At 47.7% G+C, this 67737-nt stretch overlaps 1 protein-coding gene, 1 long non-coding RNA gene and 1 pseudogene across 2 annotated transcripts; 2 read left to right on the top strand and 1 right to left on the bottom strand.

Annotated features, from left to right (window-relative positions):
• Positions 1-7561: 7561 nt before the first annotated feature.
• Spata3 (spermatogenesis associated 3) lies at positions 7562-21935 on the bottom strand. Its single transcript, XM_058577511.1, has 3 exons — positions 21031-21935; positions 10878-11017; positions 7562-7624 (listed from the first exon to the last, which is right to left on the bottom strand). The coding sequence occupies exons 1-2, from the start codon at positions 21842-21844 to the stop codon at positions 10905-10907; spliced, it is 927 nt and encodes a 308-aa protein (XP_058433494.1). The 5' UTR covers positions 21845-21935; the 3' UTR covers positions 7562-7624; positions 10878-10904.
• Positions 21936-24324: 2389 nt separating this feature from the next.
• Positions 24325-27083, top strand: LOC124089752 (hsc70-interacting protein-like; annotated as a pseudogene).
• Positions 27084-40580: 13497 nt separating this feature from the next.
• On the top strand, positions 40581-51187 carry LOC124089672 (uncharacterized). Its single transcript, XR_006850829.2, has 3 exons — positions 40581-40736; positions 42397-42442; positions 50442-51187. It is a non-coding gene; the product is annotated as an uncharacterized LOC124089672 (long non-coding RNA).
• Positions 51188-67737: the final 16550 nt, after the last annotated feature.

Raw genomic sequence — 67737 nt, 5'->3', positions numbered from 1 at the left:
GGGATTCAGACAGTATATTTTGGAGATAGAAGCCCAGTGGAGGTGGATTTGGGCAGAGAACGTGGATTTCCCCAGAATGTGATTGTAGACGGCTGGTGTGAGTTCGGGAATAAAGAGTTGCTGTTTGAATCTACAAGCTGTGTGGTGGCTCGTGATTGTGTGCCCAGCCAGACTGCGGCACTCCTTAAAGCCACTGACATGCATGGGAATAAATCCATCCTAGTAGTTGAATTTATTCTAAGACAGGCCCATCCCCTAGGCCAAGAAATGACTCTAGATTTTATTCTGATGTTAACTAATGAAACAAGGTAATTCTAATGGACAGCAAATTAACTAAAATAAAATACCAGTAGGATAAAAAAAAATGTCTCCAAATGTGGCCCCCTTTTCCTAGAAAAGTGCTGCACTATCTCCTTCTCTCCCTCTTGCTCTCCCTCCCACCCTGTCTTCCCTCCTTCCAATCTGAGCAAAATATTATGGACCCCTTTCTGTACCAGAATACTGTTCTAGGAGCGGGTAATACATCAGCAAACGACAAAATAGAGAGACACTGGTCCCATTGAGCTTCCAGGCTAGCAGAGGGAGGCAGGCAACCCTCCCATAAGCAACAGATGTTAGTGCAACGGGGAATGAGAGTTAGTGGAAATTTGCAGTTTTAAGCTGGCTGGGGTGGGGGGGGCTCCTGTGCAAATGAGCAGAACAGAAGGCAACGTGGCCATGGGCTGTTGGGGAAGATGGTGCTGGGCACAGGCAAGAAACCGGCAGGAGGCCTGTGCAGCTGTAACGGAGTCTGGAGGGGCCAGGAGCTGCAGTCTGAGAAAAGAGGCCCTGCAAGGACCCTGGCTCTGGCTTTCAATGAGATGGGGAACCACTGGGACAGTTTTTTGTTATTGTGTGGTTTGGGTTTTTCTTTTTTTTTGGGGGGGAGGGGGTGCTGACTCCTAGACCCAGGGCCTTGCCCTTGGTAGGCAAGCACTCTACCACTGAGCCCATCCCCAGCCCCCAAGAGTTGGTTTTTCTCTTCAAGTCCTTTTTCTATGAGTGCATTTTATTTATTTACTTACTTATTGACTAACTGATTTTTTCTTTATGCAGTACGGGGGATCTAACCTCGGGCTTTGTGCATGCTCAGCAAACACTCTACCATTGTGCTACCTCCTCAGCCCTTTTTAAGTTTATTTTGAGGCAGGATTTCTCTAAGTTGCCCAGCCTGGAATGTGTGATCCTTTTGCATAGGGGGGAAAAAAAAAAGAGGAAAGAAATTCTCAGTTCTACCCCTGTTGATAGTAGGTCACAAGACCCTCCTCATTCTGGAGAGATCCTGCCCCAAACCTGGAGGGAGGAATTCTGCACAGAGGCACCAAGAAGAATCTGGACAGGCTTGCTGGGTCCCCCGACTCTATTAGCATTAGATGGTGCCCTTTGGGTATGATCACATCATGTGTCCACACGGTTGTCCATGCTTCAGTCATGCCTATACGATAAAGTTTCCATTAAAACCCCCAAAGGACAGGGTTAGGGAGCTTTCAGATAGCTGAGCACGAGAAGGTCCTGGAGGGTGGTGCCCCGGGGAGAGGGCTTGGACACTCCCCTGTACCCCTTCCCTCATACCTTGCCCTATGCATCTCTTTCTCTGTGTCCTTTGCATTATCCTATTTTTTAAAACTAGTTTTTAGGGGGCTGGGGCTGTAGCTCAGTGGTAGAGCACTCGCCTAGCATATGGGAGACACTGGGTTCGATCCTCAGCACCACGTAAAAACAAAATAAAGATATTATGTCTACCTATAACTATTAAAAAAGCTATTTTTTACTTGTTGATGTACCTTTATTTTTGATTTATTTATATGTGGTGCTCAGGATTGAACCCAGTGCCTCCCACATGCTAGTCAAGCACTCTACCACTGAGGCATAACCCCAGCCACCCTTTGCAATACCCTTTATAATAAATCAGTAAACGTGTTTCCGGGTCCTGTGAACTGTTCTAGGAAATTAATTGAACTGGAGGAGGGGTCATGGGAACCCTGGTTTACAGCTGGTTGGTTAGAAACACAGACAAGGCCACCTCGGGCTGGTGACCTGCATCAGAAGGCAGAAGGGGGTAGCCTTGGAGACCCAGCCCTCAGGCTGTGTCAGCTGATGCTACCTCCAGGTAGACAGCGTCAGAACTGAATTGGACCAAAGGACACCCACGGCTGCCCCCGCTGCAGCATTGCCTGTGGGGACACAGAAGTGTTTGTGTTTATGATTGTGCCGGGGGAGCAAAACTTACTTTTCCCAGTCCTGGAGGCTGGGGAGTCCAGGACCAGGAGCCGGCAGATTTAGTTTCTGGTGAGAATTCCCTGGTGTCTCTTTGCTGCCTCCTCATGTGCCACGAGAGGCAGACCAACTCTGGGCCTCTTTTATAGGGGCACTGATCCCACTCACGAGTGCCACCTTCATGACCTAATCATCTCTCAAACCCCCCTCCCTTCCGAACACTGTCACCCTGGGGACTGGCTTAGGATTCGACATATGAATTTGGGGCAGGGGACAAAAGATTCAGATCATAATAGGAAGGAAAAAAATATCCCTTTACCCGTCTTGGTGTCACTGGCTGTGCCTGGCAGATTGACTGACGAAAGGCAGATTAGCAAGAGAAAAACAGAAGTTTATGAATGAGTGCACCTCAGGTACACATGGGGACACTCAGGGAGGGGTAACTCAAAGGTTAACATAGAATCTTAGCCAAGAATAAGAATTTTGTACAGGAGTGACAAGAGGTGGCTAACTGGGTGGGCACACATGTGGGGACGCCAGTGGTAGATAAGGGCAGTTGGTAAGGTTTGTCTGTGTGGACTCTTTCTCATGCCATCTGACCCCAGGGTGCAGTTGTTCTCCCTTCCTGGTGCAGGAGGTGGGGGTGGGGCTCTTTCATAAGAGGAATTGATGTTCTGTTTTCAGGTAGATGGGAGAGGGCAGAGAGTTTGTCCTGTGACGACCTTTTCCTCAATGGCTTTCTGCTTAAAGCAATCCTTATGCCAGAGTGGCATTTTGGAGATGGCATGCCCTGAACCCCGTCAGTGAAGAGGATGATGAGCCCAGCACACATCTGTCACCTGACTTCCACAAGGATCAGCTCGGAGCCAGTCTGCCTCTGATTCTCATCTCCCACCTCCTGACCCTCCAGTATTTCATCCACAAGTATTTCCACACATTTCTAAATGATGGGGCCTTCTTTTTAAACCTAGCCATAAAATCACTTTCCCACCTAAAAATGAATCATAATTCCTTAATACAACAAAATATCCTGTCGTTGGATCAGTAGAGTCCACCCCCCCCCCCCGCCCTCGCCAAAGGAGTAACACAGTTTCTGTTTTAAATGGTCAGGCTCTTGTTGTGGTGGGGAGGTACGACCTCTTTGAAGAGCAGCGTGGCACTTTCTTATCAAGTTAAACCCAGAAATTCCATTCCTCAGTACTTTACCCACAAAATGAAAACTTCCTCTGAGCCTCCCCAAGTTCAGCTGCACAGATCTAGTGGGCAGGAGGCAGAGTGCTGGATTTAAGCAAGGTCGTGGTTTCGCTGAGTGAGTGAGATGAAGGGAGAGGGGCAAAGAACTTGGAAGTTTCTGAAATTAAATCAATTCCTAATTCCACCAGAAAATGACTCTCCTCTGCCTGTTCCCACAGAGGAAGCAATGTCTCCAAATAATAGGGAACACTGATTACCAAAGGCACAAAACAATCCGCTACCTAGCTTCTCCTGTGCACCGCTGTCCAGGTAGAGAGGCTCTGGGGTCTTCCACACACTGAGTCCTTGAAGCTGACTTATCTGCCCATTGGAAGCACTGCCGCCACCCCTGGGGAGTAGCACCCCATCAGGTAAAGCAAGGAAACCCGGTACCATCCACAGCAGACTGTGATCCTAACACCACTGCCCCGGTATGACCAGGTCCTCCAGAACGCACACCAGCAGTTTGCTCTGTGGTGGCAGCTGAGAGAGGGAGAAAAAATGGAGGGGAGAGGAGGAGAGAGATTTAAAGGAGGACACAGCTTCTCGGGTTCAGTTTCTTCATGGAGCTGGGAGACCCTTTGTCCTGACTCCGGGGGAAGGTAAGTGGGCATTTCTGCTCACCTGTTTTATGGACTCTTAACTGAGACCCATCACTCCAGACTGGGATAGAACTCTCCTCCTTAACGCTCCACCTCCACCTCTCCTGGAGGAATCCAAGCTTGAATTCCTGCTCAGCCCTGCAGCTGGGACCAACCTGGCCCTCTTTCTTGGACACTTTCCTCAGTGGCAGTCAATGATGCCACACCCCTTGAATGAAGTCACCTCAGGACTCCTGGATCCTATGCTGTGCCAGCTCCTGGCTTGGTTCCACTTGACATAGGCCAGAAATGCTTCTTGGAACACTGGCAAGGGCATTGTGCCAACTCAAGTCCCTGCTCTGGGGCTGCTCAGTGGTGGAGTGGTGGAGCAGTTCCAACCCCAGTGCTACTCACATACACATCAAACCCCTGCTCTGACTCTTGGTGATGGTATATGAGGTGTGGTGACACACTGCGTGCACAGAGAAGGTGCTGGGTGGGGACAGAGGTCTTTGTGAGACCCCCAGTGAAGCCAGAACCTGTAACAGCAGCTACAGCTGTCCCATCTTGATGGATTATCGGTGACCTCAGGTCTGGTTTCCTGCCCTAGGCACATAGCATGAGCCCCCACAGGAGAACTGGGCTGTACCCCTGGGTCTTAGGACTGTCTCTCTGTGGCAGTTCAGTTCCCTGAGTCCAGGTTACTCCATTCCCCTGTCATGCAGACATGGCTGGTGCACTGGGCATCACAGCCAGTGGGGGGGTGGCTGTGCTTTGGGGTGCAGGTGGAAAGGATGGAGCCCAGAGTTGGATCCATAAGGCAAAGGACCTCTCAGATGGTCCTGTGCCCCTGGCACAGTGAGCTGGGTGGGTCAGGCAGGCAGCTGCAGGAGGAGGGGGCTTCTTGGAATTGCTTCCACCCTTTGCTCCTTGTATCCCCATCCTGTGACCTTCTTCCACCCTTGAAGAGGTCTCTGCAGTGGGGCAGACCTGACCAATCTGATCCCAAGACCATGTGCAGAGCCAGGGTCTGAGCCCAACCTGGTGAAGATGCTAGACTTGCAGGCTCAGCCTCCACCAGCTGTCCCCAACTCCCAGCCACAGCAGCCTTGGTCACTGCACCGTATTTGAGAGATAACTGGCTACTCTTCTTTCCAGCTTTAAACTTCTCTTTCAAAAGCACCTACAAGGGGCTGTTTTTTGAAATTGGTAGTAATTAATATAGTCCAATCCAATGATCATATTTATAAACCACCCTGAATACAATGACCCAATCCAAATCTCAGTTTATCCAAAATGCACTCAAGGGCAAAGGCTTATTCCTGAGATTCTCTTTTGATCTGGGAAGGAGCCGAGAGAGGAAAAGGCCCTGGCCCCTGCCTCCAGGACCTGACAGCAGAGTGGGCAGGTGACCTGCGCATGGCAGGAAGGAAGAGGGGGACTGTTGGCATGGGGTCATTTTGCATGCACACTTTCAGGAGAGATCCCTACAGTCCATGACGAGCCACTGAGCCTGGTGCAAGGCCGGTGCAGGAGTGTCCACAGATGAGTCCCAGGGGCAGTGATGGTTAATGATGCCTTGGGCCTCCTGGGCAGGATCATGATTATAGACTTTTTGTACATCGCATTCTTGGCCTTCAGTGCTAACAGCTCCCCTGATCCCCCAAGTCACTGTGCCAATAGTACTGCCCCATATTTCCCTGGGTAGGAGTGTGAAGCTGCCCAGGTCACCATTGCCCAGAGAATCTAACTGCCAGGGGGCTGCAGCCCAAGATAGCCATGAGCTCTTGCTCCAGGCCACTCAGACATTCATCCTGGTGACATGGTGGTGGTGGTGGACAGGAAGGGGTGAGCAACCGGCAAGCCCCTGCACGACCTCTGTTCCCATTTCTTCTCGCCACGGGTTACACATGGCTGTTTTGAAACGCCTCCTACCTTGCTCTCAGCTCTCAGATTTTCCATGAAATTTACTCGCAATGCCAAAGGTGGCCTTGCAGCCCTGGCCTGGTCAGTCAGTGCACTGCATTTCCTGGGGCGGGACCACCAGTTCCAGGAGGGATGCAGGACCTGCGAAGCCTTTGGCTGCAGGGGATTGGGCCAGCTTGTCCTCCCTGCTAGGCTTGACCTTGGGAGGCTGGGGGGCTGTTGCTGCTATGATGGGCATGGAACTGTCTGCAAAGGCACAGAGAGAGGGTGGGGCGGGGTGGCAGGGTGGGGTGTGTGTGTGTGGAGGGGAAACACGCCCTATGCCCCTGGAGCAAGCGGCATTTGAAGCCTCTCTCTTCTTATACAGGTTGGGCCACTTTGAGTTATGTTGTCATGTACAACAAAAGGGGACCTGATTAATATGCCAGGAAATGGAGTTAAGTGTCTTTAGTCAGAGGAGCCACAGTCCAAAAACAACAGTCACTGGGCCTCTGATGCCTACGGGCCTCCTCATCCCGGCCTGCTGGGAAGGACAGACATGACCGACCGTACCCTCCTGGATCTCAGCATTCTTCCTTGGGAGCCTGGCTTCTCAGAGAAGGCGGCTGTCTATCAGGGGTACCCCCTCCCAACCTGCTAGCGCCAAATTCGGAAAGGAAATTGTGGGGTTAGGGCGTGGTGGGTGGGCTCTGGGGTTCCTGCACCTGCCCTGCCCATGCCTTTGCAGGCAGACTGGTCTCTGCTTCCACAAGGGGCTGTCCCAACAGCCCCCCTGGCCAATTCTTAGAGAAGCCCAGGTCCCCTGGGCATGGCCTTCAGGGTTGTCCTTATCCTGTCTCTACCCCACCTTCCCTTGATTGCACTTCTGTGCCTGGGGTGGGGTTGGGGGTTCCTTGCCAGAGTACAAAAGTGCAGGGGAATTAGCCCCCTTCCTCCCAGCAGTCTCCCGCCAGTGGGTGTACCAAGGTTCCATCTTTCCTCCTGGGGTTGGATTACTTTGTCATTGTAGTCCACCACCTTCCAAGGTGGCCCCAGCAGGATCGAGCTTCAGTTGCTCCCAGTGGCCACTAAACCCAGGAATGACTGTTCTCCCTTCTCTGTTGACGTCCCCTTTCCTACTGGTGTTTGCTGGGATCATGCTGAACTGAGACTTCTACCTGGCTGCTCAGGAGCTAGATGTGGCAGCCCCTGGGCACTGGCCAGGACTAACCACAAGGTAGCTTGTGGGCTGCCCCCATCGCAGGACAGCCATTGCCTAGAGAGCGCACTGCGGGGCCAGGGCCTCTGTCCTGAAGGCCTGGAAATGTGCCAGTGCGTTCCTCCACGCCCACTGCTGGGATTCCCACCCAATGGAAGTGCAGCTGGCGGGTTATATAGGTTTTATAATTCCTGCTTTTTGAGTGGGAACAGCTCAAACAATTTGTTCTGTTGTGTGTGCACAGAGGAAGTACTCCACCTGGGCCTGTGGTTTACATGTGGCTCAGAAAGTCCCCAAGGCCCCCGCACTTACCTCCCTGCCCATTTGTATCTCTGAATAAAACATACTAAAGACACAAGATTATTTTTCCCTTTTTTTTTCTTTTTTGCTCTTTTTGGTGACAAGTGAGATCCTTTGATGGAAACTGGATCTGTAAGAAAAAAAAATAATAATAAGGACAGAGCCGTTGGCTCAGACGATTCACAATTCTCTGTGAGCGGGAATCTGGTGCCTCTCCAGTTTTACACTCTCAGGGGTGAGGGCTGAGCAGCTAAGATCCTTTTATGGAAAAATACGTTATTCAGGATTTCAATTTCTTCCATTCATGATGTCGTGTCCTTTCAGCCCACAAAAGCCACATGGAAACGGCGTCTTCCTTGAGGCTGTGACACTTTCACAAAGCTCCTGGCATCTACTGGATCTGACTCAATGTCACCATGTGCTGTCTCCCCCTCCTTCCTCGAGGGCCCCCACAAGCTAGGCCAGGGTGCTGAGTCGCACCACATTCGGGGACGCACAGGAGGAGCAGGAAGGGAGCCCTTTGTTTGTAATGCTTCACCATCCTCTGAGGAAGGTGTGGATCGAAAGGTTCACCAAGATTTAGGAAAGAAAATTCTAGAAGCATCTTTCCTCAAAGAGGAGGCAGCTTTGCTACTGTCATCAGATGGTTCTTCAACTCTCTGGACAGAGGAGGACACCAAACTCCCTGTTTCCCTTCCGTAGGGAGTAAGAGCTAAGCCTCAGAGCTCAGAAAGACTCGGGGTACCCCACAGTGCACCCCAGTCCTTCCACATGCCCTATGGGGTGACTTTCACTGGTTAAAGCACCTCCTGGGCCTTTAAATCAGCGAGACCTGCCCATCCAGTCCACTTGCAGACACATCCGCAGCACAGCTACAAACCTCTCGCCCGTGGCAGTGGGAGCTTTGAGCTGCCCCCTCTCCCCAACCCCCACCTCATTTCTCCCTGGCCAGCAGGTGCCATTTTGTTTTCTTTCTCTCTTTTTTTTTTCTGTGGGGGAAGGAGCACTGGGGATTGAACCCAGGAGTACTTAACCACTGAGCCACATCTACAGTCTTTTTTGTATTTTATTTAGAAAAGGGTCTCACTATGTTGCTTAGGGCCTCCCTAAATTGCTGAGGCTGGCTTTGAACTTGTGATCCTCCTGCCTCAGCCTCCAGAGCCACTGGGATTACAAGTATGCACCATTGTGACCGGCTATGTATATGCTGTTTTGGATGCTCATTCCTCCTGCGCCTGGTTAGGGGAGGCAACCCAAGCCCAGCCTGGGTTGGTAGATCTAGATTGGCTTAATCTAGTTACTATAATTCAATCCCTTTGTTCTTAATTACAAACTTCTGGGCTCTTCAAAGGCCTCTGCTGCTCCTTGCTGTGGTGCTTTCATCCAACCCTGAGATTCATAGCATCCCTCAATAACAGGGGAGCTGACCCTGCAGCCTGGACTCTGGCAGAAGGGGCCCTGGAAGACACTGGGCCTGCTGAGCTCCATTAAACACATCTCAAGCAGCTGGAGGCTGGTCAGCATTGAGACCTATTGCTGGTGTCCCTGCAGTCATTAGGACCAGCAATTTGGCAAAAGCCGCCTGTTACATGGGGAAAGGCTGCATCATCGGAATCACCAGGCATGGGCTCCACCCATGCTGGAAAGGCCCCTGTCTCATGTGATTCATGTGGGGTCAGATTAGTAGCACAGTTTTTCTCTCCAGTTGCACTAGCATCTGTCCCCTGGGTTATGTCATCTGACCTCTAGAAAGCCACACTCTCACCCTGAATCCAGGCAAGGACCTGTGGCCACCCCTGGGCTAATGAGAACTGACCTAAGGAGAAAGAGGTGTCACTGCTGGGGGCAGAAGAGGCAGGGCTGTGTGAAACTGAGACACTACACGGGTTAAACTCTTGGGTTCAAGAGTGACAACAGCAATGACCTCCCAATCCAAGCCCCCAGCATACCTGAATACCTGAACCCCACAACACGCATACAGTTGGGGGTTGTAGTGAAGACTGGATTCAGTCTGCAGGAATACTGGTGGACTTTGTCACCAAGGCCAGTGCCACTAACCTACTACCCCGGGCAACAGCCCTGGCCCAGATACTTCCCCCAGTGAACCCTCACACATCGCCTTAGAGGAAGAGGGCAGTTATTCTCCCCACAAGGGATGACAGTGACTGTCAGAGGGTTAAGAACATGCCCCTGACACCCAGCTTTCAGGCAATGCAGGCAAAATGGGAGGCTCCCAGCTCCAACTTCAAAGTCAGCACGTTTCCAACCACCGTGTTGGCAGCAGTACAAGACCCTCCAGCCCCCAGTTCTGTGCCTCAGCACTATATCCCTTCCAACAAACTCAAGAAGAGGGCACCGATGCTCTCCCTACCTACTGATGAGGAAACAGACTCTTAACTGCTGTGGTATTTCCTAAAGCTTAAGGTGCTTCTAATACTATTCCATGAATGTCCCTGGGACAGGTAGCAGGAGCCCTTGAGAGCCCTCCCTTGAGAGGGTGCTGAGCTCCCACTGGGCTTTACCTCCTTGGTTTTGAGATATCTTGAGCATATACTCCCAACATCATGCATGACTATGGCCATTACCTGTCCACTCTGTGAGCAGTGGAAGCCTGGGGGTGGGCTGAAATGCCTCTCATGATCCCTGCACTGTCACCTCCCATGAATCTGGCCACGGGCATCACTGTGGATGCTCTTGGTGCCTCACCCAGCCCCTTTTCTGGGCTGGTGCCTCTGGAGCTGAGAATTGTGAATTTTGGCTGTTAATGGCTCAGAGCTGCCCCCTTTTCCAGGGATTGCCCTCAGCCAAAAGGGAGCTGCCTTTTCCACAAAAGACACCCTCCTGACCTCCTGCCCTCTAGACTGATGGACGCAGGGGCACCAGAGGTGCAGCTCTGTGGTGTAGTTCCTGGTCGGTGCTGCCTGGGTCTGGCTGGGGCCTCACCTCTCCATGCTCAGCACCTTCTCTGCCCTTTCTGGCCCCCTCAACTGCCCTCTCCTGGCATCAAGTAACCTTCACCCCAGTCCTCGTCTCAGGCTCTGCTCCTAGGGAGCCCTCCGAGACAGGGGAGGATGGGCGGACAGTGGCTGTGGAAGGCATGCTCCCGGCCCCAGAGGATCCTGCAATATAGTCGCCTCAGTCTCCTTTTGCCCTAGTCTCCCAAACTGCTGGGACCACAGGAATGCACCACCATGCCCGGTTGTTTTGATGATCTTAACAATGGTCTTGTCATGATCTGAGGGCATCCAGGGCTTCCTGAGAGCCATGCCAGCTCACCCTGAGGCCAGAAATGAGTCACTCACTCTCAAGCTTTCCCTGAGAGGTGGGGGACATGTCCACCTGCAGACACGTCCATTCACAGAAGGGACAGGGGCTCTTCATACCTGCCGGACCTTGGGCTGGGGGCTTGTTCACAGGGATTCAATGATGTAGTAGGCAGCTCCCAGGGCCCCCAGAGCCACAGCAACAGACCCAAGGGCTTGGAGCTCGGGAGTTATGCCGAGATGAGCGTTTTCTTGAAGATCTGGAAAGCAAAGCAGGTAGTGGGGGTTTGGGAAGAGGGCTTCCCAGTGTCTGCAGCAGGAGGAAATGGCCACAATGGGGTTCCTTCCCTGAGGATGGGTGGACTGATTACCCATCACAAATATATGGGGACCCTCTTGATCTTTTCTTAAAAGAACGCTTATTCCCCCCACCCCTTCTCCAAGACACCCTATTGCGAGACCCCTGGGACCCAAGGATAAACTGGTCTGGGACAACAGCTGTCCAGGAGGGGAGCAGGTGACGACGGCGGTTGAGGCCCAGTGTGCCAGGCCCTGTGCTAGACATCTCACACCCAATGTCAACTTCAAGCCTCACAACAATCCTATGAGGTAGGTCCTATCATTTTATTCATTTTAGAGATGAGGAACCTCAGGAAACAACATATCACATCCCACTATGGAGGTAAGGAAAATCCACACTTCCTCTAGTCACTGCAAGGCAGGCATTTTAAGAATGCAATATCTATTTTGATAAAATAAATATTGATAAAATTGATAAAAATCTTACAAAATGGGGATTCTTATCTCATGTGAATGTGTATTTTTTCCCCCGGTTCTGGGGATTGAACCCAGGGGCACTTTACCACTGAGCTACAAACCCACTCCTTTTATTTTTCATTTTGAGACAGGGTCTTGCTAAGTGGCTGAGGCTGGCCTTGAACTTGTGATCCTCCTGCCTAGGCCACCAAGTCTCTGGGATGACAGGCATGTGCCACTGCACCCGGCTGTGGCTGTGTATTTTACGCCAAAGCCAACGTTACTCTTCAGTGGCAATGCAGAGTATGGAAGCAGCTGCTCACATGTGGACAGAACTAAGGCTACGCAGCTGACCCTGGCCAGACTAGCCCTGCCCCTTCCCCTTCCTTTCTTAATGGTGAGCCTTCTGTTTGCCTTTTCCTGAATTTGGAATGTTCTCCCCTTTTTATTTTAAGCAGTGGAGCATCCCGAGATCCTTTTAGACTCAGCTCACGTACTGGGGACACTATGACCTACACTGGCCCCCAGTGTAGACTCACGTACTCTCTTGTTCTGACACTCCTGGAACCTCTGCTGGGCACAGCACTTCTTACCTCGCGTCCTCATTTCTAATCGTGTACTGTCAGCTCACCAGGCAAGCTGCACACATTTTAAGGGAAATGTTCTGGTTCCCCTCAGTACCACTGGTTGGTTTTTGACCCCATGAGGACTCATGGCACCATCTGGCTGCACAGGGATGGACACACCAGGCGTGGGAGGAACTGGGCATGGTGAGAGGTGGGCGGGTCCTTCCTGGATGGAGCTCACTAGGCGGTGAAGTATTTCTGGATGCAGGCACCAGACACCCTGGTATCTCTTAGCTTCTCTTAGGTTGGAGATGGTGTTTCTCATCCATAAACAGAGGAAGGACTGGGTTGGGGGGGTGCTGAAAGGAGGAGGGGGATGAGGGCGGAGGATGGGGTCCTGCTCCTGGGTGAGGGGGTTGAAATTCCCAGGAGAAGGGCCTGCTCAGTGGAGTACAGATGGGGCTGCTCAAGAGGGACCCAGAGCTGGGTGTGGGTGGACATCCCTCTTCCAACCCAAGCAAATGACCGGGCAGCACTGGGAGAATCTGGGGGTGGGCATCTTCAGCCTGTTCCTGACATGAACAGGGGACTTCTTTTGAGGGGCAATAGCAGCCAGGACATTTCTTTTGGTGGGTTTGTGGAAGAGGAAAAGTGGGGCAGAGACTGTGGGTGAGGCTGTGGGGCGTGGCCATTGGCAGACCAGCCTGGGCTCACATGACCCTTGCCGTCCCCGAAATCGCCTGACATGCTCTGAAGGGGTTGGGGTCCTGTGATCACCTGGAGGAGATTATGAGTCACAGTCAGTTTTTATCACTAAATTCCAGAGGAAACTCCTGTGCAGGACAAGAAACTGAAGGCCCGTCTATGGAGAAGGCCTGGAAGGTGGTAAAAGGCCACCCAGAGCGTTTACTCACAAAGCTCCTGTAGGGCGTGGACGTTATGAAGGGCTGGGAGGGATTGTGCTCTGAGGAAGGCAGGGCTTCTATGGAGAAGAGAAGAGTGAGATGACTTTGGAGCAGTTTCCAGAAGGAAGGCAATGGCACCTCTCTGTGCAGATGGGTGGGTATCCCAGGGAACAGGCCTGGTCAGAAAGGGCCCCTGCCTCCCAAAGCCCAAGAGAAGGCAAGTGGAGGGCGGGACATTCCTTCTGGCCCATAATTCCAGATGTCGCAGGTGATTGCTAACAAGGGACAGAGCCTGGCTCTGGGAAGGGTTTCCCAGGCTCTAGCCGCGCACGCGCTCAGGAACCTGTAGAAGGTGAGGTGGTTTGGGAGTCCTCTCCCTGACATGGCCTGGCAGTGCTGAGGCAGAAGGACATCGAAGATGCGTCTGTGGCACAGCCCCAGACGACGCCAGCAAGCAAAGCTGCCCGGACATACGGCACAGGAGCAGGTCTGAGTGCCCACCTGGGTCTGAGTCCCTGGTGGACAGAGAAGGAGAGAGATGAGGGATGCACCTGCCCTGGGAAGGCCGGGGGAGAACCTGGAGTACAGTTCTAGAAGGCCCACAACAGACACGCAGTTCGTTCGTGGCCATGGCAGGGTTCCCAGGGAAACCCGAGAGCTTTCCAAGGCATCCTCAAGGATGTGGGACTGAACCGCCCAAGGAAAGCAGCCCTCCCACAGCACAAGCCCTTCCCAAGCAGGAGGGGAGACTAGCTACGTGGGAGAATGTCTGGGTTCCAGAGCCGTCTACCTGGAAAAAATAAAATACTGACAATGCCGCTGCTTACACCTGTACGGTGTGCTATACCTTCCCCTCACTGGTCATCTCAGTTAACTGTCACAAACATCCTGTGAAGTGGCATCTTGTTAGTATCATTTTATAAATAAGGAAACTGAGGCTCAAAGGATATAAGGATGTGCTACTATAGCAAGTAGATCGTAGAACAAAACTTTGACTCAAGGTGGATAACTGGTTTTCTTTTCTTCTTCTTCTTCTTTTTTTGCAGCACTGGGGATGGAGGGAATTTCTAACTTTTAAAGTCAGCAAAAACTATTGCCAAGGCACTGACAAAAATGACACAGCAGGTGACTGAGCCCTCCATGAGGCTGCACGGAGACTCCTGGAATCGGAGGTACTGTGCTCCATTTATCTGGGGACTACTGATTCTTCCCTAAGACAACCACTGCTTTGGTTTATGGTCCTGGAAATTCTTCCCTCAAGGAAATCTCCCAAATTCTGTCTTCTGGGATGGCAACCAGCAGAACTCGGAGTTGGCGCCCTCTGCTGTTGGGTGAGAGGACTTGAGGCCTTTTCCTCTCCTCGCTATTTTGCAGGATTAGGGATTCTTCCAGGTCTGTGTAGCCACACTGGTCAACCAGAAAACTCAGCATCTTTCCAGCTTAGACCAAACTCATCACATACTTTTCCTGAAGTGGGGAAGGCAAGACTTATCCTTTAAAAAAAGTTTTACATTGAGATGTATTTCCAAGACCACACAATTTAGCCTTTTAAGAGTGTTCAGTGGTTTTTGGCATTAAGTTGTAGGACCATCACCATTATTTAATTTTAGAACATTTTCATTTCCTGAAAAAGAAAACATACCCCACACGACATCATTCCTCATTTGCTAGTCCCCTCAAGTTTTTGAGAATAATTTGCCCATTCTGGGCATTTCATGTAAATGGAATCCGACAATGTGTGTGTGTGTGTGTGGGGGGGAGGGATCTGTTTCTTCCACTTAGCCCAAGTTTCATCCACGTTGTGGCATGCATGAGAACAGAGTGTCTTTTTTTTTTTTTTTTTGGCTGAAGAATATTCCACAATATTATATTGTGGTTATTTCAGACCACATCTTGTTTATCCTCCTTTGGATGACAGACACTTGGATTGTCTCCACTTGTTGATTATTATAAATATTGATGCCCTGAACACCCATGTGTAAGCTTCTGTGTGGATGTGTTCTTAATCCTTGGACGTACACCCAGGAGTGGGATCATATGGCTCCTTCACATTCCTCTGGGGAACTGCCAGACAGTTCTACAGCAGTGGCACCATTGACAATCCCTGTCCCCTGACCCCCTGCCCCACGTGTGAGAATTCCGATTTTTCCAGATCCTCAACCTTGCTTGCTCACTATTGTCCCTCTTTTTGATGACAGTCACACTACTGGAGGACTCTCACATTCTTGAGCTACACTATTTTGCCTATAGAAAGGCTTGGCTTTAGAAATTGACTTCCTTTATTTAAAGACCTCCATCCCCTATCTCCAACACTTCTTCTCACTTGGACTCAAAAGGGGGAAATTCCTTTGGAAGAAAGGTGTAGAGTGTCTGCTATAATCATTAATGAGCTACCAATATGTCTTGCTTTGCCTCCTCAGTAAGCTGAATTCCCTCCTGGGGTGAGTTATAGGCACTCATTAAAAGATTTAGGAATGAAAAGTGAGAGTTCTGGGGTATTCCACACAGACTGATCATTTAGAAAAGTAGACCAGGACTGGTGTGTAGCTCAGTATAGAACATGTGCCTAGCATGTGCAAAGGCTCTGGTTAAGCTCCAGTATTGCCAAAAAAACAAAACAACAAAAATGTTTTACTTTCTACAGACACCAGCTCTGAAGGTCATAATCCAGAAATGTTTGCGTCCATAGTTGATGCTCACAATATACACAATATGCAGTAGAGCACTCAAGACCATTGCCATATGTCAAGGATGGACTCTAAGCTATAGGAGTCTTGTTGTCACAGTAACTTCTTGGATTTAGCACCCTCACTTGCATCTCTCATTTGCTACCCTCCCAGAAGAATGAACTGTGGCTGAAGGTCATGGTAATGACACTGGCTCACGGCAGGTGCAGGAGAAGCCTGGAGAAGGGTGTTCTTCCTCCTGGGGAGACCACAAGACCTCCTGGAATTGAAAGGTGGAGCTGTGGTTACGAATGAGGATTCTGGAGAAGAGAACAAGTTTCCCTCTCACTGTTACAAGCGCCTGCTCCAGAGCGAGTTTGATTCCTATGAGTTTCCTTATGTATAGAATGGCCACGAGGTAGTGCCTCCTTCTAGGGCTGTCGGGTGAGCCGACAAACCTAGATCAAGCTGATGCTGGGCTTGCGCTGAGTGCGATATCAATGCAGTTAGCCAGCGCCATCGCGTTCGTCGTACAAGACAGCCCGCTTCCTGAATGCCACTGAACTTCCTCTACATACCCACGCTTGCTCAGACTCTTTGTGACTAGGCGAGAAGTCAGGAGCATTCTTCCTAGACAGCCACTCACTGTTGCAAAGTATTTTTTACCTTGAGCAGAAATCTGTCTGCCTCTAGCGTCTCCCATGGGTAATGTTGCCATTTTAGCAAATAAAAATGTAACAGGAGGTCCATGATTTGGGGACACACATATAAAAAATTCTCTGCTGTTTGTTGAAATTAAAATTTAGCTGGGAATCTCAGATATTGTCTGGGCCTCTCCATGGCCCTTAGTCAGACTTCTGGGGACAACACAGAAAGACTGTTCACATCTTCCTCTGACAAATGTGTCCTCCAACGCCATCAATAAATTGTCATACACCAAATGGTTCTCATTCCCCTGCCTCCTCTCACCCTCCATCACCTGGACTATCTTCTTTGGGCTAGTTTGTTAGTCATCTTTTATAGTTCCCAGGCACGGCCTGATGAAGACAGCAAATCAATATGATCACCTCCCTTGTTATAAACCACAGACTTCTCTATATGTACCCTTGGCTCTAATTTTTTTGCACTCACACTGTACTGCTGACTCCTAACGAGCTAGTATTACTCTAAAGCCAAATTATATGTACGCATGACTGTCTCCAGCGAGACTCATGATGGTGAGAAATGACAAAATTCAGGAATCTTGGTCTCTTAGGTTAAAAAAAAAAAAAATCTTGTACCCTCCACAAGCACAGTTCCAGAACACATTCACCACGTACCCCTACCTACAAGAACCAGCCCGGAAACCCCATCCACAGGAAGGCTAGAACTGCTGAAGTTAGAAGTCTGCCCACCTTTCCTAGGTGAAGAAGCTGCTTTTCTGTTGGTGTGGGGGGACGACAGGTATTCAGACGATGGATAAGCTTCCGGTTCTGGGAGGGCCTGGGACGCGGATTGCTTTGGGCTGCTCTTGGGGCTCAACTGCTTCTGAGGGCTGGGTTGCTGTGTGGTGCACTTGGATGGTTGCGTTGTGGACTGGGGGCTGGGATGGGTGCTCTCAGAGCTGGGCTGCTGGGAGGTGCTAGAGTCGGAGCTGCCCCGTGGAGAGATGGACGAGTGCCTGGGTGGTCTGGCCTCGGACTTTTTCTTCTTGCTCTTCTTCATGGTGTTTCCTCTTAACCTAAACTTGAACCTACATGGAGCTGCCTAATCTTTGGGCTCCCTCTTAGAGGGGCCATCTGCCCCTGCCCTCTGCCCTAGGTGTTCAGCCCTGGTCTCTGACTGAACCCAGGTCCCAGAGAACAGTCGTTTATACCCCCTGTGAGGTCACAAAAGCCAGGGTGGCTCCCACAGCCAGGGCTCCGGGACAGTCTTCTCTGCAGGCACCAACCTGGTATCCCTGTTCCTCCCAGCTGCCAGGATAGGCAGAGGGCTGCTTCTGCTCTGCCCCTTGCAGGCCTGGTTTAGCCTGGGGAACTGTGACAACTGGACCCCCTGATTCTGCGGCCAGAACACCACCTCAGGCTCTTCATCACGGGTGTGTTCCTTGGTCCAAGTGACCTATCTCTTTCGCTCTAAGACACCCTTGATGGGACACTCAGCTTTATCACCCATTTCCACATACAAAAGCCGAGACACAAACATCCATCTTCACTATGCCTTTAGTAAGCTTCGTGTAACTTTTCTGAAGATTTGGGGCTTCTTTGAGCACTTGACCTTCCACAGCCCACAGCCTCTATCATTTCTGATTAGCTTCCCCAGCCTCCAAAGCCTGCTCTCCTCCACTGTGGGACGGGAGCTTGTGAGCTGTTCCAACTTTTAAAAGAAGCTTTGAATTTTTGAAAAACTCTCCCTTAAAACATATCTGCTGCTCAGAACACAAACATTTTTCTCAAACTCATTACAATGGCAAAACCTGAGGGGTTATTCCCAAACCCGCATTGGTTGGGTCAACAGACTATGATCTTCATCTACATTAACGTGATTTTCATTTTAGGACAGAAGAGGGAAAAGCATTTTGAATCGACAAGCTCAGTTTCACACTTTGCAACGTGAGTCATGTTCACAGAGGAGATAGAACTTGCCGCAGGACGCATCGATCCACAGGTGAGAAAACCAGGCCTACCCCAGCCTGTAGCCCCCCAGGGGAGGATGCTCGTGCCCACCACAAGGTTTGCTCAGAGCTAGTTAGATACAAAGAATTCAAAGGGGTCCAAGGCCAGACCCAAGCCAACTGTGAAACTACAGAACCTGTTCTAGGGCTTCCAGAGCCTGCAAAGACTTTAATGGTTATCTTTTTGAAGAAGAGGACATTGATGTTTAGAGAAGTTAAATTACTTTTGAAGGTTAATTGGAGGCATGGACAGGGTTAATTTTAGTTCAGGGTTCTGTCTTTTCATGACCCAAGAAGGCAATATGGAATCAGATAATTACATAAGCTTTAAAATCAACGAATTAAAAAACTAAAAACATTTGCAAATTCCTTGAATGAGAAGACTGAAGAAACCAAACACAAGCATGAATCATGAGGAGTGGAGGGAAGCTCAGATCAATGGTGTTTGTTGTATTTGGTTGACGCTGGAGTAAGGAGGGAGCAGGGGAATCCACAAGACAGCAGTGATTCCCTGAAGTCAGAAGCACTAGTTCTCTTTAGGGGATTCCATTTAGAACCAGAGAGGTTGGGGACCTAGCCCGGGGACCCCACTGGGATTTAGCATACAGGTCAGGAAATCCCAAGGGATTTAATTCTGCAAAATTGGATTTTCAGGCACCAGTGGGCTTGGATTGTGGGCCTCCACCCAGTTGAAATCAGGGTTTCTCAACTCGGCTTTACTGACATTTTGGGCTGAATAATTCCTTGTGTGGGAGGCTTTCCTGAGCATTGCAGGAAGTTTAACAGCATCTCTGGTCTTGACCACTAGCACCTCCCTTTGCCCATGACAACCCAAAATGTCTCCAGACATTGATAAATGTCCCTACCAGTAGGCGGGAGTGTCAACATTGTCCCTGGTTGAGAACCATTAGTTTAAATGAGTCAGATGGGGGTAGATATACACAGGGAGAATTTTCCGGTAGCCGTGAAGGAGATACTCCATTTCATCCAAAGGAGTCAAACAGGACACACGTCTCTGTTCCCAGGAGGGAGATGGAGGAAACACAAAGGGCAAGCTAAGGAGTGTGTCTATGGCTATGGAGAAAAAAATGTGTGGGTTCTTTACTACGGTGGTCCCCAGAAGCAGGGAGAGGCAGTCATAGGATGAGAGCTGTTCCAGAAGAATGCACAAGAATAGCACAGCAATGGGTCCTGGCCAGGACACTGTCTCTGCCTGAGCACACATTCCCTGCCTGGGAGCCTGGCTCCTCTATAATATGGCCACAGCCTACTGTCCCACGCCTGGTGCCACCATGCTGCTGCCTCTGTCCAACTCTAGCCAGCTGGGAGGAGGTCTAACATGCCTAACTTTCCCACATTTGTAGAAGTACTTTCCCTCCACCACCTCCTCCCATCTCTGTCATACTTTCCGTGGCCAAGATCCCCCTCAAGGGGATCCAGCTCTTCATAAAACCTTTCTTGAGATCCCCAGCAGAAAGCCATGGGTTCTTCTCTGAGCCCCAGAGTACCTGTTTGTGCGTCACATCCTGCATGGATTAGGATTATTGTCTTGCCTTGTCTCCTTTCTTGTTCCCCAACCCCTGATTGTGGAGATCAAGGAGGGTCAAAGCCAGCAGGGGCTCAATGCAAGCTGCTTAAATTGAACTAGGGGGAAGGTAGAGGACAGGGATGGGGACCAGCTGAAGGAAGGGTGGGAAATGAGGACAAGGAGCCTGAAAGACTTTCATCACGACTGGCTATTTCCAAAGACAGACCAGGTATTTCTGACCTTTGCCGAGGATCACAGTTGGGAGAGCCAATAGGTAGGGAGGGGCTTTCCCAACCACGAGTGTGGGCCATGTGAGACTCTCCTAGACTAAACTTAAAGGGAGTGAGAGGAACGAGTCTAAGCGGATGTGAAGTTAGGTGTCAGGGCAAGAACTGAGGTTGTTAAAATCCCACCCACCCAGAAGGACTCTTGGATGTGTCCTGGGCTCTCAGGCAAAACATGCCACCATTTGTCCTGAAACTCTTCAGGCTACATGACATCTCAGAAAACAACTGGCCTATCACCCTCACATGTCACATAGGAGGGGAACCTTCCACAGAGAAGGCAGCCACCCTACCCAGAGAGCTTCCCTAATCCCTTCTGCTTCCCTAAAGAGTCCACTAACTAAGGTCCTCAGGCCCAGCTCCCTTGCTCAGAAAGGTCTGGAGGGTTGCCAGGAAGACGGTCAGCTAGCACTGGAGTTCCATCCTGGAGGGAGGCTGTGAGGATTGGAAGTGCAAAGCTCTCGAATAGGCTTGTTTTTATTGTAATTGTTATTCCACGGAGGAGGAGACTAAAGAACCCCATCAAAGAACAGAGGAAGCAATCAGTGCTTGTGGAGAGGAAAGGAGGGCTGTCGGTCCTACAAATCCCCACTGTGAACCTTACAAAACCGTAACTGCCAGTAGTGGGAAACGATGCCCAAGCTGTGGGAAGGGCCAGTGTAGCCCACTAAATTAATTCAAACGCTTTTAGATTGCCTCAGCGAGTACACCTGGGGGTAAGAACTTTGGTTCATCACTCAAAACCGTACCCAAAATTGCTAGAGGCTCCATAAGAAGAGCTGTGAAGTCGGGGTTTGTCCAAACTCAGCGGGGCACCAGGGTCAGGGGACCGAACTCTGTATTTGAGCGCCCCAGCCCTCCATCCCTGCACCCGCGGCAACCGGATGTTCCCAGCCCAGCCCTCCGGCCCCTCACCATCCATCTGCGTCCCCCGATCCGCTAAGGGAACCTTGCGCATTTGGCTGGCGGCGCGCTGGACGTCCAGGACTCCCTGGGGGCGGCCGGGGCAGAACACTGCGGTGTGCACCTCGACGGCGGGGTTGTGCTGCGCGAAGATGCCGCAGAGCAGGTTCTCCAGGAGGCAGCGCGCCTCCGCCTCCTCGTCCGGCTGCGGCAGTACCAGGATCCCGATGAGCGCGGCGGGTGGGCGGCAGTCCCGGGCGCGCACCTGCTCCAGGACCAGCTGCAGCCGCGGAAGCTGCGAGCACAGCGCCGACGCGCGGCACAGCACCAGGAGCAGCTGCGCGCCCTGCTCCGGCGCTGTCCGGGGCTGCCCCACCGCCCGGCAGCTCGTGGCCGGGTTCTCGGCAGCCGCGGGGCCGGGGGTCCTAGGACTGGTCCCAGGCGTCTCGGGCTCGCGTGGGTCGGCGTACTTGCACCGGCTTCTCCCCGCCTTCTCCGCGGAGCGCTTGGACTTTGCGGCCGGGTAGTAGGCGTTGTTCTCAGAGTTGTCCGTAGAGCTGTCGCCGGAGCGCTTAAGTCCCCTCCTGGTGCAGTTACTGGAGGTGCTGTGGCCTATGGTGGCTCGTGTGGACGAGGACCTGGTGAGCTGATGGGTTGAGGCCTGCTCTGGAAAGTTCTGCAGATCCTTGCAGCAATCGTCCTGCTTCCAGAGCTCTCTTACCAGCAGCACCCTGCCGCGGCCCTCGATAGACTGGGCTAGAATCTCCTGCTGCGCCTCAGAGCTCTCCCGGGCCACGGAAGGCTGCGCCCTGGGCCGCTGCTCCATGTTGGTCCGGCGGCTCCCCTGCCCCCAATGGGCTTGGACCTCGGTTGGCCAAGGGAAAAGCTGAGCATGTCACAATACCCCTGCGCCTTACCTCTTCCTGTCATGATCAAGGGCCTCCGCCCCCTTGTTCCTTGGAAATCTTCCAACATAGGGGAGTTGCTGTTGGATGCTAGTGTAACGCGAACTCTGTTTAATTTCTCCATCATTCTGTATGTGTGTAGTTTTAAAAGGTACATCCTTTTATCCCGTGGATAGACCTTTTATTGCTCAAGCCTTCAAGTAAAACGGATTTTTGTGCACCTGTGGTGTTTAAAACGGTGTACTTTCTGTACCTGGAACTTATGGAAGGCACTTGAGGAACAGAGTGGCCATTCTGGGTGGCTGCAGCCTGGCAGACAGGTCTGGTTGCACCCAGCCTGGCTCCTCTCTGGGTGATCTGGGAACCAGGGTCCTGTACTATTTATTATAAACCCATGGGGTTGCAGGACATTTGGGTCCTTTCATTTCTTGTCTTCTGTGGGTACTAGAGTCTGGTCAAAATGTCAGCCAATATTTTCAGCAAAACAAAACAAAAAGCAAAAATTCCTTAGCTGCCCAGCACATGGGGTGAGCAGAGGGAGCTTGGGGAGGTGGGATAGAGGGACCTGGGACAACGGCTGAGACTGGAACTCCAATGGTGGGGGAAATTGTCCCTTTGTTAATTTCTAAGAAAATGAGCTTTGTTAAGTTCTAAAATATTTTTTTAAAAAAACATACAAATAAGACTAATAAATCAGTTGGTCAACTGTAAACCTGTGAACTGAAAACCCCAAAACCCCAGACTCTGGAGCTGCGTCCCCTAGTGAAAAGTGAGGGTGGGCTTTCATCCAGGATGGCAGCCCCACCAGACAGGTGTTGTCCTTTCTGCAGGCTGAGCTGAGCATGGGGGTCTCAAATTGGGACTACTGTGGGGAGGCAGGAGCCCTACACATGCCTTCATCTTTGCCTTCTAAACCAGCTTTTATCAGAGTCCAAAATTGGGAAAACCAGATCAGAAAGGAATAGAGACTCCTCAAACATTGCCTTGAACTGCTCTGTTACCTCTGATGGGCAAAGGTAGCCCAAAGTCGGCCTGTGGGTGGTACTCTGCTGCTCATGGTCAGTTCAACTGCATTTGGACAAAGTTCTCCGAAGTCTGACATCAGCCCCTGGCACACTAAGCCACATCACGGCAGAGGGAGGGAGGGAAGGAGGAAGAGAGAGAGAGAGAGAGAGAGAGAGAGAGAGAGAGAGAGAGAGAGAGAAGGAAGACCCCTCAGCTCCCAGCTAGCAGAAGGATGAGAAAGCAGACATCAGGGAGTGGGGGGAGGCAGCCTTCTGTCCTGGGAGTGACTTGGAATTAGGAGCGTTGTTTCCATTCATATGCCATGTGACCAACCCAGCTGCAAGAGAGGCTGGGAAATAAAACTTGGGTAGTCACACACCAAATTAATCAGCCCTTGGGAAGGGCTGAGCGGAAATCCAGGAATATTTAACAGGTTCTCGTTTGTGTCAAATAATCGCCCCTATTTCTGTGGGGGTCCTCCTGTGTGTTGGTGTATTGCATCTCATCTTTTTACAACCCAGAAATGGAGATAGCAGCCTTCCCAAGTTATAGACATCAAAATGGAGGCTCAGTCTGGTTAAGTAACTTGTCCAAATTCAGGCAGCTAGCGAGTGGTGGTTCTGGGATTTAGACCCAGGCCCAACTGGCTGCTATTCTTAGATGCCTGCCAGGCCATAGTACCTTGACTCCCTGAGGCAGGCAGTGGGGCTGACTCTCCATCACACACTGGTTTCTGGAAATTAATATTGACTTAAGACTGGGGAAAGAGACTTAGGGAGGGAAGAGAGAGAAGTGTGGGAAGAGGAGCACCTAGGACCAGCCCCCAATTGTTTTAGGTTTTTGGATTGCAAAGACTTCTGGGTTTTAAGGTCAAAATGAGATTGGGCTGGGAATTTACATTTAATTGAATGAGTAATTCTTCTTTCCATCTTTTACTGATTAAAAAATTTTAATAAAATATTTTCAAAATAAAGGACTTCAAGAAGAAAAACGTCTGAGAAGACAGGAGTCCTCTTGCCATTTTGAATTTCATAAAAGCAATTATTTCCAGTTTTGGAAAGTCAGAAAAGGTCCTGCTTGGATGAAAGACTGACCCAGAAGTTTGTAAGCTGAGGAGTGAGAGACACACCTGAGATGGTCCCCAGGCTTTGCTCCTATTTGAGCCATTGCCCTTGTATTTGGAAGTCATATTGGGCTACCTGAGACATTTAACTTGATGAAGGGATTCTGCTGATAATGTGTGGACACTGCGGAGCTAGACCAAACTAAGTTCAGGTTATAGATAAATTTTATAAATTTGAAAATTATTTAATTATCTTAAATTATACAGAGGTACTTGGCTAGGTAAAACAAAATATATTGTGGCTTGCATTCTACTCTTTTGGATCACTGGGGAATGCCAGCTGCCATATTGTGAGGATACTCGTGTAGCCCAAAGGAGAGCAAGCCATAGGGCAAGAAGCAGAGGCTTCCTGCCATCAGTCATTGATGGAGCTTTCAGCTCTGTTCAATCTTTTAATAACTGGGATTGGCTTATATCTTGTCTGCAGCTTGTGAAAGACCTGAGCTAGAATCACTCAGTTGAGCCACTCTCTTAACTTTCCTTCCCTCCTTCCTTCCTTCCTTCCCTCCTTCCTTCCTTCCCTCCTTCCTTCCTTCCTTCCTTCCTTCCTTTTGTTTTTTTTGGTTTGTGTGTGTGTGTGTGTGTGTGTGTGTGTGTATTGAGGACTGAACTCTCAGGGGCACTCAACCAATGAGCCATATCCCCAGCCCTATTATTTAGTATTTTATTTAGAAACAGGGTCTCATTAAGTTGCTTAGCACCTCGCTTTTGCTGAGGCTGGCTTTGAACTCGAAATCCTCCTGCCTCAGCCTCCCGAGCTGCTGGGATTACAGGTGTGCGCCATTGTGCTTAGCTAATTTCTGATCCTTGGAAAGGGTATGAAATGAAATTGGCTTAGACTAATAAATTTGGAGGTTATTTTTTACATAGCAAGAGGTAACTAATAGAGTCATCATATTTTAACCCGCACTACAACCATTGTAGGATCTCTGTTTTATAAAGAAAAAGACGGCCAGGTGCAATGGCACATACCTATAATTTCAGCTACTTGAGAGGTTGCTGCTGGAGGATCACAAGTTCAAGACCAGCATGTGCAATTCCGCAAGACCCTGTCGCAAAATACAATGAAAAGAGCTAGGGATGTAGCTTGGTGGTAGAGGGCTTGCCTAGCATGTGTGAGGGCCCTGGAATCCATCTTCAGTATTGGAAAAAAAAAAAAAAAGGAAAAGAAACAGACTTTGGAGGTTATATAATTGCTGTGGTCTGTGGAAGGCAACGTAATGGCCCCTCAAAAATGCTCACATCCTAATCCCTTGGTCCTAAGAATATGTTAGGTTATCTGGGAAAGAGGAAGTGAGGTTGCAGATAGAATTATGGTTGCTAATCCCGATTTAAAAATAGATTGTCGCCCCTTCTGCGCGGTCACGCTGAGCCAGCGCCCGGGCCTGGGAACCGGCCGCAGCCGCCTCCGCCTGCCTCTTCGACCCTGGATCCCCGCCAAGTGAGCGAGCTTCAGGCCTTCGTGAAAATGTGTAAGCAGCGTCCTGCACACCAAGGAGATGCGCTTCCTGAGAGAGTGGGTGGAGAGCATCGGGGGTAAAGTACCACCTGCTACTCATAAACCTAAATCAGAAGAAAATACCAAGGAAGAAAAAAACAGATAGCAAGAAGTCGGAAGAAAACATTAAGAGAGATGAGCCATCAAGTGAGGAAAGTGATCTAGAAATTGATAATGAAGGTGGAATTGAACCAGACACTGATGATGCTCCTCAAGAAATGGGAGGTGAAAATGCGGAGCTAACCGAGGAGATGGTGGATCAAGCAAATGAAAAGAAAGGGGCTGCCGTCGAAGCCCTGAATGATGGTGAACTACAGAAAGCCATTGACTTGTTCACAGATGCTATCAAGCTAAATCCTCGCTTGGCCATTCTGTATGCCAGGAGAGCCAGTGTCTTCATCAAATTACAGAAGCCAAATGCTGCCATTCGAGACCGTGACAGAGCCATTGAAATAAATCCCGATTCAGCTCAGCCTTACAAGTGGCGAGGGAAAGCCCACAGACTTTTGGGCCACTGGGAAGAAGCAGCCCATGATCTTGCTCTTGCCTGTAAACTGGATGATGATGATGATGCTAGTGCAATGCTGAAAGAAGTTCAACCACGGGCCCAGAAAATTGCTGAACATCGGAGAAAATATGAGCGAAAACGTGAAGAGCGAGAGATCAAAGAAAGAATAGAAAGAGTTAAGAAGGCTCGAGAAGAACATGAGAGAGCCCAGAGGGAGGAAGAAGCCAGAGGACAAGCAGGAGCTCAGTTTGGCTCTTTTCCAGGTGGCTTTCCTGGAGGAAGGCCTGGAATGGGAGGGGGCATGCCCGGAATGGCAGGAATGCCTGGGCTCAATGGAATTCTTAGTGATCCGGAGGTTCTTGCAGCCATGCGGGATCCAGAAGTTATGGTGGCCTTCCAGGATGTGGCCCAGAACCCAGCAAATATGTCAAAATATCAAAGCAACCCAAAGGTTATGAATCTCATCAGTAAATTGTCAGCCAAATTTGGAGGTCAAGCATAGTGCCCACCTGACAAAACCCTTACTGAAGGAAAAGCAACCTAGATCACTTAATGGCTGTCGCAATAATACAAACCAGTGCACCTCTGACCTCTTCAGGAGAGCTGGGGTGCTTTGAAGATAATCCCTACCCCTCTGCAGCAAATCCAGTTGAAGCATTTTACAATGGTTTGCCATTAGGGTGTTCATTCAGATAATGTTTTCCTACTAGGAATTACAAACTTAAAACACTTTTTAAACCTTAAAAATATTTAAAACTCAAGGGGGTGTTATTTCCTACATTTTTATTTACTAATCATTTTGGATTTTTTTCTTTGATATTGGGCAAGGCAGATACTAAGTATGGAAAATACATAGCTGTAACGTGAGTGAAATAAAGACTTACTAGTGGGAAGTAAATAAATCTCATTTACATAGATAAAAGTTTCAGTTGAATATATGGTTACTGAGACTGAGGCATTTTGATTTGTCATTTAAAAATATTTTTTAAATGATTAATTTCAATAAAACTATTGGGACCACCAGTATTTCACTCTAACCTGGGTAGGGACTGGAAGTACTTGGTAAGGCAGCAGCAGTCTTACTATTTTATATGACATGTGCCCTTATGCAGGTTGCATTTAAATCTTACACTGTGTTGAAGAGGTGATTTTTTCTTTTTTTTTTTTAGTTATGCTGCAATGGAGTTGGATTACTTAGCTCTGTTTTTGTTCAATATATCAAATAAATGCTTCATATTATTTCCACCATGGGGAAATAAGGGAGTAGTTTTCTTTTTATATTCTATGTTTAAAATTTACCTTTCCTCATCAGAAAATGTCCAACTATGTCTGCTTTCTGCTTCTTGTATTTCCCTCCTTCTTGAACTAAAGATAATCTTTTCTCACTAGCATCATCACTGCTATCATACCATAATTGTGCAAAGCATATTTAATGCTGGGGTTGATTTAATATGTAATACATATCCTAGCTGTGGAATAATACCCATAAGAGCTGTAGTTCTTTCTTAGCCATGAGATTGCTTATTTAAATGTTATTAGACTTCCACTCTAGCAAAATCTTGTGATGTCAAAAAACATTGGAAGGAAGGATTCCTTTTAGTGTTTGGTGTTCTATTTAGGAAGTACCTATTGATCTTTGTATTTTGAAGAGTATATGGTTTGAGTTATTGGTAACCATACAAGGAATTAACTGCTTGATCTAACATGAATTATAAAATAGATGAGAGCCTGGTTATTCATTATGGAGTTCTTGGCACCATGAAGATTCATTATTGTATTCAGCTCTTCCTTAAATACTGCAACCATACCCCCACCTCTTTTTCCCTTTTGTCCCTGCAAAGATAAAGGAAATGATAAATTCCTTGGAGTACATTTATAAAGTAGTACATTTCTAATATATTTATACAGGTTCTAACCCTTTACTGTACATGAGTAAACAGAACTGCATCTGTTACAAAAATGAGAAAAAGTTGTATGCTAATGGAGCATGCTTTTAAAACCCTTGGAAAAAAAACACCATTTATACTTGGATTTGGGCTTGCCGGTGTTCTTTTTTTGTTGTTGTTGTTCATGTATGTTCTCAAAATCTCATGTGTGCTGTGCTTAACTCAAGAAGAACAGTTTCTTCTTGGATTCCTGATTTGATTGTCTTAATTATACATGACCTAACTATACTCGAATATTACGAATATAAATGGGTAAAAGTAAATTACTCTTCTGAAAATGTGTCCTGTGCTTTTAGACTTTAAGTTCCACAATACAACAGATAGTCTTCATTTTCTTAGAGACACAGTATCATTTCTAAAAATCAGAAATGTTCTTTTTTTCTGCTAATGATGCTATAAGAAGGAAAAGAAAGTTTTCTGCTTAAAAATATATAGTTATTGGATATTTCTAGTTATGTTAAAAATAAAATATGGTTTCAAATTGGAAAAAAAAATAAAAATAGATTGTCCTGGATAACCCAGGTGGGCTCAAGTGTCCTTAAAAGGGGGGGGGGCATAAGAATGTCCAGGTATGCTTTGAAGATGGAGGAGAGAAGCATGAGTGGGCTGGGAGGGGGGCCATAGAAACTTGTAAAGGGGGGGAGGAATGGATTCTCTCTTCCATCTTCAGAAAAGGCCATGGCCCTGCTGATGCCTTGATTTTAGCCCAATGAGAGAGTTAAGTTCAACCTACAGAACTGTTAGGTAACAAATTTGCATTATTTTAAACTACTAAGTTGTATAAATTTGCAGCAGTGAGAAACATAAAAAGTCCTATAGCTAGAAAGTACAGAGCAAGGACTTGCCCTCTACCCTCCCACCGACCCCTAGCTCCCAGGTGTTGAAAACGCTCGCCTTTTCTGTTGCACTTGTCATTTGCTCAGCACAAGGTTTTTGAATGCCTGTGATACACCAGCCATTTGAGCGCATCCTATAAGGCTATAATGGTGACCCGGCAGGCATAGCCATGTCTTCTTGTCCGTGAAGAGGTTGCCATCTAGTGGCGAAGTGACAGATTGATCCTCACAGTAACTACTGCTTTCACATCCTGTGTTACAATAGGAGCTTTGCAGAGAAGTTCAAGCTACATCCAAGGCCATGTCCAAGGCCACTTTGCTGGTGAGTGAGGAGTACCAGGGAAGGGGTTGGACCCCACAGTCTAATGCCTGCACTGCATCTATAGCGCCCCCCCCCTGAGCAAAGTCCCACTTTGCTAACTTGCAGAGTTGAGACTAGTTCCTCCCCAGGAGTGCCACAAACAGAACTCAGAGTGTCAGCATCCCTGGTGATAAAACCAGGGAAGATACAGGAAGGACTGTTGGGCCTAGGGGGGGAAAAGAATCATTCAGGGAGTTACAGTTATCTCCTCATGTCTAAAAGTCTTACATTATAAAGAACTGGACAATTAAGAGCACTGCCTGCCGTGAAAAGGTATTCATGGGGCTGGGTTGTGGCTCAGCGGCAGAGCACTCGCCTAGCATGAGTGAGGCCCTGAGTTCGATCCTCAGCACCACATAAAAATAAATAAATAAAATAAAGGTATTTGTGTCCAACTACAACTAAAAAATAAATATATAAAAAAAGATGTTCATGGGATGTTGTTAAATGGGGAAGTTAAGTTGCAAAATAGTCATACTTTATGAATTTCACACACTTTTGGGGTAACAAAAAACTGTCTCAGTGTGTTAACTAAGGCATAACTAGGTTAAGTATATAGAGTTTATAGAGTTAGCCAATAAGAATACAGGGCAGCTGGTTAAATTTGAATTTTAGATCAATTATGAATAGTATTTTAGAATAAGCACACCCCATGCAATCATCTGAAATCTGAATTTAACTTGGTGTTTGTCCTGTATTTTTATTTGGTGACTTGTTATGGTGTTTTCTTTTTGTTCACTTATATATTTTTTATGATAAATGTAAATTACTTTTTTTCTTATTATTTTTAAACTTTATTTTAAAACTGATACATAGAGCTGGGTCGAGGTGGTGTTCGCCTATAATCCCAGCAATTTGGGAAGCTTTAGGCATGAGGATCACAAGTTCAAAGTCAGCCCCAGAACTTAGTGAGGCCATAAGCAACTGAGTGAGCCCTTGTCTCAAAATTAAAAAACAAACAAACAGCAACAACAACAACAACAAAAAAAAAAAACAAGAAAAGGGCTGAAGACTGAAGATGTAGCACAGTGGGTTCAATCCCTGGTACCCCCCCCCAAAAAAAAAGAAAGAAAGAAAGAAAAAAAGAAACTTAAAAATTTACGTATTCATGGGTCACCATATAGCCCATTACTTTTTTTAAAAAAAATTTAATTTGTTTTAATTAGATACACATGACAGTACAATGACCTTGAGATATCATACATTTGAATCAGATGGGATATAATATCTCATTTTTCTGAGTGTACAGGTGCAGAATCACATTGGTCATGCAGTCACAGTAATAATAATGTCTGTTTCATTCTACTGTCCTTCCTATCCCCCCATCCTCTCCCCTCCCCTCCCATCACTTCTCTCTACCTAATCTAAGGTAACACTATTCTTTTTTTTCCCCTCACATCTTCATACATGTATTCTGCATAACGATGAGGGTCTCCTTCCATCTTCTGTGCAATTCCCCTTCTCCCTCCCTTTCCCTCCCACCTCTCTTCCCTGTGTAGAGGTAGTCTTCTTCTCCTGCTCTTCCTCCCTACCCCATTTTGAGTCACCCCTTACATCAGAGAAGACATTCATAGCCCATTACTTTTGAAATAGAAAAAGGAAATGAACAGGCGACCTGTTCATATTCGTTGGAGGGGTGCGCGCTAGATTCCCGGTTCCCCTGGCCCCAAATCAGATTAACTAGAAATCTTGGCTCCCACCTCGGCCCTGCCGCCCGTTCCTGCCAAAGCGACGTCCACCACCAGGAGGCGCTGCCGGGCTGCAGGACAGGGGACGGGAACCCGTTAAAGTCATCTCTAGGATCAAGGTGGCTGGGGGAGTCCCCAGGAGCCTAATGATGCAGGGGTAAGTGGGTGCAACGGTGGAACTCCTCCGATGAGTGTGTGGGGCTGGAACACAGGGATCAGCCTCCTCAGGGTCCCCACAATATCCTGGTCCCTTTTCTCCAAGCTGACATGTCCTGGGACACTCAACTCTGGGCAGACTGCAGGTCGGAGAGAAGATAATTCCCGCTCTCAGGGAAGGGGTAAAGGATGTCTGCTCCAAGGCTGAGAGAAATGAAGAAAATGCCCATGAGTGTGGAAATAGGTGGGCATTGTAAATTGTCTAGAGGGCTGAGCTTGTGTCTATCTATGTCTTTGTGCACCTTGCACTGTGCCTTCACCCTGAGCCCTTCTCTGCACCAGGCACTGGCGAGGCTCTTTCTGGGATGAAATAAATCTTGCCCACCTAGAGCTGGTGTTCTGGTAGGAGAGAGGCAATAACAGATGGGGCCAGCATTATAATTTCCCATGCTGCTGAGCTCTAGAAGAAAGTAAATCAGGTAAGATTCCTAATCCAGGGTCCATGTGTCTCCCCACCCCCACAGGTCCTGGAGGAGCAGGGGTTAGGACAGGGAGAGCTCCTCCTATCTCTGGAGCTTACAAATCTCCAATGCATCTAGGAGGGGCTTCTTGGGGGAAAGGTAGTTTCTGGAGCCTTCAAAGTGATGGGGTTCACCTAGACGGAAAGAGAAAGGCCCAGGAAGTCAGAGTTCAGGTGCCTGGGGCTTTTTTGAATAGAACATGTCAGGGAAGAGCCTCATCCTGGAAGGGGGGCCAGTGAGAAGGACTTGGAGAAAGGACACCTCAAGGAGCCCCAAGGGCCTTGGTGGGGGTGGGAAAGAAAGTGATGGTAATTTTATGTGTCAACTTGACTGGACCATGGTACCCAGATATCTGATCACATGATTCTAGATGTTTCTGTAAAGGTATTTGGGGGAAGAGATTCACATTTAAATCGGTAGGTGGAAGTTGACTGAATAAAGCAGATTTGCCCTACCAATGTGGGAGGGCCTCATCCAGGCAGTTGATGGCCTTAAGAAAATTACTGACACCCCTCTTTCTCAGTATCTTGGGAAGAAGCCATTCCTGAGAGGGGTACTTTTCCAGCAGATTGGACCGGAATTGCAGCGCCTATTCTCCCAGGACTCCAGCCTGCTGGCCTTCCCTGTAGGTTTTAGGTTCTCCAGCCTCCACAATCCTGAGCCAATTCCTTAAAATAAATTGGTTCTCTGCATTCTATTGGTTCTACTTATCTGGAGAACTCTCACTCACCAGGGACTCTGAGGTCCCCCAACTGAGATTGGTGGACCTAAGAATTCTCAGAGCCATCCAACATTCGATGAGCACCTCCTGGGTGTGAGCTCTGTGCCTGGCCCTGGACGAGGTGGCTGCACTGTAGATCTGGACACCTGGCCTTTGTTCCTGCTGTGGCTCCGAAGGACAGCTGATCAGAGGGAAGAGAGCTGACATGGGTGAGGGGGTGACAGGCACTCTATCAATACTGCTTACCCAGAATCCCCCTTGGTGGGGAGGTCCCTGAATGAGGCCCATGAAAACAACATGCTGTGAATTCCAGCTGCAGGAGAAGGAGCAAAGGGAAAGATTTCCTTCTCCCCTTTCCCTCCTGCCTTGCCGCAGGCCTGCCTTCAAATCAGACCTGCCAGGTCGAGGGGGCACCTGCCTGCCTTGCTAGATGGCAAGTGGATTTTTCTCTGGGTCATGGAGATCTTAACTCAAAGATGATTTGACCCAGGTGCTTTAGCTCCAAGTACTGCCTTTTGAATCTCCTTCTCTCCCTGGGAATCTGGTACTTCATAGAACAGCCCGAGCATGCCAAGACAGGGTGATGCAGGATTCATTGCCAACTGAGCCTTCTCCCAGGGCTGAGGTCTGGCCAGGGTGGGCAGCCAGAAAATGCCTGTGCAGACCCAGGCCCAAGGCGCGACATTTGGGGCCTGGGATGGCTGGCAGAGACCGGGGCTTGAAGAGGAGGGGTCCTTTGCATAGTTGTACGGGATTGGGGGTGGTTGGGGCCCAAGAGTATTTCTCAGAATGTCCCCTATTTTCTCCAGCAGTGAGAGCCTGCGGGAGGGATGGGTTTCTCAGTGCAGTCCCAGTATGAGTGGCCTTCGCCACAAGGCGCCAGCACCAAGTCAGAAAGCAAGCAAGTTTAACCGCTGCCTCCTCCCCCATGGTCTGTGAAAGTCTCATGCTGCAGTGGCTTCAGTGGTGGTCCCCAGAAGACCTCCTTATGAGCATTCCCAAGACCCCTGAACATGACCTTATTTGGAAAAAGGGACCATGCAGACCCTGGAATGAAACGACTCATGGGACCATTACCCAGATCAGCCCCAAATTCAGAGACTCAGGTCCTCCTGGGAGATATCCAGAGAGAAACACAAACAGAGGAGAAGGACGGGCGAGGCGGAGGCCGAGATTAGCAGCCGCAGGCCGAGGAGGATGTGGAGCCACCGACTGGAAGAGACAAGGAACAGATCCTGCCCTGGAGCCTCGGGTGTGTGTTGCGGGGCAGTGCGGCCCTGCTGGCACCTTGGTTTTGGACCAGGTGTCTGGTCATCTTTCATGATTGACCTGCCCACATTTTCTAATTCCTAAGGGTCTGCTCTCCCAGACCCTTCTTCCACCCACGGCCCGCTTTGTCCTCTTTTGCCCTGTGTCCACCTGGGAGTGAGTCTCCATGTCATCGATGTGTTCCACATAAAATGTACTTGCAGCAAGAGTTTCTAATTGGCTTAGAGACCGTGGGGGATGAGCTGGAGGAAGGCACAACCACTGGACTTTCCCTTGACCACATTTGGGTGAATAAAATGATCTCTAATCTTTTTTTTTTTGTACTGAGATTTAACCCAGGGGCATTTTACCATTGAGCTGCATCCACAACCCTTTTTATTTTGAGAGAGATTCTCGCTAAGTTGCTGAGGCTGGCCTCAAACTTCCAGTCCTCCTGCTTCAGCCTCCTGAGTGGGATTATAGTCGTGCACCACTGTGCCGGCTATGATCTCTAATCTTTATAGAGCTGACTGGACACCTGTAGGCCACTAAATCCTGAAATAATCATGCATCAGTGTGTGTGTGTGTGTTTGTACGTGCGTGTACATGTACTTGTGTGCCACCACCCTGCTCCCACCTCTATGTCCCCTCTGCACCTTGCTTTTAGGAGATGAGGGAAAGACGCCCTTTCTGCTAGCAAGTCAAAGAAACCCTGTCACGGGGGGCATAGGATGTTGCCCAGAACCTGCTCCTGAGAACCAAAAGAAAAGCAAAAGGAAAGGAAATTGCACTGGACTGAAGCCCTTTTTGTGTGTGTCCTCGTGGGAGTGGTGGCAGTTCCCAGAGGAAGAACACAGCAGTCTTCTCCCCCACCCCCAGAGCACAGCACAGCCCTTTCCTCCATGTGTTCAGGGGTCTGCCTAGAGGCCTGTCACTCCCATCTCCACTTCAGGCTTCATGCAGCATGTCTCAGTGAAGGTCACCGCCATCCAGTTTTACAAGCAGAACCCTGGGAGTGTCCCTTGATACGTTCCCTCTTATCATCCCCCGAATCCACCCCATCCCCCAAACTAATTGTATTCTTGCTTGTATTAGTCCATTTTTTGCCGCTATAACAAACTACCCGAAGCTGGGTACTTGTTCAAGAAAAGCAGCTTATTTGGCTCACAGTCCTGCAGTTTCAAGGGCACGGCACCAGCATTTACTCAGCACAGCACTGGCCTTGCAGCTCCTCCACACATCGCAGAGGGCCCATGGTGGACGCACGTGTAAGAAGAAATCAATCACACGGCAAAATAAGAAGCCGAGAAGTTCGGAGGACAGGCTAGTTTTTTTTTTTTTTTTTAAGACAGGGCTTCGCTAAGTTGCTGAGGCTGGCTTAGAGCTCTCGATCTTCCTGCCTCAGCCTCCTGAGTCACTGGAATTCCAAGTGTGTGCCACCATGCCTGGTGACAGGCTTGTTCTTTTGTAACTTGTAGCAACTAACAGGTTCCTTGAGAGCTACACTAAGCCCTCCCAGGGTGGCATTCCCATGGTCTAACCACCTTCCATGAGCCCCACTTACAGGTCTTACAGGCCCCCCCCCCCCAATACCACCACACTGAGGACCAAGCTTCCAGCACATGAACCTCTGGGAGACCCACTGGAACCACACCCAGACCATAAATAGCACTGCTTGTCACTCAGCTGTCACCTCCGACAGTTCCCCCATCAGCAGCTCTGCTGGCACCTTGTTCCTCCCCTTTGTGGTACATGTCACAGTTGTAATTTCCCCATGAGCTCTGTGAGGGCAGAGAACATGACATTTGCTCCTATGGTGTCCCTAGGGCCTAACACAGAGACTGGTGCACTGCTCTACAAGAAGTACTTGTCCCATCACTGAATAAATGAGTGGAAGAAGGAACCCAGGCAGTTTTGGGCCAGGGTGGTGCTGCAGAGGAGCAGAGGCTACCCTGGCAGAGCCCGAGGCCACCTGAGCAATGCCCGGGTGTCCTAGATAAGAAATTGAGGAGCCCTGGTCGGAACTGGACTCTTCCCACCCTCCTATAAGAGTGCAGGGCTGGGACCAGCCACAGGCCTCGAGGCCTGGAACACAGGGTGGGGGGTGGGGGGGACCCCTGGCCCAGGCTGGGGCATGGGACGCTCCTCTCCACCTGTGCTGTGTTTGCCAGGTGTGTTTTCCTTTCATTAAACCTTTCCACAGGGTGTTGGGATCCGTGTCCACCCAGGCACTGGAGCTGAAAGAGGGAGAAGAGGGTCAAAGAAAGTGAAGGAAAACTTCAAAAGAAGGATTAGCCTGCTGTAATGGAGAGAGCCCTTCTGCACTCCTCCGTGGTGGGTGGCAGATGGCCTTGGGCGTCACCCACTCCACCACGACCTTCTCTGTGTACCCTGCAGCTTCCCCTTCCCTGTCACATTTTACTTTGAAATTTTAACTTCCAGAAGAGTTGAAAGAAGAGCACAAAGGACCTAGACTCTCCAACAACTGTTAACATTTTCCCAGAATCGCTGTCTTTCTCTCATTCTGTTTTCATTAGCTTTTATTTTACTGAACGATTTGCAAGCAAGTCTCCATGTTGATGCTTCACTTCTAAATGTCTCAGCATCTCCTAATAAGGACATTCTCCACAAAACCACAATACCATTATCACCACCATAATAGCATCTTGCACACCATCTGTATTCAAATCTCTACAATGGTCCCCCAGATGGCTCTTAGGGATGGATTTTTTTCTGTATCCAGAATCCAATTAAGATTCACGTATGATGTTTGGTTGTTTTGTCTTCAGTCTCTTTGAATCTAAAGCAGTATCTTGCTTTTTTTTGTTATTGCGATTGCTATTTGTTTTTGTGACATTCTCCTTTTGAAGAGTCTTGTAGAATGGCCTGCATTCGGATCATGCTCTGGTTAAGAACGCACAATGTGGGTTTAATGTCTTGGGGACAATATCACACAGGTGACCCACTCATTGCATCATTCTGGAAGCAGAGAATGCCTGGTGTGCCCCTGTTGCTGATCTGAGCTGGAGCACCAAGCCTCTCTCCATTTCCCTGCTTTGTGACGAGGGAATCCGCAGGATCCTCATGTGCTCAGAAGATCAACCCAATACCCAGTAGTTTCATCAGTCATCAGAGGTGCTTGCCCAAATCAACTACTCTATTAGGGGCTGAAAAATGGTGGTTTTCAATTCTTTGGTTCTTTTTACATTTGTTAGTTGGCATTTTTTCCCCTATAAAAATTCACCCTTCAGAAATTATTCCCTGTGGATTCATGGATTTAAAACTGTTATGATCAGATAGTATTGTTATTTATTTTGATGTTCAAATGGACTTGCCTCTGTCCAGTAGGATCCCTCAGGCTGGCCTGCCTCTGGCATGATCCCATTTAGCTTGAAGTACTTTTTTGCTTTGTGATGGGACATGATATTCTAGGCTCATGTTGTACATTTCCTGCCCCAAACCTAAAACCAGCCGCTTTTCCTAGGGGCTCTGATTCCTTCAGTGTGAGAGGTGTGGAGAGAACAGGGAACTTTGCTCTGGGTGTATCCCTTGCTGCTGGGTATTGTCAATCTTGTCCCCTCGGCAGATAGAATTACAAATCCCATTTTATTAAAAAAAAGTCATGAGTTCAAACCAGGTGCAGTGGAGCATGCCTGTAATCCTAGAGGCTTGCTTAGGAGGCTGAAGATGGAGGATCATGAGTTCAAAGCCAGCCTCAACTATTTAGCAAGGCCCTAAGCAACTTAACAAGAACTTGTCTCTAAATAAAACATAAAAAAGGAACTGGAGATGTGGCTCAGTGATAAAACTCCCCTGTATTCAATCCCTGGTAGAAAAAAAAAATTGTGAGTTCAAACTGACATTTCCAACTCAAATTTAACAGTACAGAGTGTTCTTTAACTTTATCACTAATATCTTTTATTCTCTTCCAGTAAAATACATATTTGCTTATTTGTTTTATACTATGTCATACATAAAAGTTTCAGAATTACAAGACCAATGTCACTACGAACAGTGACTACAGAAAGCAGGCGCTTGTGTTTGTGGTTCTTTTGTTCTCAGAACATACCCACCGTGTGCTCGGGACTTGAGCTAATCCCTGGCTCGGTGGGGTTACGATGTCACTCTGATATGATATCAGTTTGGTTTGTTTCTGTTTGCACTCTATTGTGAGGGTTTGCTTTATCCCATCCTTTTAAAACTTTATTTTATTTTTTGAATATGTAAAACATGTATATGGTTCAAAAATTAAAATGATACAAAAAGGCAGAAGACTGGATTGTTCTGTCCCTTCGCCCCGTTCCTCCACTCTGCAGTTAACCCTTCCATTTGTTTCTGTTTTACAGTTCCTGTATTTCTCCCAAAAATTATTCCCGGCGGATTCATGGGTTTAAAAATGTTATGATCAGATAGTTTCGTTATTTATTTTGATGTTCGAATGGACTTGCCTCTGCCCAGAAGGATCCCTCAGGCTGGCCTGCCTCTGGCATGATCCCATTGAGCTTGAAGTACACCTACACATTCTTATTTTCTCTCGTTTTGATACAAAATAGAGTACACTGCGTATCCTCATCATGTCATTGAAATTTACTATTGATAAGGATCCCTGGTGCCTACTTTCTTTCCTTCCCATGTTGGAACACTCTGCCTTCGTGTGAAACCCATTCCTTGTTGGTTTTTGTCTAATCTATCAATTGTCTACTTGGGGAAACCCTGGGACACCAGGGGCTGGGGCATGGGGAAGACCTGGGTACTCGGGATCTGGCACACCCTGCAAAGGCTGAGAGCTGTGGCCTTGCTGTGGGCTGACTCCTTTGGCTGGCCTCCAGCTGTCTGTGTCTCTTGGAACACGGGTGGCTTTGGAGATGGCTTTTGGAGAAGGGGATTGGAAGATTATGAAATGTGGCAAGGAGAGAGCTACTTTCTTTCTTTCCCACCTCTTTTTATATAGCATGTATTTATTAGTTTGTACTAATACATTCCCTGGTAATAAAGGCAATTTAGTGAAAGAAGCTTCCTTTGGATATTTGAATTCTCTGAACATGAACAGAACTATACTTTAAAAACAAATGAACAGCAACAACAACAAAAAAAAACAAGAAAAAAAAGTTGTTTTTTTTTTTTTCATTTGGATAACAACAACAACAAAAAGACAAGTTAAACAACAACAATAAAAATTTCCTTTTTTACAGGTGGACATGGAAATGGACCTAATTTGGTTTTCTTTCTAAAAGCCTTCAAAGACAAAAAGCAGCTTAAAGCCTAATTATGATGAATAAATAAAATTGCTTACTAAGCTACTGGTCTTCAGCACTAGTCAAAGAATTAGTTTCTATGCCAACACTTGCTTAGTCTAATACAGGCTTTTTAAAGAATGAGACAAAATCCATACAACATAAAATTCACCCCTTTTGCCACTGTAAAGTGAACTTTCAGCAACTTTCAGTACATTCACCATGTTGTGAATGCATCACGTTTTCTCACCACCTGGGGAAACCTCATATCCACTAAACGGTCCCTTCCCATCTCCCCTTATCCCCAACCCTGGCAACCCCAAACTGCCTGTTCTGGATATTTCATGGAATCATGCAATATGTGTTATCCTTTTGGGTCTGACTTCCTTCACTTAGCCTGACGCTTTCACCTATGTTGCAGTGTGCAATGGTACCACCTTTTTAGGGTAACTATTCCATTGTGTGGATTAGCACTGCCTGTGTGTGGGCAGCTCTGAGTTAGTCCACCACGTACAGAGCAGCGGTTCTCGGCTGTGTCGGAGCCTCTGCTACTCCATTTTGTCAGCAGGGGTTGTCCGTAAGCTGCTCCATTCTGAGTTTAGTGCTGAGGTGAGAGGACTCTACACCTTGTTTGCACAAGTAAACAGGCGCCATCTCCCTGGCACAGCTGTAAGGCATAAACCGATAAACAAATGCGTTGTGCTAATCAGAATGCTCACCTGTGGACTTCCAGAACTAACCAGAAGCTCACGGATGCATGGGCGTGTCAAACTCACACTGCAATAACCAGGCCATGAGCTTATCACACACCAGACCACGTGAAGCACCCCTCCCTCAAGGGCCACAAAAGTAGGGCACCCCATGACTGGACGGGACAGCATCCTGACCAGTCACCTGGTCACTCATCATGAGCTTTGCCCAGGAAACCTGCCACAGTGGTGGACCTCAGAACCTCTGTCCTTGGGCTTTAGTGGAGGGCGCTTTCTCCTGCCTGTGCCCGTCACGCAAGGCCCACTCCAAGCTGACCCTGCCACACTGCCCTCAGTTGGGACCTGGGCCTAGAGTAAGTTCCCGCTCTTGGACAGCTCTGCGCCTGGAGCTGTTCCCTGGCTGTTCCTAACCCTACCTGCCCACCCACAGGGGCTCTGCATTCCCACCTGCCTCTGCCTCCGCCCTCAGCTCAGCCCCCTGAGCCTCTGAGGCTGCCTTACCCATCCTTGGCCTTTCTGTGACCTACACACATAATTGTGTAAAGTGGTGACGGGTGACTAGGGGGTCATAGATATTAGACGTTAAGATTGGAACAGAGGAAGCTGTGATTGCCCAGCTTGTGATAGGGGGTGACCCCCAAGTATTCGGAGAACTGCTGCCGGTACAGTGGTGTGGCTGTGAGCTTACTACTGTTTGATAACTCCTGATATTGTGGAGAGACACAAACGGTTCCATCTCTGTTAATGACAGCTTGCTCACCCCATCAGCTGAGGGACAGCTGACTGCTTCTATGTTTTTGTCCCATCTTGGGAATTCTGATGAATTTTCAAACACTCATATACAAATTTTTGTTTGAATACCTGCTTTCTTCTTTTTGTATATGCCTAGGAATGAGATTCCTGGGTTATATGGCAATTCTGTTTAGCTTTTTTTTTGGTGGAACCCAGAGGTTCATGAACCTGCATGCTAGGCAAGTGCTTTGCCTCTGAGCCACACCCCGGCCCTCTGTTTAACTTTTTGATGAACTGCCAAACTGTTTCCACACCAGCTGTACCATTTCACATTTTTATACATTTTTATACCTTTCTACCAGCAGTGTGCGAGGGCTGCAGTTTCTTCACGTGGACACCAACACCTGCTATTTTCCTTGTTTTGATTACAGCCATCCCAGTGGGTGTATCCTCATTCTGGCACAAGCTGGGAAGTCACAGGACATGCCCTTTGGCTTCCAGGTCTGCTGAAAACTTCCAATTTCCTGTAAGTAAGATTAGTCTTTGTTATTGATACACAAACTTGATGACCCCAGAGGTTCAGGCTATAGGAGGAGAATCCTGTTATTTGCTAAATATGATGTTAGCCAAACGTTTGCTTAAAAAAGAAAAAAAAAATCCAAAAAACAAAAAACCAAAACCCCACTTTTTAAAAATGTTTTTTTTAGTTGAACATGGAACACAGTACCTTTGTTTTACTAATTTTTTTTTTTATGTGGTGCTGAGGATCAAACCCAGTGTCTCACATGTGCAAGGCAAGCGCTCTACCACTGAGCCACAACCCCAACCCCCCAAAACCCACCTTTTTGCAGCCCTTGGCCACACTTACAATGTTTCATGGGAATCTAGAAAAACAGGTGGCGTTATTAAGTGTGGGGTGAGGGGTGTGAAATAATCATCGGGACAGGTGACCTTTAGGGCTCTTTTTAAATATTTAGGTGATGGCAATAGCCTGGCCCAGGCCTGAGAATCCAGGCGTCCTGACAAAACCACATGAATGGGGACAGCGAGCTTCTCACAGCCAGCCCCCCGGGGGACTTTCAGCGGCGCCTGAGCTCAGGGCTGCCGGTGCTGGTGAGCTCAGGCTGTGGAGCAGGAACACCCCGTGAGTCAGAGCAGCGAGGGCGACATTACCACTTCCTGTATGAGAACCGCTCGGGTGAATCGCTGGTTCCCACCACGGCCAAGAACCAGATCGGGTTGGCTCTCTACCGTGGGCTCCAGCCCTCCACTGGCTCTTGACAAGCCAGGGGAACCGCCCAGGGTTCAATGGGCAGGTCCAGGGGTTCTCCTACGGTGGGCTAATGGTTGTAATTATGCTGTTTTAATGCTAATTAACGTCAATCGTTTAGCCCGGGTCTTACCTTGCTATCCTCCTGTCTAAAGCCTTGGGTGAACGTGTGTCCAGAGTTCATGGGCTGGAAACGCAATCCCCAGTGCCACAGTGTCGGGGGACAGGGATGATAAGGAGTGCGGGGACCAGAGGGCTCTGCCCTCCTGGGGGCTTAAAGGGCGTCGTCCAGGGAGTGGGTTTGTCAGGGAGCAGGTTTGGCCCCCTGTGCTCTCGGCTCTTGTCCTGTCGCCTTCCGCTTAGAACCGTGCAGCAGGACGGCCCTTGCCAGGTGTTGGCGCCCTGCTCAGGGACTTCCCGGCCTCCGCTGCTGGGAGCCAGTTAACACCCTTCTCTTCATTGTGGATTCTTCAATTGGCCTAAAATGAACGAAAACACCAAGAGAAGCCCTGGAGAATTTGGAAGAGGAGAAACTCCATGGGGAATCAAGGAAGATTGGTGGGAGCCTTTGCTAAGACCCGCCTGAAGGAGGGCTGGGGTTGACGTGGAGGCCGGGGTTGAATAGAGGCCGGGGTTGACTTGGAGGCCGGGGCACGGAGGCAGGAGGTGCGGCGCTGCCCTGGCTCAGTGCACCGCACCCACAGCTGGGCTCAGGACGCCCCCTCAGAGCGCAGCCCCGAGTCCCCGCGTAGAATGCGCTACTGCGATAAAACCATAAATCTGAAAATTGTTGAAAAATTATTGTGGCAATTTTATTTTAACAAATTCAGTGGCCAATTTTTTTTAAAAAAATGTGAGGTTACAGAACAGGCATAATTATATCTTAGCACTTTTAATTCTGCAATTTCCTCCACAGTCACCCTGCTGAATAATTGCCAGACTACAAAATGCTTCCAATTGAGGTAAGCGGAGGGCCAGGATATTTGGGGGCTATGGGAGCCACCCAGGGTGATCTCCTTTATCCCTGGGGTCCAGTGTAGTAAAAGCCTCCACTTTCACCCCAATAGTGTCCTAGTTTGGATAATATATGAACACTCTTTATCATGGATATTAAAATTAATTTTAAAAAAATTGTGGTAAAATATACATAAAGATTTCCATTTTGACTGATTTAACTAATGTTTCTTTTTTGAAAGTTTGTTTAATTGTTGACTGGGTATCATTGGTAGATGCAGGGATTCATTTTTAAGTCATTGACATTTGGTTATCAACCTGTAGTCTGCAACCTTGTTATAGGTACCTATTAGTTCCAGAAGTTTCCTTGTTGTTTCATTAATAGATGCAGGTATTCAGGTTATGGGTTCCTCCTTGTTTTAATTTCAGTAGATTGTATCTTTCAAGAAATTTATACATTTTATCTTAGTTATCACATTCATAAGCATAGCGTTGTTAAAAATATTATTTCTCCTTTTACTATCCATGGGATTAGTAGTGATTGCTCCTGTCTCTGCCTTATATTAGCAATTTACTTCTTCTCTCTTTGATTAGCCAGACTAGAAGTTTATCTAGAATCACCTCTTTTGGTCTTGTTAATTTTCTCTATTGATTTCCTATTTCCAAGTTCATTGATTTCTGCTTTGGTGTTTACCATCTGTTTTCTTCTGCTTACTTTGGGTTTTTATTACTTTTATTTATTTAGTTTCTTCAGCTAAAAACTTAGATTATTAATTTTTGGATATTTTTTCTCATATGTGCATTCAACACTGTAATTTTCTTCTCAATACTGTTTTTGCTGCATTTGGAAAATTTTGATAAGCTGACCTACCTTCCTTCCTTCCTTCCTCCCTTCCTTCCTTCCTTCCTTCCTTCCTTCCTTTTCTGTGTCGTGCTAGGGACGGAAACCAGAGCCTTGCCTATGCTAGGCAAACACTATACCACTGAGTTACACCCACAGCCTTTCTGATTTTCCTTTAAGAGGCAAGTTACTGCATTGTCCAGTCTGGCCGGAAGCTCCTGGGCTCCAAAGATCTTCCTGTCTCATCCTCCCACGTAGCTGAGACTTAGATGCCTGCCGTATCACTGCCTTCATAGATTGTATTTTCATTTTGGTTTAGTTCAAAATATGTTAAAGCTCTTTTAAGATTTTTTTTTTTTGACCCAGGTGTTATTTAGAAGTGTGGTGTTAAATCTCCAAATATCTTGGAATTCTGTAGCTATCTTTTTTCTTTTTTTTAAAGATAGAGTGAGAGAGGGAGGGAGAGAGAGAGAGAGAGAATTTTTAATATTTATTTTTTAGTTTTCGGCGGACACAACATCTTTGTTTGTATGTGGTGCTGAGGATCGAACCCGGGCCGCACGCATGCCAGGCGAGCGTGCTACCCTTGAGCCACATCCCCAGCCCCCTGTAGCTATCTTTCTGATATTGATTTCTAGTTTCTCTTCTCTTCTTTTTTTTTTAAAGAGAGAGAGAGAGAAAGAGAGAATTTTTTTAATATTTATTTTTTAGTTTTCGATGGACACAACATCTTTATTTTATTTTTATGTGGTGCTGAGGATCGAACCCAGTGCCCCGCATATGCCAGGCGAGCACGCTACCGCTTGAGCCACATCCCCAGCCCCTTTCTTCTTTTCTTCTTTTCTATTGTTAACTCCGTTGTGGCAGAGGACACACATTGTATGATTTCTGTCCTTTTAAACTTATTTAGCATGACCTACAATGTGGTCTCTCGGCAAATGGTCTATGTGAGCTTGATAAGAATGAGAATTCTATTTTATTCTGCTGTCCTTCCTTCCCCCCTGGAGGGGAGGGGAAGGGGGGAAGGAAGGACAGCAGAATAAAATAGACATTATTATTGCTGTGTGTATATATGTGACTGCATGACCAATGTGATTCTGCAACCTGTACACTCAAAAAAATGAGAAATTATATCCCATCTGATTCAAATGTATGATATCTCAAGGTCATTGTACTGACATGTGTAACTAATTAAAACAAATAAAAAATTATAAAAAAGAATGTGAATTCTGCTGTTTTGGGATGAAATATTTATAAATGCCTGCTGGATCCCATTCCCTGCGGGTGCTGTTCAATTCAGCTGTATCCTTATTGGTTTTCTGTTTGTTAGATCTGCCAACTATTGACAGAGGGGTATTGAAATCTCCAACAGCTGCACAATTTTCTACTTTCCCTTGCCTTTCTATCAGTTTTCCCCTCTTAATTTGGCACTGTTAGGCACATGCACATGAAGGATTTTTATACTTCCTTGGCGACAGACCCTATTACCATAATGTAATGCCCTTCTTCTTTCCTGCTTTCCATTTTCCTTGTTCTGAAGTCTGCTTTGTCTGACATACGTATATTTACCTCAGCTTGCTTTCTTTGAATGCATTCCTTTACTTTCCCCCAATCCTTTATTTGAAAACAAACAAACAAACTAGTTTTTATTGTGGCAAAATAAAAATAATGTAAAACTTGTCACCTGCACTGTGTTCAAGTGTGCGGTTCATTGACCTTCAGGTGGTTGTGCAGACCCCAGCGCTGTTCATCCCCAGGCAGACTCACGGTAGAGTCTGGTTGGCATGGGAGTGGCTCAGAACTCTCGTCATCTCGCAAAGCCGAAACTCTATACCCACTAAACAAGACCTCCAAGGCATTCCTTAGCCCCGGCCCCTGGGGACCCCATCCTGCTTTCTCTCTCTGTGAATGTGCCCACTCCCAGTGTCTCACCTAAATGGAACCATACACTATTTGTCCCTTTGCATTATGCTTATTTAACCTAGGATGACATGCTCAAACTCATCCATGTTGAAGCATGTGTCACAATTTCCTTCCTTCTTTTTCTTTTCTTTCTTTTTTTTTGGCGGTACTGGGGATGGAATGCAGGGCCTCACACATGCTAGGCAAGCACTCTACCACTGAACTGCACCCCCAGCCCTTTTGGTTTAGAGACAAAGTCTCCTAGATGTTCAGTTTCTGTCTTAAGGCTTGAACTTGGGACCCTCCTGCCTCAGTCTTCTAAGTAGCTGTGATCACAGGCGTGCACCACTGTGCCCAGGAAAATTTCTTTCCTCTTAAAGGCTTTTTTCCTTTACCTTTATTTATTTATTTTTATTTTTTGATGCTGGGGATTGAGCTACACCCCCAGCCTTTCATATATGTAATTTTTTAAAAATTTGGGACAGAGTCTTGTTAAGTTCCTGAGGCTGCCCTTGAACTTGCGATCCTTCTGCCACGTCTCCCAAGTTGCTGGGATTACAGGTGTGCACCGCCGTGCCCAGCTTATTCCTTTACTCTTACTCTCTCTCTGTTTTTATATTTAAAGTGGGTTCTTAGTAGACAACCTGTAATTGGGTCTTGTCTTTTTATCCAGTCTGTTTTTTTTAAATCGGTCTTAGACCATTCACTTAAAGATAATGATTGGTCTGTAATTGCTCTCTATTGGTTGCACTTGTTCTTTATTTTTCCAAACCTCTGTTCCTTTTGCACCTTCTCTGGTTTTAACTGAGCTTCTCATATGGCTCCACTTTCTCTCCCCTCTTAGTATATCGGTGAGACATCTTTTACTGATCTGTCGACCTGGAGTTTGCAGGTGGACATTTACAACGAATCTAAGTCTACCATCAAACACTGCTACATAGCTTTCCTGGGAGTGCAGGTAACATACTCAAGGTATTCTGGATTCCTCTGTCCTAGGCCTTATAACATACTGCCATTCATTTGACTGTCCATAAGCTATACCCACCCAATACATTGTTGCTATTACTGCTTTGAACAATTATCTATTAGCTCAATTAAGAACAAGAAAAGGGAAAGGATTTATTTTGCCTTAATTTATTCCTTCTCTCTCTTCCTTTCTGTAAGTAATTTTGAGCTTGTGACTTCTGTCATTTTCCTTCTCTCTGAACTTTTGACACTTCCTATAACACCGGGCTTCCAGAAACCAACTGCCTCAGTTTTGATTTGTCCAAGGAAGTATTCATTTATCCTTCACTTTTTTCACTGGGTACAGAGTTCTAGGTTGGTGGGTTTGGTTTTTGTCTGTTTTTAACTGATAGGGTTCAGGACACGTTACCCCACCATACGGCACTCACTGTTCAGACTCCTACAGCAAAGTCCCTGAGGCTGTGTCATTTTATAAACAACAGAAACTTATTTCTTGTAGTTCTGGAGCTGAAACTCCAAGACCAAGGAGCTGGAAGATTTGGTGTTTGGGTGAGGGCAGCTCCTGTTTCCAAGATGGCACCTGGTTGCTTCCTCACATGGCAGACGGGCAAATACCAATGTACTTACCTGGTGGCGGGGGTTACATTCTCTATTTACCCTCCTTTATCAGGGCTTGAATCCAACTAATATTTTATTACCTTCCTCCAAGCCCCACCTCTTTCTCCCCCCTTTTTGTACCAGGGATTAAACCCAGGGGGTGCTTCACCACTGAGCCACAACCCCAGCCCATTTTCATATTTCATTTAGAGACAGGGTCTCACTGAGTAGCTTGGCACCTCACTAAGTTGCTGAGGCTGGCTTAAAGCCCCATGGCTTAATGCCACGAGAGTGGGGATTAGATTCAACATGAGGTTTGGAGGGACTCATTCAGACCACCCTGATATTTGAACAGCAGAAGGGAGAAGACCCCTTTGCCCCTCCTCCTTCAATTTTCCCCTGAAGTAGGTCATAAAACATCATGTGAGAGGCTGTTCCTATTCACAGAGGAAAGGACTGTCCTGATCTTTGAAGATGAAAGGAGTCAAGGATCTGAACAAAGAGGACTTGCTAAATTTCCCCCAGTTTACCACTGTATCATACTCTGTCCAACCATATTTCCCCATGATTGTTCACTCTTCATCAAACCTAGCATAAAAAGATAAATCACAAGTTTAATCATTTTCTTCTAGTCTCATTTTATTATGACGGCTCCCATGTCATGTAAAATAAATGTGCATGGTTTTCTCTTGTTAATCTGTTTTTTGTTTTTTTAAAAAAAGTCTTAGTTTTGAACCTGGGAGGGGTAGAGGAAAGCTCTCTTACACATTTCAAATATTTCAATTTCTTGCAAGGTTTCAGATAAAGAATCCAATGTACTCTTGTTCTTGTTCCTTACAGGTAAGGCTTTCTCCCCTGACTTTTTTCTCTCCAAGATTTTCTCTATGTCTGTGGTTGTCTGCAGTTTGAATACATTTTTAAAATTCTGTTTATTATTCTCTGAGCTCTTTGTATCTGTGGTTTCATGTCTCCCACTAACTCTGGAAAACCCTCAGTCATTATTACTTCAAATACTTTTGCTCTTTTCTTACTTTCTTCTCATTCAGACATTTCCATTACATATATTATACCTTTTAAAATTGTCCTTGGGGCTGGGGATACAACTCAGTTGGTAGAATGCTTGCTTTGCATGCACAAAGCCCTAGGCTCAATCCCCAGCACCAAAAAATAAATAAATAAATAAATAAAATAAAATAAATAAAATAAAAAATAAAAATAAGAATTAAAATAAATAAAAAAATCATCCTTTGGTTCTTGGATGTTCTGTCCTATTTTCTTCCCTTCATTTCAGATGTGATTTCTAGTGTTTCCTTTTGGTTCTTTGAGTTTCCATCTCTCTGCTTTTGTTATGTGTAACAAAAATAACAGTGTGCATTCCTGCACAATCTCTTATTTTTTTCTACTAGAATCCTTAACATATTAATCATAGTTATTTGATTTCCTAGATGATAATTCCAAAATCTGGGTCAGATCTGGGTTTGGTTTTGATGCTTGCTTCGTCTCTACAGACTGAGTTTTTAATCGCCTTTAACATGTCTTGTAATTTTTTGTTGAACTCTGGACACATGATTGTGCTAATAGGACCGGAGGTGATCAGGCCTTCAGGGTGAGGCTTTCTGATCTGACCAGGGACTGAGGTTTGTGTAAGGTTTGCTGTATGCACAGGGGCCAGTGACTTCAGTTCTCTTTCTTCGATGTTGGGGACAGTTCTTCTCTGTTGATTTTGGCTTCCCTAAGCACATCCTCTTAAATGGAACCTGTGTCACAGTGTCGCACAGCTCTCTCAGCTGTCATCTACTTCATTACACTGGAGCCTGTCGTTGAGTGTCTTCCCCAAATACATGTTTACCTGGAACTTCAGAATGTGGGCTTATTTGGAAGTAGGGTCTTTGCCTATGTAATTAGTTAAGGTGAGGTCATACTGGGTTAGGGGAGGTCCTAAATCAAATGACATCTTTAAAAGAAGAGACAAAGATACACATGGACACAGAGTGAAGGAATTCAGTACATCTCCCCACTCCCAAATGGCCCACTTTGTATAAGGATTATTTAAGTTAAAGTTAACTTAAAAAAAATAGCATGTACATCTGGATGTGGTGGAGAACACCAGTAATATCAGCTACTGGAAAAGTTGCGGCAGGAGGATTGAAAGTTCAAGGCCTGCCTGGGCAGCCTCATGAGACCAGTTACTCAGGAGGCTGAGAGAGGAGAATTGCAAGTTTGAGAATAGCCTCTACAAGTTACATCCTGTCTCAAAAAATAAAAAGGGCTGGGAATACGGGGATGTGGCTCAGTGGCATAGCACCCCAGGATTCAATACCTGGTACTGCAAAAAAACCAAAAACAAACCAAAAAAGTAAAATAAGAAGGATACTCCAGTCTTCCCCATTTTCTTCCTGAAGGTAGCAGATAATATCCGCCTTCCCCGAATGGATGATGTACTCCCTATACCAGGAAGAAAAAGGCATTTTTTTTTTATATATTATTGGTACATTATGGTTGAACGTAAGTGGGATTCGTTGTTATGTATTTGTACATGCACACATTAGAGCAATATAATTTGGCCAATATCATTCCCCAGTGTCTCCCCCTTCCCTTCCCCCTTCTTCCTTCTCATCCTTTTCCTTTATTCTACTGATCTCCCTTTGGCTTTAATGAGACACCTCTCCAACAAACATTCCCCACTCCTTTTCCACTCTAGCTTCCACCTATGAGAGAAAACATATGTCCCTTGACCACCTGAGTGCCTTTAACTCATAATGTTCTCAAGTTCCATCCATTTTCCTGCAAATGATGCGATTTCATTCTTCTCTGTGGCTGACTGTGTGCATATGTACCACATTTTCTTCATTCATTCATCCATTGATGGACGACACCTAGGCTGGTTCCATAGTTAGGCTATTGTGAATTGTGCTGCTATGAACATGGATAGGAAAGTAACATTCTTATCATTAAAGACAAAATTCATAGCCGAGAGAAATCTGTACAAATGAACCTGGTTAAACTAACCTTCCCTTCCTATAACAACCCCAGCTCACACCCCTTTGCCTAATCACATTTTCACATCTTACCTTTTTTTTGCCCAATTCAGTATATTAAGTGTTTGACTACTCCTTCAGGTCTTCATTTCTGCTTTGGTATGAATGTCCCTCCAAATTCATGTGCTGGAAACTTAGTCCCCAGTGCAACTGAATCCTCCAAGTGTTGGGAGGTGGGGCCTAGGGGGAGGTGTCACCAGGGCTGCACCTTCATGAATGGATTAAAGCTGCTAAGAAGGAATGAGGCAGGGCTCTTCTGCCATGTGAGGACGCAGCACATTTTGGAGTAGACACTGGACCCTTGCTGGACAATGAACTTGTAAGTGACACTTTGATCTTAAACTCCCCAGCCTCCACAACTCTGAGAAATGACTGTTTTTTTTTTTTTTAAGATTGCCCGTCCATGGCATGCTATTAACTATTACAGCAACGCAAAAGGGTCCAAAACAATCTCCTCCTGAGGGCTCCTGGGTCACATAAAGTTTTTACTAAGTACATTTGCATGCTTTTCTCCTGTCCTACTTTACTTTAATTCTCAGGCTTAGATTAAAATCTAGGTTACTTTAATTCTTAGGCTTAGATTAAAATCTAGGTTACTTTAATTCTTAGGCTTAGATTAAAATCTTAAGGATGTAGAGATAAAATTTTGTCTCCCCTGCATAGGAGAGGCCATGTGACAATAGAGACAGAGATTGGATGATACAGCCGCAAACCAAGGAATCCTGTGGATGGCTACCAACCTCAGAAACCAGGAAGAGACCAAGAAGGATTCTTCCCTCGCACCTTCAGGGAAAGAGAGGGGGTGGCCCTGACAAGGTCCTCATTTTGGACTTCCAGCTTCCAGACCTGTGAGAGAATAAATTTCTGTTGTTTATGTCACCTGGTGGGTCGTGTCTGCGATGGCAGCCCAAGGAAACTAATACCACCAGCTGTTGGGGAAGGAGAGTGCTCTACAATCTTGTGAAAAGTACTACTGGGCCTGAGTCCTTGGGCTGTGGCCTTCAGAAGTGGTTCTTGGTCCTTCTTTCTCTGCCCCGACGAGAGACTAGAGGGCCAGGCTGTCCCACTACCCTTCCTACAGAAGATAAGGTCCTGGTGGAGCCGTGCCCCTTCACGCTAGGCCTTGGTGAGGGAACAGAATGTTCTGGGCTTTCAAAATAGTTACTTTTCCTTGGGCGTATTGTGAAATGGTTACTTTCCTCCTCTCTGGGTCTGAAGCCTGGGGATTTTCTCTCATCTTCAGAGTGAGAACCTGGTGGGTTGCTCCTGCAGTAAAACCCAGAGAGACAGCAGGGACCCCTAAGACTGGACACTAAGAATTTTTAACCCAAACTAGTCCACGTTAGCCTCCAGCAATTTGTCACTTGCCATTCGAATGTTCCTACCATCTCCTACTGCCTCCAGGGGTGGCTTCTGTTCCAGGTAAGTCACAATTCCTGTCTCCTGTTCTCAGGTGGGTGATTTACACCCACCCCCCCACTTCAGTTCTCCAAGGGATCTAAGGAAAGTGGTTGATTTTCAGTTTGTTCCGTTTTTTTCTGGTTCTGAGGGTAGAAGTCATGACTTCTAGGCTCTTCACGGTGGGACTTGTCTTATGGTGGCTTTTTGTCATTCAGAATTATATATGGGTTTGTAATGGAATTCAACCTCCCTACTAATTCCTCTCTCTCTCTCTCTCTCTCTCTCTCTCTCTCTCCTGAAGGCTATAGGGCAACAGATAGGGAGTAACAAAAATAAGAATTATGGGAAAGTTTCAAAGACCCAGAATTTATAAAATCTCTGAGTAATGACCATCTGGTCTGATTCTTTCTAGAAATTTCTTGACTCTTCTGTATTTCACCTTCCCAGCTGATGGTCACGCTCTTCTGCCACTGAGCAGTCTTATCTCGTCCTTCTCGCGTTGGTTTCCTGTGTGTTTCCTTGTCTTGCTCTTACTTTGTTAACAATTTGAGGTCGGGGCGCAGGCTTCTCTGACCTTGAGAGCTGCCTGGAACGTGGCACAAAGTGGGCTGGGATTAGGGCTCTGGAAACATGGGACCGTAGTGAAGTGGATTTTTTCCCCCAATTGGTTTGGTGGATGATGAGTCACGTACGTTGCTAAATTGTCACCTGCTAGCACATAATGCCAGGTAGGTGCCCATGGGTCCGCCCTGTGGATCCTGGCTCTGATAGGGACAGACAGCCCCCAGGAGGAGTGTTTCTCAATCTGACATCTAGAAATTTGTCCAATCACTTTTTTTTTCTCTTTTAAAGCACTATTTATATCTATTACAAAAGCAATGCATGCTCATTGGGAAATGCACATTTCCCAAATTATCAAAGAGGGAGACAGCTCTAGATAATTTGGGAAATGTTGTTGTATAAAGAGGAAGGTACAAAATGATTCACCACAGTCACTATTTCATTGCGATTCTTTTGACCTTTTAAGTTTGCGTTGCTGATACTTGGGAGGAAGGATGAATTCTTTAGCAATCCATAACTATCAAGGGCTGCTGCAGCTGTTGCATCTGTCTATGAAAATGAGGATTCAATAGTTTAGGAATGTAGTTGGGCAGGAACATGACCTTTCACATTGAATGGGTCTGAGTCCAAATCCCAGGTCTGTCACTCACCGGATGTCCTTGGGCAAGTTGCTTTCTATGATTCAGTTTCCTCATCTGCACCACGGGACTGATACAGCTACCTATAGGGTGGCTGGGAGCAACTGGATGCAAGGATGTACATGAAGCTGTTCCACTCACACCGGCAACCAAGGGCTCAGTAAGAGGAACAGTTGGAGGGAAGAAGAGGGAGGAGAGGAAGACATTGGGGACCACCAATGTGGCATTTTCCACTTTTGGAAATGCTTTGGTGCTTCCACGGTGCATTGTGCGCACTATTACATTTGTAGTGGAAGACATTTGCTGTTTTAAATGTGACTTATAACAGTTGAAAACCCAGATTTCAGCTTGTCTTCACAGAAGAATGCCAGCTAATCATTGAAGAAGGAGTGATAGAATTAGAGAATCAGGCTTTCTAAAAAACACGTGACCGCAGGGTGATAATGCCAATGGATGAGGGCTGTTGGGTACTGGATGTTAGAGTTTCGCCTCATAGATCACATCTTAGTTGTAGAGACACGAGCTGTCAGATGTCACCTTAGCTGAGTGATCAAAATTAGATTTACAAAATAATGGGACAAACTGACATTCTGTGCTGGATTAGGAAGAACATGAAACCTATGTGGTATTCTTGCCCAAAGTGGCTAATTCAGATTGCCTCACGAGGAGCCAGTAGGCGAATAGAGATTAGGGGATAGTCCATGGGACTCTTCCAAAATGTCAATGTCATGAAAGACAAAAAAAAAAAGGTAGGGAGACAGCTCTAGATTAAAAATATGTTAAACAGTCAAACACAATGTGTGAACTTTAATTGAATGCAGGATAATTATTTTTTTGTAAAAGGATGTAAAAGACATTTGAGAGATAATTGGGGAAATTTGAATAGGAATTGTCTATTAAGAAACATTATCTTCATGTTAAATTTCTTAGCTCTGATGATGATATTGTGGCGAAGAGAATATCCTTTTTTTAAGAGATGCAGGTGAAGTATTTTAGGGGTGAGGTGACCTTTGTTTGCAACTTAATCCAAATGGCTTAGCAAAAATAGCTGTTCCCCATCCCCACACAATTGGTGAAGGGTAAATGGGAGTTTGTTCAATTGTTTTTCAACCTTTCTGCAAGTTTGATATTTAAAAAACAAAAATTGGGGGTAAAATCCTGCTTTCAGTGAGAACCAGAGTCCTCACTGGACTTGCCCTTGGGGGGACCCCTCCTAGCGCCTAGGAGAACCAGGAAGACTCTAGTTTAAAGACACTAGCATGGTCTCCTCTGGCTGTGTTTTCCTGTGGGAATCTCCCTTTCAGACACATGGTCTGCATGGATGAGTATAATCATTCTCTACACAAGAGTTGTATTGGTTTTGTTCTAAGAAAATTCTATGGGTCTGGTGTTTGATAGGCTTCTGAGTATCAGTACTCTAATGTGCTACTTAATTTTAGGCTTGAACTGTCTAAACAAGCAGAAGAGAATGTGGGGTGAGAAGGAGCCGCTGTTGGGTTGCGGGGATTTTACCATTATACAGGGGGCGCAAGGACTTTGTGTGAAAGCCTCTTTCTTCCCTAAGGACAGCTGATCCACTGTCACACCTGTCCATGAAGACTTGTTGTCATATTAAGAAAAGGAGGAACGCAGGAAGTCAAGACTTTTTATTTTCCCAAGGAAATAACACAAAATCGCTGGACAACTAATAGCATAAGTTTTGCCTTATCTTACATAAGCCCCATAGGCACTGTGCAGTTTTCTTTTCTTTGAACTCAAAGCAGATAGTGATTATCATTTCACAGGAAGGATGGATGAAGTGAATATCAGCTCTTGGTGACGGAGGAAATTACTGTCACATAGTGAGGGGATGAAAATAATAGGAGGAATTCAAAAGACGAAGCTGTCCCTGGCCACATTTGTTTCTTTTCACCTGCCAATTCCCATCGTTGGATGGGGACTGCCTAAAGGACTATGTGAAGAAGGATTTCTGGGGCTTTTCAGGCTCAGGGATGCGGGAATTGATCAGTGATGTCTGTTATGAGTTTTTGGCGTCCTATACATATCATATTACAGATCATATTTTCCATCTTTAAACTCCTGACACAAACTAATTTGGATGTTTGAAAAACATTGAAATCCCCAGAAAGGCATTGATCAAGGCAATGATCATAAGGATAGCTTGTATTTATTAAGTACTTACAGCACAGACAGGGTTCTGTGTACCCGGCAGGCACTGACTCATTTAGTCCTCACGTCAGCCTGATGAAGTGAGTTCTGTTTTCGCCGTCACTGAGTTACCAATAAGGAAGGGAGTCATCTCCTGAGGGTGGGTGGCCACTTTTGCAGTATGGTCTTCCCTGACTGCCTCTGTCACTTGGCAACCCTTTTTCCCTGGTTTAATTTTGACCTTGGCACCTGCTGCCCGCTGACCTTCATTGTCTGTCTCCTCCCACTAGGATGTAAGCATTCGAGGGCAGGCATTTGTTTACATTCCTTACTGCCGTATCTTCAGCAGCTTTCCCGAATCACTGTTTGGCATACAGTAGTTGCTCAATAAATACACGAGGAATGAAAGAATGAGGCTTGGAGTACTTCAGCGCCTTACCAAAGGTCGGACAGCTATGTTGTGGTGACAAGAGGCATGGGATCTCATAGTTATCTTTATAGATTTTTGAGGGTAAAATGGGAAGGGAGTCAGGGAAGCTTCCAGACTGGCAAAGTGGGGTCCAGGTGTTATGAGGTGCTAGGCGTCAACATTGTTGGGCTCCCATTGCTAAGAGATGAGGTAGGTAATTGCAGCCTGGTGGGATGGTGACAAAGACCCAAAGCCTGCCTCCCAGAGAAGCACCCTGACCATCTGAAGCTCCGTCTAGCCGTGGCTAACCCTCGACCTCCCAGGGGTTTTTGGCTCAGGAACAAACCTGTTGGGAGATGTTGTCAGCACCCAGAAACTCTAGGGAAGCTTCTAACAGTGAGGGGGAAAGGGGAGGTTCCACTGTGGCCTGAAAGCTAAGCCTTAGCACCAACAGGAAATGGATCTTAAGAGGCTTGAGTCAAGTCCCTTTCAGATGACAGAGTGGCTCCAGGTTGGAGCAAAGGCTTGGTGGTGGGAACACTGGAAAGGGAGTGGAAAAGGGTCTTGGCAGTGCCCTCTACACCCTGTCAGGGGAGGGGGTTGCAGGGACTGGGCCCAAGGATGCTCACGACCTCCCGGTGCCAGGAGTGGCTATGTGGCCTGGTGAGGGGTTTGGGTGGCAGAGGCTGTGACATACTCCAGTCATGGCATTTGCTCAGGAGGGTCTGGCTGTGATCAGGCTCCCTGAGCATCTTGGTCCTGTTGATCAGAAGCAGGTGATCTGGCAGTCTTGGAAGCTGTGGTTCTCAGAAGGAGCTCAGCTAATATGACTTGTTCTCCAAGGCCCAGACGTCAGACCACAGGGCCTGCGTGGCTGAGGCCCTGCCCTGGGAATCCCCCCCTGGGGAAGGAAGTTCCAGGAGCCCCGGGGGACTGCCAGCCCTTTCTCCCTGTTCGCATGCAAACTCACACTCAGGCTTAAGGTCTTTAATAAGGTCCGTGCTGGGCAGGTGTGTATCCTGGGTGCTTCCAGCCTCCACAGCTTCCTCGTGGGTCTTGCCCTTTAACACCCTCGTGACAATCAGCTGAGGCCCCATCCCGGGAATCATGGGGTGTGCAGACTCTCAGCCTGTTCTCCTCTCCTGACAGTGTCTGGGAAGCTCTCTTTGTTTCCTGTTGCTTCTATAACAAATTACCACATTTTTAGTGGCCTAAAGTGACACAGATTTATTATCTTATAGTTCAGTAAGTTAGAGTCCAACACAATGCTCACTGGGCTATGATCAAGACATGCACAGGGCCACAGTCTTCCTGGAGGCCTAGGGGAGGCAGAGGGCTCTGCCTGCATTCCTCGTATTCTCTGATTGCGGCCCCCCCACCTCCAAAGGCAGGACAGTGCTTAAGCCCTGGGCACATGCTATCTTTGGGACTCCCTCCCCCTCTGCCTTTGAGAGATCTTGTGGTTACACTGGGCCTGCCCACGCAATCCAGAATAATCTCCCAATTGTTAGGTCAGTGGCTTCGATTCCCATCTGCCACGTCATTTAACATGTTCACAGGTTCTGGGGATTAGTGCAAGGATGTATTTAGGGTGGAGGTCCTTATTCTGCCCACCCCATCTCTGAGGGATGCTCTAGGATCCACATAAAACCTCCTTATTTGCTGCTGGTCACTTTGGTTGGACATCTCTCTCTCCTTACCTCTGGTCACCAGGGAATAAGCTTTTCTGGGGTGCACATTCTCCATGAGCCACTGCGTCCTGTGTGTGGGTTCAAGCAACACCCAATCCCCTGAGGCCTGGGTGACAGAGTGAAAATGATCACTGTGACAAAGGGCACAGTGAGTCCTGCTATCTGCGGAGACCCCTGGGCCACTGTTGGGGAAGAAGGTGGGGCAGGGGAATGAGGCCGCCTGCAGGAGCCTGGGCTCCTGTGGGGCAGCCCTGAGGGTGCTCCCCAGAGACCGGTGGCTGTGCGCCATTCTGGCTGTGGAGATGCTGGACCGACAACGTAGCTGAGCTTCTGTGATGTGAAATCTCACTCTTGCTCTGGTTCCCAACTTCAGAAATGCCCGCACGCTCACTTTGCCCATCAACAGGGGTCTTGGCGGGACCCTGGGGAGAGGTGGGCAAGCAGAGCAGCCAGAGGGACCATGGGCAACAGGGACAGGGGGTGTGGAGTGTCAGCAGCCCCGCCCCAGGAGCTTGCAGAAAACGTGGGAGAGCTGTGGCCATCCCCAGACCACAGAACAGGACCTCCCTTCCATGGTCCCTTGAGTTCTAGATGAACTGGTCTCACCTAGAGTTGGAGGCCTGGCCAGACTCCAGCTGACTGCTCAATCGCTGGGCGCTGGGCGAGGACAGGCTGTGCCTTTTAACTTTGTGTTTCTGATGGCTTGGTGATAACAGCAGAGCACTTGCACGCAGAGAGAACCCCTGATAGTGGTCACCAGACACATGGCCCCCTGGGGCCCTGGCCTGTGCCTGCTGCAGGGTTTGCCTCCAGCTCCCCTTGAGAGTTCCTTTGACCAGATTGTTTCTACTTGGAGCTTTCTTACCCTCTCTGTCCTTGAGTGTAACTCCCTCTGGGCCTGCGGAAGGGGAAGGAAAATCCCCTTATTCCCAATTCTCAGGGTCTCAGACAACTCCAAGGTACAATGGGTGCATTTTACACTCCTCTGGGTCAAAGGGTGGTCTATTTTTAAACCTTTATTTTTACTTGTAGATGGACACAATATCTTTATTTTATTTATTTATTTTTATGTAGTGCTGAGGATGGAACCCAGGGCCTCATGTGTGCTAGACAAGTGCTCTGCCACTGAGCTACAGCCCCAGCCCAGGGGGGGTCTATTTTTAAGGCTCTTGGTATGGTGTTGCCAAATCACCTTCTAGAAACCACCTGCGGATGTCAGCCAGCATTGAGCAATGCCACTTAATACCTCTCTGATGACTTCATTTTCATTTTCAGTTCTTTGATTACATCTGAGATATGTTTTTAAAAAAATGCGCATTATTTATTTTGAATGGGATTAGTAATAATGAAAAACCTACATCAAATGTCATTAAATCTCTAGATGTGAGAAAAATTTCAATTCATAGGAAGAAGGGAAGGTTTTGTTATCTGTCTGACTTTTGTTGAGAATTGAAGATGGGGGAGGGGAAATAAAAACAAGAGAAAAAGTGGGAAGAGGGGAAAGAGGAGAATACACAGAAGAAGAGGAGAGGGGAAATAAAGTACCAACCCTGTGTCCTGTCCAGGGCCACACATGGGAGACAGGCATGTAGGCTGTGGTGCAGGACTCCACGTTTGGCCACATCATGGCCAGGCCAGTGGTTCCCAAACTGTGTGACCATGGGAACCCCTTTATACTACTAAAACTTGTTAAGGACCTACCTCCCCAACTTTTCATTATATAGATTATCTTTGTATATTTCTACATTAGAAAACAAAACAGAAGACCTTAAAATATTTAAATGACTTTTTAATGAAAAATATGTTTTGTCAAAACAAGAGATGAATGAGAAGAGGCATTATTTTTACATTTTTGCAAGTCTCTTTGATGTCCAGCGTTATTAAAGATGGCCAGCCTAGGCTGTGTGCATTTATTCTGCTGTGATTTCTTAGGTCATGTAGCCTTTGGAAAATTATACTCATAAGAGGAAGAGAGCAGGTAAAGCTAACAATGTCTTAGTATTATTATGAGGATAATTTTGATCTAGTGGGTCCTTTAAAAGTGTCCCAGGAACCCCTCAGAGGTGCCTGAGTCACACTTTGAAAACCAATAATGGATCTAGAGGGAAATGAAAAAATTCTCTTTTTCCTCCTAAAAAGAAAATGGAACAATACACAACAAAGACCACAAACAATAACACTGACAGAGCAATTCCCTTTGAAGGGACATGTTTTAAACCAATAATCCCAAAGCAATAAAAAACTGCTAAATGATCTATAATTGGGGAATGGTTAAATAAATGCTGATGTGTCTGCTTAATAGACTATTATGAGGTTTAAAAAGATAATTATGGAGACTGTGGACTAGCATGGAAGGAACATACAGCCTTCAGCAGGAGCTGCAGAATAAACTGACTCTTCACACGCCTGCCGGCCTCAAACTTCGTATAATGGAGACAAAACCCAAAGGTAGTGAGGGAAGGTCGGTTCTGTGTGTTATGTGGGACCAGGGACTGTGGAACAATTTTTCTTTCTTTTTGATTTATTGTTAATGTCTTATTTTTTAAGGTTGTTTTTCTTTTGTAAGAATTAAAAACAGAAATAAGAGCTCTCTAGTGGTTCTCGCCTCAGGCAGCGTGGCCACGGGAGGAGAAGCTGGGAGTTGTCGGGGCCTGGGAAGTGGGGGCAGGTAATGAATGAGGGGACTGGTCAGGGACGGGTGGGTTGCTGTCCTGACTCACTCTGATTCTCTTCCAGTTGTGATATGAGGAATCTGTGCCAAGCAGCTGTTGTGAGGCTGGCGGGAGGTGACAGATGATCGGGGTGGAGGGTGGTTTCACTTCTCAAAGGGAAAGAGGCCGGGGAGGGCACCTGCAGAGCCCAAGGCCTCTTAAAGAGAACAGAGGTCAGGGGCCACACCGTGCCTCAGACAGCTGGTGAGATGCTGGGACAGTGGCTGGTACTGGGGGGGGTTCCAGGTGCAGAGGGTACAGAGCCTGGGGGCATGGTGACAGTTCTTCAGGGCCCCAGGCCCCTGCACTGCTGAGGGGACTACAGTGAATCCCTGTATACACCTGCCCGGCCGCCGTTGCCTTTAATGTTGAACACAAGGACACTTAGCACTAAATTGGTCAGAAAGTTGAGCGACAGACTCAGTTTTATCGAGGAAAGGGTAGGGAGTCTGGAATGGTTTTTATTCCCCCTGAGCTAAAAATATACCCCAATCTCTAATGACACTGTGACTTAGATGCAATCTTCTAGACTGCGAAAGTGCCCTTTAATTATGTTCTTGTCCTTCACCCAGGAGCACGGGGTTGGCGGGCTTCGGTCTGCGGTGCAGCTGATTTGAGGCCCAGCTCTGTGGCTGCAGCACACCTCTGCTAAGGTCATTTGCTGTCATTGAAATCAATATTCTCATTTTTTCCCCCATTTGTTAGTCACATGCATAAAGCAACAAGGACTCACCTTGGCAAAAGAGACCAGAGCCAGCAGAACTGTGATGGTACAGACCTAGAGGAGGCGGCCACACAAGCGAGTCACAGGTGGACAGGAGGTGATCTCTGAAGAGGTCTGTGAGAGCTGGCGGGTCTCTCTAGACTGGGTGGACGGCGTTGGCCTTGATCGGGCTGAAATCAGGGGCTGTTGGAAGGCTGAACACGCTTGGGAAAGCTGACCACAGGGTCGGGCCCACCAAAGTCCAGCAGAACCTATGAACGTTCTTACTTTTGGGGTTCCTTAAGATAGTTATGACTATGTGTTCTGCCTTTCAGTTTGTGGAATTGTTCCAAAGAATACCAGAAGTGTCCCAAAGAACCATACCAAGTGCCCAACTACCACGGCCGCCTGGCTCTGCCTTGAGAGGCCCAGATGTCCCCTGGGGTCTGAGAGACGCGTCCTTCTGGCTTCTGTCTCGGACCACAGCAGGAACTTGTCCTGCTCTGTTGGGACGCCCGCTCCGCCCCCACAGCTCTCAGCTCAGCCAGCCTGTCTCACTGATTTCTGTCGCACGCCCACTCACTCTTAGACTAGTGTGGTCCCCTGACGCTCAGGGCACATCCCTTCTGATAAGGATGCTTCCTTTTCCTCCGCCACCACCTCTGCTTATTAAGGTATAATTGAGGAAAATCCTGTATCTTCCTGGTGCTCAGTGGGATGCTTCAATACATGCATGCAATTGTGAAGTGATTAAATCAAGCTCGTTAGCATACTCGTCACCTCACATATTTATTCTTTTTGTGATACAAAAACATTTGTGATTTACTCTCTTAGCAAATTTTAAGTCTACAGAAGGTATTGATGATAGTAACAATGCTGTCGACACATCTCCAGGATTAACCTTGTCTAACTGAAACTTTATACCTTTCGAACACCGTGTCCCCATTCCACACCACCCTGGGCCCTGGCAACCACCATTCTGAACTATTTCTACGAATTTGATTTCTTTACATTCCACGTGGAAGCAAGGTCACTTGAAGGCCATCAAGATGGACTCCTGGTTGTCAGAGGATAGGCAGTGGGCTGCCTTTGGGGTCTTTGGGACACCCAGGCCTGAAGAGACCTGAACAAGCTCTGTGTTCAGTGACTCTCTGGCCACTCCTGAAAGACTCTCCAGCCCCTGGCTCATGCCAGACCTGCGTGAGGCTCTGAGTCATCCTCAGGGGCTCCCCATACCCTGCCTTCTCGTTCTCACTCTGAGAACTGCCTCTCGTGCCTGCCATACTCATCTCTGCCGTGGACATTTCCCTCGGTACTAACAATGATGGTTACTGGAACCCACGTCCCCTCCAGGTCCCTTTTGCAGGCCCTCTCCCCGACACCCCCACACTGCTGGGGTTTCCCAGGGATCTGCGTCTTGGCGCCGATGAGGCATACACAGCTCAGTTTGTAGACTGACATTTGGAGGAACAGGGCTTGTTTATTTTTTCTAGGTCATTAAGCTCCCGGAAGTCCCAAGGAAAAGCATTTGGTCACTTGTGTGAAGGACGTGGGTCTCTCCTTCCCCACCATGGGTTGCCCCGTCCACATCCCGTGCAGGGGATTCCCAACGGCTCTTTCTGGCCCTTCCTTCCTGGGATCCAGGCAGCAGAGGTTGCCCATGGCAGAGGCACCTTCTCGGGCTCACCTGCTGGTTCTTGCTCATCCCATTTCAGGGCTAGGGCCAGAGAGAACAGGGCCCGCTCCTTCCTAGCAGAGACTGAGCAGCCAGCTCCTAGCTTTCCACGCTCTTGTTCCTTGACCAACACCAACCTGCACCCACCAGCCCCTCGTCATTGTAGGGATGCCCACTGTCAAACATGGCGACCCTTCTCTACTCCAGGAAATTGCTGAGCCCAGACAGCTCTCCGGTCCCCCGGCAAGGGGTAGCTGAGCCTTATGGATGGTCTGCACTCCATGGGGAACGAATGATTGGTAGGGGAGGGGTGTCCATGAAGGAGGGTCCACCCTGGAGGCAGTGGTCTGTTGAGCTCTTGGGCAACCTCTGGGGAGGGAGCCAGGACACTGTCCCATGGACCAGGTGGCCCTGGCATGGCTCTGTTTGGCCCAAGCACTCCCTCTGAGAGCTCCACCAGGGACTCAGTTCCATATCTCTAGACTGGGCAGAGCTGCGCTACAGACATGACTTCTGCCCCCTCCCTGCTCTCATTATCTTCTTGTGAAGTTGCAAGGACAAATCCTAAGGGAACAGAAGCAGGATGGACTCAGGTGTCAGAGCTGCAGGATCCCGCTCTTACTAGGTACCACAGCCCCCACTGTGGTGCCCCCTCTCCTGCCCTCCCTCCTGGCCTCCCCCCTCCTCTTCACTCCTCCCTCTGCCCTTGGCCTCTCTCTGGTCCTTCTCTGGCCTTCAACCCCTTGGGCAGATTTCTCAGCCCCCACTCCCCTCTGGCCACTGGCCTCCCCTGCCCTCTCCCCTCCGCAGGCTGGCTTCCTGACAACCTGCCCTCTGGGAGCTGCAGGGCTCAGGAGCCTGCTGGGTGCAGGAGGCAGCACGTGGTGGGCAGTCGCTATGCAGCCTGGTGGCTTCTGGATGCTCCAGGAAGCTGCCTCTCCACAACGAATCCTCACCATCTAGGGTGAATGACCCTCTTTGACACTGGTCCACGGTCCAGAAAATGGAGCAGTCTCCTTTTTGGTCCATTTTGTGCCATCTCTGGGCTCCCAGGGTCACCATCAGGGGGCTGAGCTCAGGGGTCTCAGGGCCTTTGTCCTTGCAATCCCCTTTCCTCCATCCAGAAGGAGCGGCAGCACCCCTGGTCTCCCTAACCCGTCTCCCAGGAGACAGACTGGGGCTCCCGTGCAGGGCAAAGGCTGCCTGGGAGAGGGGCTGTGGCTGTAGAGAGAGGGGCATGGAGACCGGGCACCTGGATTCTCTAAGGGAGGCATTGCCAGGCCGTCTCCTCCAGAGCTCAGCCTCAAAAGTCCCTGACTCAGGTTTCTGAGGTCACATCTACTGCCATCCCCAAGTTCCTGCTGCACTATTAGTGCTGGTCAGGCTCTGGTGGCCCCATCTGGACACCATGCCTTGCCTGCCCATTCCGACCTGGGGTCAGGCTGCTGGCCCTGTCTACCTTATAAGGTCTCACTTTCAGTGCTAACGACTGGACGTTGTCCTCAGCCTTGGCTTGCAGGCTGGCCGAGAGGTCCCCATGGTGCTGTCTCTCTTCCTGCACCCTGGAACACAAAAGGCTGACTGCTTCCCTCCCCAGATGACAACGTGGTGGCTTCTAACCCAACCCTGGCTCTGAAATCACAGTTGAGCTCAGAGTGCAGGGCCCAGACCTGCTCTGTTCCCATCTCAGCTAAGCTGGTGGGAAGGGCTCGGATTCTATGTGGCAGGTCCAGCCACTCCTGCAGCCCTCGCCCCCATACTCTGCTTTTCCTGCCCCTCGGGGAGGTGGTTCCAAGACCCCATGTGAGATGATGAGCACCGTGATTCTGCGCTGAAAGCCCCAACTCTGCACTCTCGGTGCCAGGGAAAGTTGGGCACAAGCCCAAAGAGCCAGGGAAAGCCCGCCTTGCCCAGCCCAGGTGGGCCAGCAAGATCCCCAGCCCCGGCCCCACCCCACCTCCACCCAGATGCCTCAACACCCTGGTCTGCAGCCACTTCCCAGGACAGAGCGTGCCTCCCCTCAGGAAGGTTCAGCACTGGGCTCCTCAGTGTGACCTCCGTTTGCCACCCGAGATGGGGTAAGGGTGACCGTCTGTTTTGGTGGTCCAGGACTGAGGGCACTCCTGGTGGGAGGATGCTGGACTCTCAATGTTAGACCAGGAGAGTCCCTGGCAAGCCCAGGGGAGCTGACAAACCACAGGACAGTGAGGGACAACAGCCCCTCCCTCCAGTCTGAGGGTTTTTCACACAGATTAGGACATTGTTCTATTGGGCTCTTGGCCCCCCAACTCAGGATCCCCGCTCCCAGCTGACAGTGCTGGGATCCTTGTTGGCTCCCAGGATGCTCACAGGGCCCACCAACCAGACAGATGGCTGGCTGGACAGAAGGGCACACCTTTGTACCAGAGACACGTGCGTTTCTGGCACCTAAGGCAGGGGGTACTTTTCCTCCCTGAGCAAAAGTGACCTGAGCCAGTGACAAGGACCAATGAGCTACCTTGTGGCACAATCATACTCATGGCAACCCAAGGGCCATGGTGAAACCCCCAGACCTGTTGGCTGCTTCACAATGCAGTTGGAGAAGAATTTGAAAATATTCCTGCAGACAACATTCTGGGGGTCATTAACCTAAAGGTTTTCAAGGAACTCCAGACCTGATAAAAATAACTGAAAAGTGAATCCCGGGGAATGAAAAACATAACGCTTACAAAAGTAAAACATTTGCTTAACTATGATGCATCCTGTATGCAAGACCTGTATTAGATTTTTAGCAATGTAGAATAATACATAAGCTATAATATGATTTTGAGAAAATAAACTTGGGTAGAATTTTTTGCTATGTTACAACTAGGAAGATAAAATTGTGAGAATATTTTTGACATTTTTCTTTTCTAATATTTTTGTAAAACTGGCAAATAAAAATTAAAAGTAATAACCATGCAAATACATTGCAGGAGAGATCTACCTAGCCACAGGGGACAAAGTTACCACCTCAAATGTTTGATATTTTCTTCCTAGAAGTAGAGTGGGATTTTGTAGAAGCAGAATGGGCCAGAATCTGACATCAAAAACCTGCTCTTGCTAATTTGCCATTTTAGAAAAGCCAACTTTAGGTATTAGGTTTCAGTTCTAATAAAAACTAATAAAGGGTGGGGTGTAGCTCGGTGGTACGACATGCTTGACATTCACACAGCCCTGGATTGAATCTGCAGCACCAGAAAAAAATAAAAGTAATAAAAAAATAATCGATTGAGGACCTACTATGTGCACAACATTTAGGACACGGTGATGAATAAATCATTCTCCACAGTCTAAGCTTTTTGGAGGAGATGCTGCCTGAACTGGGAGTGGAGGAGAAGGAAAGGGGGAGAGGTGGATTCTAGGATCGATTAGGGGTGGATCCATGGGAAACCTACTTAAACAGGTTGAGAGAAGAATATTGTGGAGTCAGTAGCAACTCCTGGACTCTTGGCCTTGGGACTCCATGCAGGTGAGCTGGGAGGACAGTGGTTCCATTGTGGATCAGAGGATCTGGGGTCCCTGGAGAAGATGCCCTACCCACATAGTGGGCTGAAAAGAGAGACTGGGAAGCCTTCTGTGGAAGGAGAAGGCTTGCGAGTTTGTAGGAAACACAAACTGTGGGACGTAATCAAGCCATGTTCTCTGGGAAAGAGAGAGTAGAGGGGTTGGCAGAGAACCTGGGACCCATGAAGATGGAAAGGGGTGGGTCAGAGGTGGAAGAGTCACAAGTCACAAGAGCCCAAGGGAGATTCAAGATGAGGACCTGGATTCAACATGAGAAGGATCCTCAGTGGTGAGCCAGGGGCCAGCCCTGGAGGTGGGAGGGGAATGAAGACCACTGAGGGCCACTCTGTCTGGAGAGTGCTTGGGAGGTCAAGACTGGGGCTGTGGAGAGGGACAGATATGAGGTGAGGAGCTGTGTGGACTCTCCCAGTGGGTTCAGGGGTGCACCTATTTGGGGGGTGTAGCTGGGTGTGTTTCTGAGTGTGGGCTCATGAGTATGCGCAGTTTTCCAGCTGGTCTCCCTGCCCATCTCCTTCAAGAGTGGTTCAAAGAGGACCAAGGAGAGCAGCAAACACGTGGATTTCAGCTCATGAAAGTTAGTTGTCCATAAGAACCCTCCAGTCAGGACGATCCCCAAAGATAAGTTATTGAAGGTTGCTGTGATACAAAAATGAATTACTAGAATCTCATTTGAATCACCACTCAGATCATCAAAGGCTGACGGAGCTGTTAGGCTGGAAGCTGGGCAGAAAGTAATTAGCAAATATGCTGCTTCTTGTGCTTGTATGCAAAGGAACATAGGAGGTGACGTTTTGGTCGAAGCTGAGCCGATTTCCTTTGCCAAGCAGCTTGCCTACTCTCCGTCTTGCCTTTCAGTTGTAAGTTTACTAATAAAGTTTAAAACACAGTTGGTCGCCTTGAATAAGAGGCCCTGATCTTAAGTTGGACCTTATGAGCAGAAACATTAAATTAAAGTGCATCATATGATAAAATGTGATGGCTATATCTGCTTTGTGGATTCTGGGTAAAAACATAAACCCTGGAAAGCCTCTCCCAGCTCATTCAAACAGACACCATACTGCAAAGGTCTCATCTCATCCAAGAGATGTTAATTCTAATTTCTTGAAATTAGAACTACGAAAACAGGTGCCCTCAGAATCACCAAATAGAATGGAAAAAATTTAGAGAATAATAGAATCTAGATCCTTTAAATTTTGGTTGGACTCACTCTTAGGCTAATACTTAAGTGTCATGCAAAACGTCACATGAAAAGAAGCTGGGCGGGCAAGGACCTCTTTGAACTGCCACTTGAGGAAGTAAAACCTTCAGGGTGGGCTTCGTATGGAACCAATTTTCTTTAAAAGACCATGTAATGCCTTTTACTCCTTCTAAAATATGCAAAAGTACAAAGTTCTCTTTCTGTAACTAGATGATCAAAAAGGAAAAAAAAAAGAAATTGTGGGACCAGCCATGCGTAACCTGGTTTTTTTCTCTCCGTTTTCCTGTGAAACAGTTTTAACAAGTTTTATATTGCTCTGAGAAATATAGCTATTTCCTGATGGCTTTTCACTTGAAGGAGCTGCAAGGGCAGCTCAGCTAGTGCTAGGGAGGCTGGATTCTGAGAGTAAATGAAGATTCCACGTGGCCATTTGGAAAGCTCTGGAAAACACAAGACTCTCTTGGGAACCCCCAGGAGGTTTGTGGAGCCCAGAGCCTCCCGTCCACCGGCTGTGCACTGGGGCAGCCGTGGTTCCTCCGGGGCTCTGTGACCTTGCCTGGTGCTCCTTTTCCATCCTCTCGAGCCTTTGAAGGATGTCATTTTGGATGGGAGGAAATAAAGCTCTCAGTCCAATAATTCGTTCCCGAGAGTGCCGCAGTGCTGATAACGCCAAGGTCGCGGGTTCATTCCCCGTACGGGCCACCAAATGCCGCAGTCTGGCTGGGCACAATCAGGAGCCACTTGTCAAAAGAAACTAACTTTATTTTTAGAACCACACACGCCAAACAAAACAGCCTCTCAGGAAAAACCCTCAGAGCCTCAACTGCCACCACCGGCTTTCCACAAGCCTCTCTCTCCCACACAAGCTTCTCTCCACCTCCCACAATCCTCCTGCTCTTGAGGCCGATTGGCTGGGTCACGTGGGCGGAGCCAAAAAAGTCCCCCAATGAGCAGCTCTGTGGTCTGAAAGGGCAGGGAAACAGCCCAATGAGCATCACCGCAGAGGAGCCAATCAGCTAGATGTTGCTGGGGCCGCTGTGAGCCAATCATCAGCCGGCAGCTGGAAGTTTGCTGGCAGCTGGAAGTTTGCTGGGGCCCCTTCGGCTGTGGCTCTCAACACGAGAGCTTTGATTCCTATTGTATCTCTTTGGGGTCCCAGTCAACAACTCCAGGAGGGCCAGGACTTCAGCAGCACCCTTGAAACTCGGCCCCAAGCAGTACTCGGAGAAGATAGTCTGCCCACAGCCCTCTGGGACTCCACCCTTCCATTAAAATCCA

The sequence above is a fragment of the Marmota monax genome, unplaced genomic scaffold, assembly GCF_021218885.2.
Source record: "Marmota monax isolate L192 unplaced genomic scaffold, Marmota_monax_Labrador192_F-V1.1 WCK01_AAM20220418_F8-fsc00041, whole genome shotgun sequence".
NCBI lineage: Eukaryota > Metazoa > Chordata > Mammalia > Rodentia > Sciuridae > Marmota > Marmota monax.
This window is presented reverse-complemented; position numbering and strand designations above follow the sequence as displayed.

What these genes read in the sequence shown, in the direction of transcription:
- Spata3 (XM_058577511.1), bottom strand. Translation starts at nt 21,844, where the DNA reads ATGGAGCAGCGGCCCAGGGCGCAGCCTTCCGTGGCCCGGGAGAGCTCT. An exon ending in TCGGGGGACGCAGATGGATG is followed by an intron (nt 11,018 to 21,030) that starts GTGAGGGGCCGG and finishes TTTGCTTTCCAG; the next exon opens with ATCTTCAAGAAAACGCTCAT.